Below are 72,089 nucleotides of genomic sequence, written 5' to 3'. Positions count from 1 at the left end.
CATTGTTTCTGGTGTTTGGACAAAGGGATCGTGCCTTTCAAGACGTTCAAACAACATTCGCACACGGTATCGATGACCTCCTTGGAAGCTGATTCAATGAGATTTTTTTCGTAGGGGTGGAGAAGCTTTGGACAGGACAGATAACATGTCCCCATGTTTGACTAAACGTGGAGGTAGTCCTTTCCTTTTCATTCCTTGGGGTTGTTTAGAAGAGGGATATTTTCTGGAGGGTGGCATCTTCAGGAGCACCAAAACACTGATACCCCTACTTGGTCACACACCTTTTTTTATACTGGAACGCGTCGCCACTGATTGTCTTTACGTCGTATCAACTTCAGGACAGGCATGACACGTCGTGCAGGGGTACGTAACGGACTAAACTGAGCCAGTTCTTGCTTGGACAAATCCAGTAAACTTTGTAACATGCCCGATCTTTCTTGAACTTTGATTTTGGGAGCAGGTACTTTGTGAGCAGCGGCCACTGCCACTAAATAGGATGGTCCTGCCACTGGAGAAGTTGTTGGGGTTATCAACGGAGAAGTTCTTCGTGTGATCAACGTCTCCAAGTACTCTTCAGTTCTTGGTGACACCAACGGAGAAGTGAATGAACCTGAGGCTACCGGAGACGCGGTCACCGCCTTTGCAGATCGTGCTTTGCGAGTGTAAGGTTGTGTCCTGGCCGAAGTACCTCTCTTGCGACTAGTTTTCTGTGGACTTTTCTTTTTCTGGGGACTTTTTCTCTGTTTCTTTTTCTGGGGGCTTCTTTTCTTTTTCCGGGGTGGTGTCTGGTAAGAGAAGGGTCCCGCCACTGGAGAAGTTCTTGGAGACACGGGTCTCCTTGGGGACCTGGTCTTGACACCGTGGCTCTTTTTCTTCTTCTTGGAGCTTCGTTTGACTTGTTTCTTGGGGAGAACTTTGGTGCATTAGGATCCCATCTTAAGAGAGAGCGAATGATGACCCCTCCTAGAGTACCGCTCCCTCCAGGTTTCAAAATGATTTGTTTTTTGGTTTGAGTGTCGATGCGGGGATCAGCCAGTTGGGTCAAAGCGACTTTGTTTCGATCAAAAAAGCGTTTGGTTTGATGAGGAATCTGAATGATCCCTTGCAGTAATTGACGTGCTGTCACCGTGAACCATCGTAAGACGTCTTTGAGACTAGCTTCTAAGACACGAGCTCGTGTTTGTGGATTTTTTTCTCGACTGATGCCATACAAGGCACGAATCAATTTGACGGGGAGATGTGATTGAAGGGACGTCATGTTGACGCTGTGTGACACAGACGAAAAGTGTCTGAGGTTTTTATAGAATTTTTTTTGTTGAGTGAAATTAAGTCGAGGACGGGGACGTGTACAGGACAGGCCCTCCGTCTTAGCCCCAGTGGTGAAACAATTGGGTACGAAATCGCAAATCATCGGGGGTCGTAGGTTTCAAATCGACAAGTAAATAGGCGTGTGGAGTTTGAGTGGCATCGTCGTACGCCTGAGTCAGCCAAGGCGTCCCTAACTGTTTGGCTAAGACTTGCACTTGCGATTTATCTCGAGGGCTTTTAAACAAGGCCACGTAATGGGCATTGAGACTGATGGTGCGATGGACTTTACTTTGTTGAAACAGATTTTGGGTGATGTAAACGACACTGGCATTACGGTGATGCCCTTTGCGCGTGAACCACAGTTTAATTTCTTCTTCGTCTTCTCCTAACATGTCGTCGAAAATGACCAAATGGGTTTGACGGGAGTCAGAGACGATGCCGTCGTCTTCTTTAGGAATGCCTTCCACAAACACGATGGAATCGCCTTGACTTTCTCGCAAGAGGCTGTACGCCGATTGCCACTCTTTGTAACACCACACGATGCGTTGAGGTGGACGATCGATCAAATGATGTTTATGTTCGATCAAGCATTTGACGAATTCGGTTTTGCCTGAACCGCTAGGTCCAGCAATGAGCATGTTAAAGGGATGGCGAAGATACAAAGCCTCCCAACTGGCACGATCTAAGTGTTCGTCGATGACTTTGACAGTGGAGGAAGAGGGAGCAGAGACAGCAGAGGTAGCCATAGTGTCAGGAATGTCACTTGTGACACGAAAACAAACAAGACGAGAGTTTATATACTTTTTTCAGGACACGTTTATTGAATGTTTTAAACATGAATACGAAAGACAAAAATACATAAAAGCCAAAGGCTTAAGTACAACGATAAAAGGCACATGAAAACCATTAACGTGGAATAAAAACAAGTGTCTGTACATGTTTTGGGTAAGGTTCTGACCAGTTCTATAGGCGGTAAGGTCACACAAGTGTCCTCCCGAAAGGGTCTTTCAGGCATGTCCACGACAGTCCTGTCCTGGGTGACGGGTTCTTCTTCTTCTTCTGGCACTGTCACTAACACAGGTTGAAAAGTGACTTTTTCCTTGAACAACTCTCGTGCATACTGGGCCACTTCTTGGGTCCAAGCCTCAAAACCCCCTTTTTCCAGGCACGGACATCTGTCCAGTGGGGGTGTAAGTCACAAGCTACACACACATCGTCATACACGTCTTCGGTAGCTAATAGTTCACGAATCTTTTTTTCCTGTGGAGGTCGAGAAGTATCCAGATGAAAACGCAAGGCTTTGAGCAAAAGGAGTCTTTCGTGACCATATAAGGCTATTGGGGTGGTAAGTACTGATCGTAAAGAGCTCACAAAGAATCGGCTGGTAAACGAAATCCAAGAAAACAAGTCACTAAGACACACATCACTTGTCGACCCAAACTGAATGGATACAGTTCTTGTAATAATTGATGGTAATGATCCACGGTTTGAATATGGTCATTGAGTTCCTTCCACGGAATCTGTTCAATCACTTGTGACATAAGCCGTGACATGGATTCCTGATTTTATAGTCTCTTTATTTCGGAAGCAATAAAGGTACTTTCTAACTAGACATCTTCGTTCTACAGTAGGGAATCTAAATCTTGCATACTGTAACCTACACTTCAGAGTTTGTTTAGATGTTTCCTCTTCCGCTAAGCAGATTCCACGTAAAATATGTTGGTAATCCTTTAACTCGTCTTCCTCAGTACGTTGCTCTAGGTGAATCTCGAAGTAACCAAAATTATGAACATTTAGTTCATTCACTAACTGAAAGTGTTGAACAAGGTCTGACCACTGAAACAATTTCTGACGAATCAGTCCTCTTATACCATTCAGGTACCAGTGGTTAAAGATCTGGTGACGTAACGGATGCAACTGTTCTTTACGTTTGACTTGTATTTTGACCAGCTCTCCGTAAATGCGTTTTCTCAACTCCACAGGCAAAGCACGAATGTTCTCTTGTAAAGCATCCATGAATAGGTCATACTAAATCCTCTTTCTGACACAAGAAATGTACCGTTTGCACAGACATGGTTTTACTTCAGTGTCGAATTTAAATCGTTTAGTCACTAATTTACACATTACAATTCGTTCAGAAGTTTCTTCTTTCACTAAGTTGACATTGTGTAAAAGATGTTGGTAATTCGTTAACTCTTCCTCTGGAATTCGATGCAGTAAGTTTACAATGTAGTAGATAGAATCATCAATAGCAAACCAATTCTTTTTAAAACCAGGGGGTCGTTGATCAATGTCTGTCCAATGGAACACTTTCAACTGAATCAGTCCTTGTATAGCATTCATGTACCAGTGGTTCAAACACAGGTGACGTAACGGACGCAATTGTTCTTTACGTTTGACTTGTATTTTGACAGTTCTTGGTAAATGCGTTCTCTCAACTCCACAGGCAAAGCACGAATGTTTTCTTCCAAAGCATCCATGAATAGGTCAGTCCGTACAATTCACAATCTTCTCCTAGAGCAAAATTAATCCATATACTGAGTAATTTCTGACCACTGCCACTCAGGGTAACGTCCAAGAATGTCACTGAACTCTTTTGATGTAAACGGTCTGGAGTAATATAATAGGACAAATGCACACTTGACCCAAAGAAATCTAACACATTGGTTGACTTTTTTCACTTTCCTCTTGTGAATTTCTCGGCACAAAAGTTCTACAGTTACCCATTGAGATTTCACTCTGGCAAGTCCCTGCCAAACTTCCTTGTAAATCTTCTCTTGCAGTTCTTTAGGTAATGATTCAATATCGTTTTTGAAATGAAGTTTAAATACTGGTCTCGGTGATGTCCAACATTTGACTCCTAGCCAGTCTGGTTTCTTCTTCGTCAACGACATGGTAAGTTACTTCATTGTCTCGGTCCCACTAAGGGTAAGCAATGACAATTCGGTGACCATCGAGCATGTTGTAGGTAGGCCGAATCTTGTGGTTCCCAGTGGTGAAGTGACACACCGCAACTGAAGCACTTGATTTTATCCCCTTCGCCCAAGTAGAAAACTCCGGCTCTGGCTAATTCTTCGGGGGACGGTCCTCCCAGATACTTAGGCCATTTTCCTTTGAACGATTGAAGACGATTTGCAAAGTCGCAGTATTCCGACAAACGCACAGGAAACGAATATTCGTCTTTCACAGGTTCGTTTCGATGAGGGTTGGGTGACATGGACAGGAGTTTAATCAGGGCTGGATGACATCCGTAGGGAGGTAGACGTGAAGGTGAACATCCACCTTTAAAATGAAACCCAGTAAAGTGTCCAAGAGGACGAGCGGCATCGCTTTCGCATCCCTCAGGTTTGACACGCACAGCATCACTTTCCATGATAGGGGTAGTGAGAACAAAGTTGCCATGATGCTTTACGGCATCGCTAAGGTCATAGCGTACAGCATCGTTCCCATCGCAAGGCTCACAATCGCATTCCACTTCAGAAGCCCGAAACTTGAATTGTGCTTTTCTGAACTTGTTGTGTGTTTCTCTGAAAGTATTCATCTTGTTCGCTTGGTCTTGGTAGTCACAATGAACTATCGATCTTCCCTATGGTTCCTTTTTATATGCAGACCAATACCGATATGTCCATACGGTAAGGTGAAATGATTGGGAAGTCGCACTCGCTTCTGGTACACGATTTGATAGACTTTTTCCAAGGGTCGACTAACGATGTGGTGAGTGGGTAAACGTACAATCTTGTTGGGTTGGTAGGTGGTCACTTTAAAGTGTTCATCTTCTCTAGACTGCAAAGCTTCTTTCAATACGCCAAAGTTCACCACTCGACTTGCACGATAATTCAGAGTCAATCCTTTCACATTACACGTCGTGTGCACTTCTCCTTGTTTGTCCCGTATTCGTAACCGTAATTTTTAGGACCGCCACTGGCGAAACTTAGAATCTTGTCGTCGGGGAGCTCGTCTGTCCAGGCTCCTAAACGGTCTCCTTCGATGTCAGGGTGATGTTGACTCGGGTGATGGATGTAAATGCAACTGTCCGTGTCAAAGTACAGGACACGTTCCCCTAACAGTTCTAAAGCTTCGTACAATTTTAAGCGAGCATGAGCTGTCACGTAAGCCGCAATGATGACATTTCCAAAGGGGTCGTCTTGTACAAAGTCCAGATCTTCTTCGTAATTCACTAAAATCAAATACTCGCGAACGACGTCCACATGTTTCTTGTATTTGGTTTTGTCGTTAATCATCTGGAAGTAGCGGGAAGGTTCTGTCAAATATTCCGTCTTGGGTAAACACGGTCGTTGTGCCATTTTACCCCACAAGCAATTTAACATCACTTTGGCAAACGATCGCCTGCCTTAATTTTTCTCAATGTGGTCTAAAGAGATGCCTTCTTGTGCCCAGTATTTCTCTTTGAATGTCTTTTCGTCTTCGGGAGCGTGACACCAGGAAGGATAGCCGCTGGCTTCTTGCTTCAGTTTCAAAAAGGCATCCAGGTAGTCTGCGAAAATGCCTTTCTGCGTGGGGTCACCCTTGTGGTATTGTTGTGTCTTGGGAAAGTGGCAAATTTCGTACACTTCTAACAGTTGGTATCCCATGTCCAAAGCTTTGAACAATTTTACGCTGACCCATGTCCCCGTCAAGGCCCGTTCTTCCTGGGTGTGCTGACAAGGTTGATCTTGGTTGCACGTTTCGGCACAAGTACGGCACAAAGGAAACATCAGTTTGCCTTGGCAATGGTGAGGTAACACGGGATGGTACAAGTCCGTGGAGGCAAAATTTTGCACTTGATCAAGCCTTCGTATTGTCGAATATCTTTCAGGTCGATGTGTTCCGTTAACAATTGCGGGTGCCCTACAGGAAAGCGGCAATATTTGCACACGTAAGGATACAGCGAACACACGTCCAAGTATTTGATTTCTTCTCCTTTCTCTTCGTCGGCTTGGTACAGCAAACAGGCGGCATTTGTCCTTCCTCCGTACAAACTATCCTTTGGGTTCAGGGGGTCCATGAACTGGTAACTTTCCACGAGGCGTTTAAACTCGGGATCGGTTTTCAAACGGTGATCGTATTCGTGTTCCCACATTTCCACCACTTGGTATCCTTCCTGTTCTAACTTTAGGCGTCGCTGACAAGTGGCCTGGTACAAGTCTTCCATGGTTCGTTGTAAAAACTGATTTTTAGTGCCACGGTCAGGGTAACAGACGGGACATCCGTGAAATAAGCAACCGTTAAACTCGTACACGATCTTGGGGTTTTCTAAGTCGCAGCCATCGACCGAATGCGTTCCGATGGTCTTTTCGCCCCCTCCATTGCGGGCATGCTGAATCCATTTGTCTTCCTTGTCGCACAAGTAACGTAACCAGCGTAGTGCTTTGACCGAGTATTGACGTTTGACATAGTTGGTCGTTTGAGGACTGATGACAGCCACGGTGTTTTCAGGCATGAATCGTTGCCTGTACACTAAGGAACACGCTTTTGCAATGGTGCAAGCTTCTTTCAAAGGATCGACCCCTCCGTGTTCCATGAACAGTTCTCGAAATTTTCCACAGCAACGCCGTAAAATGTCCACGTCGGAACGACAATACTTTAGCATTTCTTCCTGAAAGTCGAAAGGGCCTGAGGCGTGAGCCTGGTACCAAGCGTAGAAAGCTTCTCGTTGTTCGGTACGCATGTTGTCAGGGTCGTAATAGTGAGCCTCAGGTAAATGGGGTAGAACGGCGTGTTGATTGGCTTCCGTACTGAAAAAGTGTGGAAAGTACCCTTTAGCCATTTCTTTCATTCCAAACGTTTTAGGCATTCGGCTGAAAGGCATGGACAAGTAACTCATCGAATCTTTAAACTGTACTTGTCCCACTTGCATGAAAATGATTTTGGCTCCGTTCAAAGTGACTTTAGGACGTTCGGTGCCTTGTTCCGTATAGTATCTCAAAAGAAATTGTCCATCGTATCCGGAGAAATTGTGAGCCATTACCGTGGCATGACGATGACAATCTCCGTAACGTTCGATGTCCTCTTGGCTCCACGTCTTGTCGATGGGGTCTAAAACCCATTGTGCGAAATCGGCTAGCGTGTTCGGCCCTCGAAAGATTTTTTCACGTCCTCCAGGAATCTTACTACAGTGATGGCAATGACTGAAAATAGGTTCTTGAATGCACTTTTCGCAGGCTCGATGAGCCACGCAGAAATTAGGAATGTGAATACCGGTCTCTTGCATGCATTCAAAGTCAAAAAAGATGAAATTGCCTTTCTTCTTCGTGTGACCATCCTCTTTCTCTGGTTGGTATTTTTGCACGTAGCATTGGTGTTCCATGTCCACGATGTGGTGACAAATGTGACATTTTTTCTTTCCTGAATATACGTGTGCCTTGGCACTATTGGTACGTATGCCTTGTCCACACGTAGGGCACAATCTCAGGAGCTGACAAGCGCATTTCTGCTGTGAACCTTGCGTCTTCAAATGTTGTTGGTAACAGGTAGGGCTGACAAACGTGCGCAGACAAGCAGAACAATGCACTGGTTCTTGTCCTTCGTTCAGACAGGGTGGAGAGGCCAAACATCCTGAGCATTTCGATCCACAATGCTTGTGTTGCTCTCGATTGTTATAGCCATAGTCACATTTCTCACAGTAATATCTGTATCCCAGGAATCCAGTGATACTGGTAATGGTATCGAAATGTTCATCATGATGATAAAGGTGAATGTATTTTCCATCCTTAATGTCTTGGCCTCGAAACAACAGAGACCCACGCACTTCTTGAGGGTGCACTTTCAAGGTGTAGCGTGGAGCTAGGACATCTTGCAATTTTTGCATTTCAGGAATGCCACAGGGTGTGTCTTTGGGCAAGCCGGCTTGTTGTAACAGGAGTTCTGCTTCGTTTCGTTGTTTGGCTCGGTCGGATTGTCGCATAGTTTTCCAGGTTCATTTCCATTCTACCGTGTCGTTCTTGTTCGCATAGGTTCGTCCCACCACGATGGCACGGGCTAAACACATCTGGTCTTGAGGGTTGTTAATTCGGACGAGACTTGTTTTGGTGCTGCGAAGCTCGTCCACCAATAACATCTTTTTGCGTCCAGTCCCTTGAGGAGGAGAGACGTGGGTCATGTCCAGTGTGGCTTTTCCATCGGTGATGTCAAACTGGTCATTGGATTGTTGTACGTGTTGAATCTTGTCCATGACTTTGGAAGCGGTCAATTCTGCAGGGCTGCTAAACTCGATCCAAACAGGGGATTTCAAACCGTCGTGTTGTATGGAAAGTCTCAAGCGATCGTCTTCTTTGGGTTGACATTGTCGCTTGAGTGTGGTAAGTAAAGAATCCCACACCCCGGTGATGAACCCTTCTGCTTTCTCTAACGGTAATTCGGACTTGAAATCTTTAAACTTCACCGTGTATTTGTAAGCCGTGGTTCTAAATTTTCTAGAGGAGCGCTTTTCCGTCTCTCGAATGTCATAGTATTTTTCAGGGTTGACTAAGGGTAGTGAACTTTGTTTAGAGGGTTCGGATTCTGGTTCACTCATGTCCTCTTCAAAATCACTGGCATGAATTTGTGCCAAGACTTCAGCCCTGGTACGAGGCGATAGATCACGTTTCTGCCTCTTACTTTCTTCTCTCTTCTTGAATGAATTGGATCGTTTCATCTTGATAGCAAAAAGTCAAATGACTACAGTTTAACCACCATGGACTAATTTATAGTCATGGCAGACTAGCTTATATAAAAGGGTATGTGTCTTGTCCTTTCACTATCCATTTCACTCTCAAACCGAGCACAACGATGGAAGAGACTACCCAGATCGAACGTTTCATCAGAGCTATGCGAGGGGTCATTAAAAAATTTTCTTCAGACCAGCCTTCGGACTACTCTCCTTCCCTTCGAGATAAAAGTCAAGATACTTGCTATATCTGTCAGAAGAAAGGACATTGGTCTTCAGAGTGTCCAGACCATCAAAAAAGAAAAACAGGGGCTAAAAGAGACAAAAGTCAAGATACCTGTTATCATTGTCAAGATAAAGGACATTGGTCTCCAGATTGCCCAAAAAAGAAACAAGAGGAGTCAGAAGAAGGGAGGGATTCTTCAGAGGAAGAAGAGGAAGAGGAGGAAAAAAGAAGACTGGTGAAGAAAAAGAAACAGGACAAGAAAAGAAGAAGAGAAGAAAGTGAGGAGGAAGAGGAGGAAAAGAATGTGACGGTGAAGAAATTAAAAAAACTGAGACTAAACAATGAGACAGAAGAAGTCTATGAACTTTTTAAAGTGATTTGTTCTGAATTGTGAATTGGATTGTAAATATTTAAATAAGAGGTAAGTGTCTTTGGGTTTTGATTTTAAAATAAGAACGTACACTCACACACTCTTACACAGGCACGTACTATAGGGGTAAAATGGGGGTTTTTTTTGAGTTATTGGCAATTGAAAGTCTATCTCTTCTCGAGAAATGTGGGTGGCCCTGAAAAGGGCCTTTTTTGGTGTAGGGGTGAGTTTAAGCAATCAACTTTAACTGCCTTAAGCCTTTGTCACGGCCAAGGCCTACTTCTGGACTGCGTACTGTTGATGATGATGATTTGGTTGAAATCACTAAGGGTGGCACGGTAGGCTTAGTCACAGGGTTGGAGTGTTTAGCTCGGGAAGGTCGTATTCTCTTCGGTCGTGATAAAGAAGTCTGATACATTTGTTTCAGACTTCTTAACTCCGCTAAAATGTCTAACAGTACTTTGACCGTTTGATTTTCACACCCTTGTTTCTTTGCTCTACTTCTTCTTGTTGTTGTTTTTTTCTTACCTCTTCTTCTTGCTGTAGGAGAAAAGCTTGTTCCGCTTCCTTTTGCTGTTGTATAAATTTCTCCAATTCTTCTTTCTGTCTCTGTCTAAAATTCTCCACGTGCGGTAATGAAGAAGGTGACGAAGGTTCCGGAACAAATTCTTGCGAGGTAAGAAAATCCACAAAATCCCAATTCACCTCTTCTGAAAGTAAGTCCGGGTTCCCTTGGGTAGTCTCCACCGTCAGTGCACCCCAATTTATCGTTTTCTGAGTTTCCGTCATGTTGAAAAAACTGTCGCATAGATTGACTGCACACAGGCGCTAGCGACTCTATATAGACCACGTGACGTCACAGACTGCTCTCTTCCGATTGGACGTGGGCTGACTGAATTTTGTAACGCATGTTTGGATTGGTCAATGAACTCAATCCGTTTCAATCCTTCCTCTACCTATAAATAAGCGCAGTTCACTGCATTGATTCACCTGTTCTCGGCGCCTCAGCATGTGGACCGACGTTTAATCTTCCACCCTTGTGTCAGCAATGATGTTCAGGACGGACATACCGATGTATGTCCGATCCGAATGGACAGTTGTCCATAGGTCCGCCACAAGCCTATGGATACGTAGGATTTACGTGGAGAGGCAAGGATGCCTCAAAAGAGTGTTAGTGTATGGTCCTACCATTAGACGAAGCCTAAGGACAAGAAGAAGTCACAGATGCCCTTTATGTTAAGGGTATATATAAAACCAAAGGCCCTTTTCAGGGCCACTCCAATCTCTCGAAAAGAGATAGACTTTCAATTGCCTACCCTTTTTTATTTTATATGTGTGTGTGTGTGTGTGTGTGTGTGTTTGTGTGTTTTATCCCTCTCCCCTGTTCCCTTTCCATAGACCCATCAGATCAGGTCGGGACCTTATTAAAATAGGGTCCCGACCCTGTTCCATTTTCCCTTGTCGCTCAACAGACCCCCAATCTATTCCCATGTTCAATTTCCCTTGAGGCTAGAGTGACCCAAGTCTTTTCCCCCATGTTCAATTTCCCTTGAGGCTAGAGTGGCCCAAGACTATTTCCCCATGTTAAATTCCCCTTGAGGCTAGAGTGGCCCATGATTTTTCCCCATGTTAAATTTCCATTGAGGCTAGAGTGGCCCAAGGGGTTCTGTAATGCTGATTCCCATTGAGGCTAGGGTGGCCCCATTTACTACTGATGCCCTTTTCCCCGTAGTAATAGACATGGAGCAGTGGCAGCCACGTCGTGATAACATAGCACAAACACTACAGAAAAGGTCTTCGACTTTTATAAGACACATTAGTAACTATATTTGATTTTCAGACTTATTGTGGATGTGGCAAGCGGAGTATACGGTTGTCAAACATGCGCGTATCACGTGCTGTTAAGTTATTTTAAATATCATTTATAAACTTGGATATTAAGTTCGAGTTAAAATTTCGATAATTTTGCATATTCGACGTTTTCTCTTCCGTTATCTAATGATAAGCTAGAGTTATGAATTAAATCAACAGTAACTATTGTTATTAGTATACTTGTTGGTAATTCAATGCGTTATTCGCCTCATTCAAAATCAACCTTTCTTTTGTGGAAGGAGATGAAGTGGTTTAATTTTTAGCTTGCTAGACTTGCGACCGAAAGAGTACGGGTTCAAATCCTACCATCTTACCAGCCTGCGTCAGCTACAGTGGTGTGTCCTTGGGTAAGGCACTTTGCTCCAATTGCAATAAACCGACTTCTGTTGCTGCACCGTAAAGCACCAAACCAAATTTTCTGTTGGATTCAGCCATATGCATGCTTGTATGTTTGTACAGAATACTCAAATGCATTTTGTTGCGGACAGACTTATCACATCGGCATACTAAAATCATCATGTGCCTTTCGTGGGTAAAGATCTTAAGTAGAAGAAATAAAAACGTTGCCGCAGAGGTGAATGTACCATCCATTTACCGACATCCATAATCTGTTCGGCACGAAATGCGTAGATTAGCTGACAGGAACTTGTTTGGAACTACTTTAATGGCGATTTTATCATTATTGTAAGTAAGACGTATTTGCATTTGTTCTTAAATTCGAGCCTGTGTCAGGTCTTTTTTTTGGTGACCTGTCCCATTTCTGACAAATGAATCACCCTTCACTTGAACACTTACACTCGCGTGAAGATTTAAGTACCTTAAATTGTGTTGTCTGGTTAATATTGAAATAAAATCTATTGGCTAATTCTTTTAATTTCTTTTCAAACTCTTGGTATAATTTTTTTTGTTGCTTTCTACAATGGACATGTGTAATTTTTGCAGTTAAACCGGCAGTGACGTGTCCGAGTGGTAGGAGCGTCCGCCAAGGATGCGGGAGGTCGCGGGTTCGAACCCCGGCCGAGTCATACTAAAGACATAAAAATGTTACTAACAGCATTAAGAGGTTAGCGTTAGGACTGGTCGGCCTAGTGTCCCGATAATGTGACTGGGTGGGACAGACATCATGCTACATGTATGTGGCATGATGCCCCATTGCTAAGCATCGCTATAACTGCCACACTGCAGACATCATAGCGATACGACTGAAAAATTGTTCGAGCTGCGTTTGAAATCCTAAAACACACACACACACACACTGCAGTAATCAAAGTTAATAAATACATGCAGCATTTTGCACTAACAGATTCAACTGGATTCTTTGTTAAATAATATGATCTCACAGATCAAATGTTTGAATTTGCATTTTCTTTGCAACCAAAAGCACAAAACAAAATGTATTTAAGAATAGCAATCCTGCACAAAAAAACTAAATTGCGGAGTGAATCTCTAAGGATCCTTTCCGGTTCAGTTGGTTAGTAATTTGATTTTCTAGTTAATTTTGCAAGGTCTTAATTTTTCCAGTAATAAAATGTGTGCGATTTCACCTGTTTTGATCATAATTATTAGTATATTTTATGGTTTTCCCGAAAATGTGAAATCTCACGTGTTAATGAAGAACAAAAAGGAAAACTAATAAATATATCCATGCCTTACTGGAGTAATGTAAACGTTTGGACTGGATATGAGCTGACATACTTTCAGTGGAAGATCTCATGCCCATACAGCATGTATTAAAATATGCGAAAACCTTTGTATAACAATGTTAACATAATGCATTTAGTACTCAGTATCACGGTACATCTGGGACCCGATTTGGTTCTGCCGTATAAATATGTAAAGTCAGAATCTTGTTATTTATGTACTTTATTAATGTGTAAAATATTAGAGCGACCATCATGATATTAACGATTTTATAAGATTATTACAAAGTCTGTAATTATTAGTCGTTATGCTTGGTGCAAACAAAATATTTGGATGCATTCGGAATTTTGGGGGCGCTCTGCAGATGTTATGAACTTCCAAGAGAGTGACAGGTGTAACGTGAAATGTTTGCATTTTCCAATATGCATGCTGGATAAAATTTTGGCATACATCTATGTTACTTTCATGTGCTGTGGTTGGAATTTCATTGGATATTGTACTAATGGAAATTGTACATGATCTATACACACATTTAACCAACATTACTCATCTCATGTGTTACAAAAAAGCAGACTGAATTAGCCCACTGTGGAGTGTTTAAAATCCCCACACGTACTATCGGACGAAAAGGGAAAGATGCAAAAGAAGGGATGAAATCACATATCCTTACTATCGAGGACAAGGGGATTGAAAACTTCCCTGTGATTCGGCACGCGGACGTGAGAAGGAAAACGTGGCCAAGAGCGATAGAGAGAAATGTTAGATAATTTTCACAAAACCATCGTTCTAGTGTATATTCGTTTCTAGAGTATTCATGATCTGTTTATCAATAGCTCACTTCATGGCGGGATTTCTACGGCGAGTCACAGATAAGAGCGCACAAACAACCCAAACGTGGGCGGGTATGACGCCGCTGCCCCTAACAGTTACCATCACGTAAATAGGTAACAATCACCTTTACGATTGGGCAACGATATAACTGTTACCTATCGGTGGGTTTCAGTGGCCAAGATACATTGACATACAAAACATGTGTGCGATTAACAACATCAACAGTTACCATGGATACTTCTTTTAAGTTGTTCTAGAATACCCGAAGCATTTACATGATGTACACAAGATGATCCGTTAGCGCCAGAAGCGTTGTCGGTACCTTTTACGTGGTTGTCCCTGTATGAGTGCGCAGTGGTGGATGAATCCGGATGCAGATTTGCTGAATGCATAAAACTGGTACCAAATCTAAGGGCGAAGATACACTTGTCTTACACGTATGAAATCTACAGTCGTATCTGAGACTGAGTATGCGTGTAATCAATATCCAACAACTGCTTCAATTTCGAGAGAACTCTTGGATGGTAGTGTATATAGAAATGAGTACGGATCTGTGCACGGCAGCCATAAATGAGTTTCAGAAAGTTTTCTTTAAACTCACGAACAATTCTGAGTTCCGAAACAACTATGGAGAATCTGCGCAAAGGAATCCTCGCAGATCTTTTTCGTTATAGTGAACGTGACAAACTTCGAAGGCTCATCATTGATGCGGCCTTTAAATCCAGAAAAAAATCTTTGACGGTGGACTTATTGGCGTTCGCAGTAAAAAAAATAATTGAAACTAAGCTGACAAAACCAATTAATGTTGGACTTGGCGAAGCTGCTAATGTACAAGTTCTACTACGACAAGATCAAATCGTTTTGCCAGGATCGGGTCAATATGCTATGCGCCAATACTGACTCAATGCTGCTGCATATCACAAACAATAATATGGTCTCAGTGTTACCTTGAAGGGCTTAAACCGAAGTAACAATAAAAGGTGAAAACAAACAAGCATTCAATTTTCCCAAAATTTATTTTCCTAAAATATAAAATGAAACAAAGTGAAAGAATTAAAGATAACTTACAGTGTATGAATTCCTAAATTATCCGAAAATTGTACTATCAGTTTCACACTAATCCGGAAACTGCTCAAAGGTATTGCAAATGAAGGTTCTAATGTGTTTGTATGGTAACATACTAGCACCACTTAAGAATCACAAAATTGAAATCCTTGACTGTTTCACATAATCCAACACCGTTATTTAAATATCGAAGTCGAATACATTCACATGATTCGATAGGTACTGACTGTTTTAATGAAATGTTTTCCACTATTCTAGTGAACAATTATAATAAATTATAAATTCCTCTCTCTCTCTCTTACAAAGCTGACAGAAACTGTAGAATAACGTACGTAGTTCTTGAATTCGCTTATATAGTCTCTGTATATGCAACAAATCAACAAAATTCGAACCACTTAATGATTCTAGAACGATTTAAATCACTATATCGTCAAATAATTTAACAGTCATAATCTGACCTTCTGATTTTGATCAGCCAATCAACAATTAGAGCGTGCATGATACCTCTAATGGACAAATGCATTGCTAGTTTCACGTGATATTTTCGTTAACTCCATTAAAACTAAATTCGTGGCGTACTTGATCGAAATAGTTACTGACTTGACCTATGCAACCAGCCTTGGTTTATGAACGAGAACTCTACAAACATTGTACATGTACTTTACTATATTACCAGCCAAACACTGAATTAAAGAATTTGAGATCTAAATGTCATCAACCCAAATGACTTAAATAAAACAAAACTATATTATTAATTTAATGGATGATGCAGATATCTTTAACAGCGGGCATGTCTGAACCATGTTTAAGTAATGAATCTGATACCAGCGGTTATGCGAAAGAACATCCGTTGTTTAGCAGCACCAATAAAAAGATTGTCAGTAAGTTGAAAGGCAAATTCTCTGGTAAACCAGTCGAAGAGTTTATGTGACTGGGACCTAACGTGCATTCGATTGTGGTGAGAACATTCATTTTCATCAGCGAAACCAGCAAAAACATTAGAAAGGAAACGGGTGTTCCATGGGTTATTGTGCAGAAAGAACTCAACATTAGTGTCTCTGTGTGTGCTTTGATTTTTAACATAGCCTTAACAATTTTTCAGTCATATTTCTACAGTGTGGCAGTGTATAGTGATGTCTAGCACTGGGGCATCCCACTCAGCTACATTATCCTGACACCAGGCCGAACAGTCCTTACACTAACCTCTTAATACTGGGCCCCAAGCGAGGCAGCTGTTGTACCATTTTTATAAGTCTTTGGTATGGCTCGGCCGGGTTTCGAAACCGTGACCTCCCGCTTCCGAGGCGGACGCTCTAACCACTTAGGGCACCGCCCAATAGTTAACTATCCACCCCAGTTACGTTCACAAACGAATGTTTTGCATCAATATTGACTCAACTGAGACCAAAAAAAAAGATCCATAATGTTATTTAGTAAGGATTCACTTGTTCGGGTAACAGTTATTGCGCAAAGACGATCGTTAGATGCTAATGGTAACGGTGTAATTGATGTGTTTTTAAATGAAATAGTGCTAGACCCCAAGAACGCGTAATCGCCGGAAGTTTAAAAATATTGAGGAGGCTGATATTGTCTATAATTGTTTATCTTTTATGCTAGTAAAAAATGGTAATTGATTAAAAGTGCGTGTGCGTTTTGTACCTGGACGTGATGAGTCCGGACAGGGTCTGCGAATTGCGCAAATGTACTACGCGATTGTGATAGAAGAACAATGATGGGCCCTCATTGTTACTGACTTAAAAAAATAACGGAAGCGGAGCAACAGCTACGAGATGAAATCGCCAATAGAACCGGGTTGATCGTGAAATATAAACGCGTGTGTTTGGTTGTAGATGCAATATGTGGTCTTGCTGTGTCAACAACTGTTGTTCTTAGTGTCATCAGAATTGAAACCACTACAACCATGATAGGTACACCAATCAGAATTGTTTCCTGGGCTATATCGATAGTAACCGGTGTCTCTGTTGGTGCTAGGAAATTAATTTTTATACGATTAGACTCACGAATACGCGTTGATTCAGAACTTCTTGCAGCGGATAAAAGCAGTCTCATCAAGACTAGTAAACTGTATTCGGTGATTATCGAGGATAAAATTAGCGCGGCTGAGTTCGGGACTGCGTTGAAAGAAATAGAAAAGCACCGACAACTCCGAGCACAGACAAGGAACCACGTAGAGGATTTATAGACAATAAAAAGTCGAGTAAAACAATCTTCACTTTCGTGCATTAATAATCCACTGGTTGCACATTGCATGTGGCTTGCTTACCAAAATGGGTACAAGTCACGTGGGATAGATTCTGTAATGTATATCATGACCCAAAAAGGTATAATAACAAAAATTGAGAGAAAGGCATAAACGTCATAATGACACTGCTCATAGGCTTGAACTTTGGTCAGAAGTATTGTAAACTAAAGTTCCAACCATTCTGGCTCAGTTTTATAAAGTGAAAATGCCCTTCGTGGCTCCCTTCGTTTGGAGTGAAATAAAATACCCACAAAGGATATTCCTCCGCATAATCGTTGTAAGAAATGCTGTGGCTAGTGTTGGTACCTAACTGTCCTGTGGCTTGAGACAAAGTCAAGTAAGAATTCAAGTAATTTTTTTCTGGGCAAAGGTAGGTTCAAAGGGTCTGGTACACATAGTTTGGCCATCTCCAGTGACTTGTACCTTGAACATTGCAGACGATGCCAATTGGGTACCTGTCCTTGGAAACTACGATCTCTGACCTTGGATTTTAGTCCAGACGTAATAGTGGAGGTCTTTACTTAGACTCGTCGTATATGATACTTGGCTGTCATTCTACTAAAAATGTTACTGATGTCGTTTCAAACTTAGGTAAGACTTACTGCGCACGTAAAGTTTGGGTTCTTCGATGATGGTTTTGTACTAGTTAACATTGGCCACTGTACTGTTTCGATTCAGACTCAAACGTACATCCACTCCGTTCAAAATATACTTGTCTTGTGGCCATCAAAAGGTAAACAGTACTACTTCGATTCAGACTCAAACGTACATCCACTCCGTTCAACAGATCCTTGCCTTGTGTCCACATGTCCAACCAGACAGGAATATAAACAAAGTTTGTAAAGGATTGAACAAATTCAAATTGCACCTAAGTTGTCTTTTCGTACATAAAGAAAATTACTATCAGATGACTTTACTCAGGTCATATAATAACGAGATGTATAGTGTGAAAATTAACCAAGACGTATTGCGTTGTTATAACGTTATTTCGGGATAACATGTATACATTATCGCACGATTCCTTGACGTATGCCTGTCATAGAAATACTTCATGTTGAAAAGACACCAAGTATAGCTAAAGTTTGCTTCTGATTCATGGTATATGCAATCCCCATCCCCACCACACCCCTTCCTCCCTCTCTCTCTCTCTCTCTCTATTTGTCTCTCTGATAATTTCAGTTGCCTACATATTTCTGCTATAGAATACAATAAAAGGTGTTTTTTTTTTCTCTCTCAAAAGTCCTTGATCAGCGAGTTATAATTTTGTCGCGATCACCCGCACAGATATTTAAAAAAAAAATGTCTACCACTAAAATTTGTGTTAGTTGGTTTCTTTCGTTTATATCATCAATATTGCCACAGACTTCAGTCATAATAAAGTATTAATACCTAGATAGACATCAATTAGTAACTCAAACCACTTATGTTACGATCCTGTGGTCATAAACTAAGTAACAGAGAGAAGCAAAACCATCAAGTTTTATCAAACTTAACCCAAAAATTTAATTATCAAAGCTATATATTAAAATATGACAGGAGCCTATAGTATTATGAAGTAAATCAAAAATAATCCTGATAAAGTTCTATGAATGTGGAAAAGAATGAAAAGTTCCATATAAATTTCAAAACCGGAAATGTACTGGTCCGCCAAGAATCTTGACGTTGTCAAGAAGGCGATGTCAAGAACTCCTTTTGAATAATTCACAATAGTAATAACATTATGCTCAACATAATGAGCACATTCTATTTCCACTGAACATCTCAAACAAATGTTTTTCATCTCGAATAATATCTAAATACATCATAAAACACGTCTACAGACTTACAATAGGAACAAACAAATTGAGGATGGTACCAAAATAGGAATGAATCTGATTGCTCAGTTCTCTCCAGCAGCAGAGGGGCTGTACAGACCGAAACTTTTTGCACAATAAACCCCTCCAGGAAACTATTCCTCGATAGAGGGCTTATTTCGACGAAATAAACCCTTCTATTCAGAATACAGGACAAAAAAAAATGTCCCCCGAAAACTCGAAGAGTTTCCAGGGACAAACTCGTTGAGTTTGCACTGACAACTTGGGTTACTTCAATAAATCTGAAACAGTTTCCGTGGCGGGGTCGTTATTGAAAAATCCATGGGTCGGGTCCATCCCCTCTGCTGCTCTGGGAAATGAGTTTCCAAGGAAAAACATTTTTATGTTGCAAATAGTGTATCAAGTCCAATACGGTATCTTGTTCTGGGATCGTGTAAATTTATTGTCACAAATCCGTGAGGTTTTCTTTGAGCATGACTGAAGAAATTTTTAAATTTATTTAAATCCATATCGCCACCACACCAGGTTTGATGAATATTTCTCAGTGTATGTGTATCAACTCCATTGAATATCGCAAGAAGATTACAATTATCCCTGATTACTTTAGGAATTTGTGTATAACGCTGAGTAACATAAATCACATCAGTGTTTTTGTGACGTCCCCGGGAAAATATTCTTGCGGGATTTTTTTGCTTGTCCAACATAACATCATCATACACTACTAGGTTGTTAATTGATTCATCAAGATCCTCGACGCTGGGGGCTTCTTCGATATCAGTGATAAATTCAACAACATCCTCACCGTCTTTACTCAGCGCGCTTGCACTCTCATTAAAATCTTTTATAACGTTATAGCATCGTTGATCATCTACAGATGGAGCTATCAAATACAGTTTATCCCATTTCATCCACTTCATTATCAAGTTCAGCAACAGCTGTGTTTTACCTGAACCGGATGGCCCAATTATAATCGCGCGGATAGAGTTTGGTAGCACTGAATTATGCTTAACTGGCTCTTTCTTTTTTGTCGCAGAAAAATCTGTAATTTCCATTTGTATATAAAGAATAATAATTATGGATCTATATTGTGTGAAGTGTAAGGCACGAACCCCTACGAATGATCTAACAACCATTACAACAAAAAATAACAGACAAGCACTTTCTGGTAAGTGTACGCGATGTGGCACAAAAAAATTTAGATTTCAAAAAAAAAGCGAGAATTTAGCGGAGGTGACATTGCAGCCAAACTTGGAAAGCTCCCCGGAACTCCCTGGGCAAAGTATCCCGGAGAAAAACATCTCCCAGGATACAATTACTGCGGTCCAGGGACCCGACTAGATATCAGACTTGATGAACAATCTAAACCAAAACCGGGAGAGTATCCGATAAACGCTATCGACGCAGCGTGTCACATACATGATGTTGCTTATCGAAGTAAAGATCTACAAGACAGGCATATCGCGGATGTGAAATTAATTCATGCACTAAGCGCCATAAAAAATAAATCATTTAAGGAGTCACTCGCTAATTGGTTAGTAAGATCAGCGATGAAATCTAAATTAGTATTAGGCGCTGGATAATTAAATAAAAATGCAAGCGATTTATTATTCCCCAATCGGATACTGGAGAGGTAACTCAGCAATTAATAAACTCGCCAACGCGGCATCAGTAACACGCGAGGTTGCCAAAAATTGGCTATCAAAACAAGCAATATGGCAAATCTACTTACCACCACCTCGACAAATCAACTTTGCACATTTTGATGTTAGTGTGCCCAATGAAGTTCATCAGGCTGACATACTATTCCTGCCTCATGATACTGTCCGTAGAAAAATATACAAATACGCGCTAACAGTAGTTGATGTTGCCAGTAGATACAAAGAAGCAGAACCGTTAGCGACTAAAACAGCGTCCGAAGTCGCCTCTGCGTTTAAACGAATTTATCAACGAGGACCTCTAAACTGGCCACGATTATTACAAGTTGATCCTGGCAAGGAATTTCAGGGCGCGGTGTCATCACTGACAAAGCAGCATAACGTTACCATACGACGAGGACATACTGAAATTCATCGGGATCAGGCAATTGTTGAGCGATTTAATAGAACACTCGCTGACAGATTATTCGGATACCAGTACGCGAGGGAATTCATTTACGATACGAGATCTCGTGAATGGGTTGCAAGACTGCCAAACGTGATAGCCGCACTGAATAATGAAATTACCAGAACAACAAACATGAGACCTGTAAATGCAATCACAAAAAAATATATACCCCGCGTCAGTGAACGCGGACAACAGCAACAAAATGTTTCAACGCAGCCAGGGACGCTAGCGTCCCCACTGCTGGGTAATGTCACCGTTAGGTATTTATACGAACCAGGCGAACTAGAAGGAGGAAAAAAAAGAGCAACCGATCCCACATGGAGTGTTACTACACATAAGATATCCAGCATAACCAGATCAACTGGGAGAAACGCAATCTACAGATTAGATTCGACTGCTCCTCAACGCGGATTTAAACGCGAGCAACTTCAGGTGATTCCCGAGGATACACAATTACCACCCCGATCACTAAAGTGATCCGCACTGAAGTGATTCAATCATTTAAATAACTGCAGCAACACCTCTGCGTCGGTTACACTCAAGACAGGTCAACATCACATTTTCACGTGTATGACCGCGACTGCTATCTATTCTATCTACGGTGAATTGCCTTGGGTCGTTTTTCGAATACTGCCACAGCAATAAACAATTACAACTCGCACAGTGATTATTCTGCTGTTGTTGTAATTGTATTACAAATTCAACATCCAAACTTTGTTTGGGATCAAACTCTCTACCATTTTTTTTGTCGCTCTGTTTGTAACCGGCTAATTTCTTTCTTATTGTGTCATCAGCGATTGAGCTGTCGTTGACAACATCATCTAATACAATTCTTCGTAACTGACCTATCCTTCTTACTCTTGACACGGCTAAATAAACTAAATTTGACCACTCGATGCGATCATCAACAATCCAAACTGTTGTATCTGAAATAGTTAGTCCCTGCGAACTGTGGATGGTCATAGCGTATCCTAGCGTCCACGGGGATTTGCTCATTTTCAGTGCCTGTTCAACAGCATCAACATCAACTGTGACAATATCATTTAATACTAAATTCTGTTTCTCCGGACCCGACGCAGTCAGGCGCCCTGGAATATCAACATCAATATTCTGCAATCGCGTATCAGCTGGTCTATAACACAACGGCACTGGCAACATGGGAAATTTCTTCTGATGTAACTGAAATAACCGCTGCTGAAGTGTGTCCCTGACTATCTTTCTACTTGCCACAATTAAATCACCTGGTTTCCACGTTTCCCAAAAGTCGCTCAGCGAAGTCTCTGGAATTATTTCACGCATTATCTCACACTGGACTTTATTGGTTTGTAGCCTGATCAGTGCCTTAAACTCTTTCAGCGTTTCATCGAGTGCTCTAACATCGTTAGTTATTTCCTCATAATAATCTACAAAAGTTTTCAGCCACTCGTGTGGAGATTCACCTGTAAATGGGGGTGGTTGACCATGATCGCCGCACATCACCACTGCGGTATTTTTCTTTAGCAGCCAATCCAGAAACTGTTTTAATGTATCCAACGGCACAGTGTCTATCTCATCCCAGATGATTTTCTCGGGAATATATTTCGTTCCCATTCGTTCAGGTGTCCACGTGCCGCCGCTGTATTTGAAAAAACTGTGATACGTGCACGCGTTAACATCCCGTTGTCTCATCTCCCTGGCAAGTCTGTGTGTGGGTGTTAGCACAATCATGTCAGAGTTTCTAAATAATTCAATCGCTCGAGTTGTTTTACCAGAACTACCAGGACCGTTCAGATAAACTGTTTTGTGTCTTGTAACAGGATCGTGCACCGGCGGCAACAACGAAGTTGCCCCCGACGAAACCATCGAAGATATTTCTGCGCTGCGATACTCATCCTCGATTTCAACATCAGCCGATTTACAATATCCGTGTAACATTTCATTCTTTATTCTCCACGAGCCCCACGATGGATCATCCGATATAACATTATCCAACAGCGCTGAGTGTTTTTTATCAATATAAAATGAATCCGTTGCAACTCTCACTGCGGCAACAGGGAATCTATTGATCATCGACAACAAATTTATGGATACATAAGCCAGCATCGAAGATCTCAAATGTATGTACTGAGATGATTCTCCGTCAATATAACTAAAAACAGTCCCTAGTTTTTCCCCGTTTGACAGAAACACATCTTTGCGGTTACAGAACATGTTGTTCGTGGCTGCATCAGCGACAATAAGATCCAATTCAGTCTTGTCCATGATTAATCGACTGTGATGTTGTTTATGATCATACGCTCCACCTTGAGTGAATTTCCCTATTATTCTTCGTCCTAGATCTTTTGCTGTGCTTTCATCATTTCTGAGTTTGCTTTTAAGTACTTCAGGAGCTTTCTTGATGATAGCGTCGATAGAAGTTTCTGGATATTCTCGTGACCAATCTTCGATGACTTCTTCTAACGTAACCGGCGTTGGAGTTGGCAACCAAACTTCGGTTTGACGACAATAACATATAATCGCTTCGCTGACCGTCAGCGACAACAGTATTCGACTGTCAAGCATGTATCGCAATAACACTATCGGTGCCCATCGCTTCTCAACGAAATGTCTGCCAAACCAAACATAACACACAGGATGTAAATCCTTAGCGAATTTAAACGACGACACACAAGCAAATCCGGTCAAGTCAAAATCGGGTAAAACACCGTTGACAGCTACTCTTGTCATGGTATTGCCAGCGTGGCCAAACCGTTTAAAATATTCGCTGCATTCTCCACGCCCAAGGAAACTTCCTGGATAACACGCCGTCATGTCCACGGATATCATACCGCGGTGATCATACTGAGTATTCCACAAACCGCCGTGTCCGTATTCGACACAGCTCTGCTGGATATCAGCAAGAAAACTTTTCGGAGTTGGTCTCCATGAATTTCGTTCCCGGGCTACATGCGCGACAACACCCGGGACAGTAAAACAGTGTGTCAGTAACGTATCAGTGTTGCCAGCATGATATTTTTCTGCGAGTTTTTTCATTTCCTGCTGTAACGCCATTGTTCTGTATATTTCCCCGTTGGGTCTCACAAACTGATCATATTCTCCATCTTCGCTACTTCTGAATAACCACACAGACACTGGATCGGTTTTACTTATCTGATAAATAAAATCAAACATGCTCCCAGAATTGCTTTGCAATTCCGGATAATACTTCACAACACGGTCTTGCGGAAATATCCTAACCGAGTCAGTCCAGGCGTGACTGTTATGATCGATAATAGTTATTGGTGTTCCACGGGAATTGTATTTACACTCATACAATACCTCACCGGTTAACGATGAAACCGTTATAGGAAATTTTAGTAATCGCTCTAGCTCAGCAACATCATTTATTGACGCTCCTTTATCCGCTACTCGTGTCGCCCACGCTGTTATTTTAGTTTGTCTTAGCGGTGTTAGGCCGTTTCCTCGCATTGCATTTTTAAAATGTTCCATTACTCGCTCAGCTACACAATTCAACACCGACACCTTCATCGGTTTGAGTTTATCAACGCGTGGTTTCTTCATCGGATAAATTCCATAAACAACTGCGGTCACAGGATACGCTCTGGCATAATATGGTATATCAATCCCAACAAGTACTCCCGGTTTTGAGTCTTTACTTAACAGAACGGTTTTTCCACGAACGCCTCTGGCATCAAGAACAGGGTCTAGTTTGTCTCTGATAATCCACGTTCCCTCGCCGACTCCAACAATAAATTTTATCTGTACGAAATATCTTCTATCGTCGAGATACCCAATTATGTTACGCGCGATTGTATCGTTCATGGTAGCATCAATGATACGGTCACGAGAAATGCTCGCGTTTCCGAGGATAATTTTATACGAAGACCACGTGTGTGCGGCACCATCACGACGAAACTCTTCTTTGGCATTCTTGATAACACCAATTACCTCTGCTAACTCTCTTCGTCGTGGATCAGCGGTTAACCGGTCAAGATCGAATCTAGAACCTGATATGGGTTTTATTCTGGATAGTCTTTCAAAACCCATTATTATAATTAAGACAAATATTTAAATAGACAAATATATTATATGATGAACCAATGCAAGTGGATCAAACTAAATTCATCAGCGCCGTGTAGCAAACCCTGCAGAGGCGAATACTGTGGACAACATGCTCAACAGGTCCGCGGTGGGAGTCTAGGACCGATACCGTGTATCAGATGCGGCATTGGAGTACGAGGAAAAACGCAATTATGTTCAGCGTGTGGTGGAAAACGCTATCGAGAACTAAAACGGTATTATGATAAAAAAAATCCAGACTGTGATAACGCTCTCAAATGCGAGCGTGATTACATAAATAAGTTTTCAGACAAATTATGAATTAGACAATGATTTACTTATAGTATAATGAATCAAGAATTCGTCCGACATCCAACTATTCCAAATTATGAGGCAAACCGAGATGGCATAGTGAGAAACTACAGGCTGAGGAAACAAGTTGGTACAGTTGATAATGCTGGTTATTTAAGATTTACTGTTAGGAAAGGGAGGTATTTATGTCATCGTTTCGTCTATGAGGTTTTTAACGGAGAGATCCCTAAAGGCCTTGTCATTGATCATATTAACGGGAACAGACTTGATAACAGTATTGAAAACCTTCAAGCGATCACTCAGAGCAAGAATACCATACGAGGAAGAGTTAAATGTAAAACAGCTATAAGAAGAGCAGTGAAATCTGTGAATGTTGAGACTCGTGAAGAAATAATATTTCAATCAATGAGCGCAGCCGGTAGGTATTTCGGTATTTGTCCACCTTCTGTACAGCATGTCGCAGATGGGATCTACAAAACAGCATTTTCAAAGAAGCTCAAACAGAAGATTTCATTCTGTTATATAACTCTTATCGTTGACACAAACGACGATAACTCCTCCGAGAGTGTGTAACGCTTTGCAGAGTTGTCGTTGCTGGTCAGAGGATTTGCTCCCCCTAAGAAAGCCACCTTGATAAAATATTTTATCGAGTTCATAACATGTAATCATTTATTTACCGTAGAATATATATTTTTTTACAAACAATATCCTCGTTTTACTGAATATATCCGACTGTTTTGCTCTTCTGTGCTTGTTATATGACCGCGCTTAAGAAAACATACAATTAAAATATTTTAAACAAGTCCCGCCCACTGCTAGAGCGAATTTCCAACTCGCAAGTAACAGTTGGGTTATATACGAAATCGCTCCCTAAGACCTTTGGGTCGATCGAAAGTCAGCACGCGCAAGCAAAACCATAAATTTAATCCGCCAATGGCGGGTGTCTTTTGTGCACCATCCAATGGTCGATTCAATGGATGGTTTTGCTCTGCTGCTGACCGTAGAAAATGACCCACCTGTGTATGTTTGTGTCGTCATAGGATAAGGTCTTAGGATAAGTTAGGATAAGATTACATGTTCATTGTGCCTTTACTTGCTGTCATACTCGAATCAGAGGTTAAAGGTTGTCTGTTCTGTACCGTCTCTTAGGATAAGATTACATGTTCATTGTACCTTTGCTTGCTGTGATACTCGAATCAGAGGTAAAGGTTGTCTGTTCTGTACCGTCTCTTAGGATAAGATTACATGTTCATTGTACCTTTGCTTGCTGTGATACTCGAATCAGAGGTAAAGGTTGTTTGTGTTGTCAAATAAATGTTTGCCGGGCCTGCTAGAGAACTCGATCCTAGAAGCCAGGGCTGTCTCGTCTTGTAAATAAATGTGCCTCTGAGTCACTTGGCAGTCAGAGGGGTCCGTCCTTAGGATAAGTTACGTGTTATATGTTTGTCCTTGTCAATTCACTAAACACGTCTTCTTGAGCCTATAGAACGTTATTTGACGATCTAGAGGCTCTTGCAGGGGATAAAGTGTTTCGTGTTACATGTTGTATTGTCATGTCGGAAGCAGTCCTCGTGGGGTTCTAGAACGTTATTTGACGATCTAGGCCCTTGCAGGGGATAAATGTTTCCGACTGTCTCGTTTTGTTTTGGAAAGCTAGCGTTTCTCATGCAAAGTGTTTCTATTAAAAATATAAAAATATATAATAATATGAATCACGAAAATATAAATACCATACTTGTTGAAATTAAAGAATTACAACAGCGAGGTTTTAATATTTTACTAGACACTGAAACAATTATGTCAGATTTTGAATCCTTGAATGAGCTATCACGCTTGGGGAAGAACAATCTCCCTGCTCGTTATAGGTTCATTAAGGGTTTGCAAGATCGTGTTTACAGATCACTTGCCGGGATAACTGAAAATCAGGTATCTGAATTTATTCCACTGTGCCGTGCAGTTGAGAAGATTCGTCTTGGATTGTCACAAGAGTATGAGACTCGAAAATTAATTAGCACCAGGGTGAGACGGTTAAAAGGTTATATAAAGAATCTAGACACGGAAATGCCTTGCATTTCTGACAAAAATACTAGTGTTTCTGACTACGAGGCCGACAAGGAAGTATAAACCGCATAGCGTGTGACTCACAGCACAAAGTGAAAGTAGAACCTGAGAACGCTAGCGCCCCCCCCCCCCCCGCTTGGAGTGTAAAGCACATTTCCACGGGTAAAAAAAAAGTGTATTATTTTTTTTGCCCTTGGAAACTCAAAGAGTTTCTCAAGTGAAGGGCGCTTTCAGATTTTCAGGATTTGCTTAAGCGTTTCAACATCAATACAGGAATGAGAATAGTTCATAATCTGTTCTCGTTGACACCAAACTATGATCATATGATTTTGCTGTAGCTCTGTTAATTGTGACGGAGTTAACAAGAAGTCTTCGTCACCATACACGTCAATAACTATTTTAACGGGGAAATACTGTTCTGGGAATGTCTGTATTTGAAATGCGGTTTTTATTGCCTCGTAAAGAATTTGCTTATCATGAATATGAACTCGTGCATGAATGTACTCGGGTTGATACATTATACACAACCGTTTTTTTTTAAATGCGTGCTAGCACTTTCAACGATAACTTATGCTGGTTTTGATAGGGTATTTGCACGATAAAATGACGAAAATGGATCAGTGCAGAAAAAAAAACTATTATAAATATTATGGATCATTTGACTTAGGACTTCACCAGTAAGTTTATACTAACAGTCTCGTCACGCAGGTCCAACAAATTCCCCCTCTGGTCGGTGAGTTTGAAATTTATCGTTGACAACCACGGGTTATGACACCGTAGATAGACCGGATTGATTGGTTCTTGCACAATCAGAAAACCAGGGGGGTCTCTTGGTGTGAACGTATACAGGATAAACCCCTGTTGTGCCGTCGTAGTATCTGATGCGCTGTAACTGCCATCGATGACGTCACATACAAGATTGACCGCAATAACATCTGTGATATTTACGATCCCGGGTGAGATGTGTCTGCCATCGGATGCTGTACTGTTGTCGTGCTTGAGAATAACAGGTTGTGGTTTTATTCGTTCGTACGCGGCAAGAATATCTTCGAAAGATTGATCGATGAGATCAGAGACTGATTTTCTCAGCTCGGGCACGTTATATCCAGGAAATTTAAAATCTGAAATATCATTCACTTGAATACCATATTTAATTGCAAAATCTGCTCTGGCTATCTGTCTATAATTATCATCGATATAGTCTTTAAGATCCAGTAAAGCCTGAATTATTCTTAGATTTATAGTTTCCATGGCCGATGCGAGTTTGTTTAGTTTTTCTATGGTTGTGATAATATTATCACGCGGACTTGTTAAATCAGAAATATAATCTTGGAAATATACTCGCAGGAGTTGTAGCTGTTGTTTATGTACTAGATTGATCGGAATAAATAATTCAGATTCTATATCATCTAGACGGTAAACACGGAGCTCCTGCCCCCCCTTAACACGTGGAGCTTCTATACTCCAAGTATCGGGCATTAAAGTACTTTTTCTTGCTAGTAATTGATCTGCAAGGAGTAAATAATAATTGTACTCGAGGTCGTGTAGTGCTTCTTTATAGGTCATAAAATCCGATTTTTCAGGTTTTGGTGGACGAGGTTTAACCTCGGGGGCCTTTGGCCATCCTAATAATGTTCGGATTGAGCTGTTATAAATATCCACGGCGTATCCTGGCGTTGAGATTTCAATGACCGCAGACAGCGTTGGTTCATGAGCTGTTATAGATATTTTGGCTTCCTTGCCGGTGATTCGTTTTATTTGGCGTTGTATCTCATTATTGATTTCTTCGATCTGATAACTCCCAGTGGGAAGTGTAATTGTATTCCAGTCAAGTTCACCCTGTTCGCCGGAGTCGGCTTTGCTTTTCCCGAACACGAATGAATTATTTGGCTGCAGACCACCAAATGATGCCGACCTAACATTGGGCCAGCTGTGATACACACTGAGCTTTGCTAACGCGATTTCACTCACTGGAATTGGAGTTCGAAAATTAATACCGAATTCTGGTGTCGTCGAGGACACTGAGATCATTGTGGTCCTTACCGGTGTTGTGTTTGTGACTATTTGTTGAAGCAGTTCTATTGACATTATTTATTTGTTTAGTTTTCAAATAGTCATTGTACGCATCTGACATTAGTTTGAATTCAGAATCTGATATCGTAGCGTCGCTACTTTGCACGTCTAACGATGATGATATCAGCGATGATAATTTCTGATATGCGGTCGTGGCTGTATTTAATTTTGTCGTGTAATCGTGTAATTTTGTGTTAGCACATGATGATATTTTTTTTGCTATGATGCCGAAAACTCCAGCTGTTGTTGTGGCCGCGGAAACACAGATCGTGGCGGCGACTGCTGCAGTTACCGGAGTGACCGCTGATAGTATTGCTCCGGCAGATGCAACAACGGCAGATACTGAATAAACCATAATATCCAGCACTGTTATGCGGCGCTTGTATTTTTTTACTTTTTGACTAGTTACTTCGATGACAGTTTTTAACTCAGATTGCCACTCACGGACTTGATTGTATCGATATTGTTGAGCATCTGGCGTCGTTGACATTATTCAATTACGCGGTAACCAATTGAGGCGTTGCAGCGACGAATTCCAAACAAAACCAGTAAGATGTTGCTGTTAAACTATCGTCCTCGGCTTCAAGCATAAATGTTTCCTCGGTTCCGCTGTTTAGTATTACAGTGCAAACCCCGGAATACTTATCGGTGGAATGTCTCCAAGGATATGTTGTGAAGATTTCAAATTTAGCGGCTGAAAACACAGACAACCTGTAAACACCGGTGGCTGTTGCTGTATATTTGATAGTGTTATTTTGTCGTGACCATGTTGCGAATCCCGATGATACCGTGAATACGATGTTGGTGATATGCCCCGGAGTAACTCCAGTGGGAACTTTAATCAAACTGGTTTTGTTAACGATATCAGGAATACCCGATACGATATCCTGCTGTGTTTGTTTGATCGTGTTAATGTCGGTCTTTACATCAGCGAGTTTTACATCGACGACTGGAGGAGTCCCAAAGAACTTATCCACGACCTCATCAGTTTTTACGAAGTTTCTTCGAAATCTTGTAAACGCGCCCACGTGAACATCATGCTCTGCACGCAGCGTATTTAGTTTACCGTTGACGATGTCCACGTATTGTTTGTTTGACGCATCCTGGTCGGATTCGGGATTCGCTAACGCGGTTATTTTGTTGCCGCTCATGCTGAGTTCGCCTGTCATCGTGTCACCGGCTTTTTTCACACATTTATCAACACCTTTATCAATACTGTCTTTGATGCTTGCGATTGATATATTCGAGTCCTTGATCCGGCCGCCATCACTAAATGCAACGAAGTTATCCTTGGTAGCTCCAAGAACTCTGCGAATTATATCATTCCACTTAATGTTGCTCGTTCTTAGTTTTCCTTGCCTGTCTTGGAAAATAGCAACTTCATCTGGGTCAACTCCAGCTATATTCAAAAGATTATCGACTTCATCTTTGGTCGCATATTTTGAGAGATCAGCATCTGTGCTTGGTTTACCTCCTCGTGTGAAAGGTCTTCCGTAAATATCCACCATTATTCTTATTGCTGTTTTTCAAATGCTAGCATTTCTCGATGCGGTATATTCATACACTACTTTATGAGGAGGAGTTGCTGGATTTCTTGAGATTGCATCAAGAACATTTAAAACCTCCCTCCCACAAATGGGCGGATCAATTAATGTTTGTGTTGGTAACGTCGACTGCCACACTGGAACATTAGAAAATCTGCTGACATACTTGAGAAACTCAACTGGCGGTGCTAAACCGTACGAATCAAAATAGATAATTCCACGTGGATCGATCGCGTAAGCAACCCAGTGAGTTCCCGGACCATCTTTGTTGTCGAGATTGATAATGCCAGTTTCTGGATTATTCGGTCGTTGCGGTAATTGATCTCGCATAAATACGCCTCTGAAATGTTTTACACGCAATTTTTTAACAGCATCGAGTAAATCAAAATTGCTCAACGGCGTTAGAATTTTTTTGGATACCATGATGGTGGAGTTCCTGGTAGTCTTAGACCGCGTCCCTTTTTTTTCTTGTATCCTTTTCCCGTTGCCTTTTTTAGTGCCATTCCAGCTGCAGTTCCAACTGCACCGAGTGCTGCGGCTTTTGCTACGGCTGGTGCTGCCGCGGCAATCAACGCCGGTATTGCTGCGAGAAGAGGAAATATTCCACCGGTTTTAGTCATGTCCTTGATAGCTGCAGCAGAGAAATCAAGTCGGACACCGGTTTTTGCTGTTAGTGCCTTATTAAAATGTTTAAGCTGAGTATTAGTCAACGACAATTTGTTTGGACCACCAGTAATCTGATCTCGTTTTAGTGTTATTGATGTCCCGCACGTGCTTGCGTTCTTTGATTGCAATTTCTTCGTTTGACCGGAAGTCAAGGTGACATTAACATGACTGTATGACATTATATCCTAAGTTTGATTTTAATTGCGTTACATATTCTCGATTGGAGCGTCGATGACCCTCATTCGTCCGCCAACACCTTCAAGCAGCATTGCTTTATCGGAGAGTATGACAGCAATCGCTCTGTAACCACCAGCAGGAACACCTACACGAGCTCGGAAATGTAGGTCGACAACAGATTGTTTAACCAGATCAAGATGTTCCAGCGAAAAGTAATAAATCGGATATAAACTCATAAAGTCTCGCTGTGATATTTGCAGGCCAGTGTCTACATTAAGGTCGCGCCCCATAAATGACATCAGACGATGATACGCGCGTGCGACACGATGATGTTCGAAATCTATTAATATATCCTCAGATGGCTCCTGATGCCCATTTATTCTCAACGAAACTTCAGAAACTCCAAGTGTATCAAATACCATTGGATTTCTTTCCTGGCTATCTGTTCTAGCACGGTATTGAAATGCAATGAAAATATGTCGTGGTGCTGATACTCCTTGTTGCGATGATATATGCCATGTAAACAACCCACCATTATCACCCTGAATAACGTCTGTGGTTGTTGTTTTCCAGGATAGCAGTGATTTACCGCCCGTGTCCATGAAAGACAACAGTCGTTGTTCTTCGGTGATTGACGGAGACAACACTGGCATCCACAACCACAGTTTAGTTAGTATTACCTGACCAGGGGCAACAGCAGCATCTCGCCAGATAGCGTCATTATCATCAGGTTTTCGCACAAGTACAACTGTGTGTTTGGCACCGAATATGACCTTGTGGACATCTCTGCAGAATCCAAAGATGTGAGACAATGGAATCACACCTGAGAACTCTTCATCTCCACTTAACATCGATCTACGTGTTGCAAAACCCAAATTAAAATTTTCGTTCATCGATGCAACTGCGTCACCGGCATTATTCATTGTTACATTCCTGTTCTCGGGGCTGTCGGTTATATCCTTTGCAAACATCATTGATGGTCCGGCTGATCTGGTGTAATCATCCGAGTATCTCGCCAACCCGAGAATTGTTGTGGCAACGTCGACGTTATCATGAATTGTTTCAATTTCTTTTCCATCTATCATGTAAATAGCGGATTTAAATAACGCCATGATGCCGTTGTTAACAAATCCAACTCGGTCGCCGATTCCGTAGTTAGTGTTATCATTCTTTAAAAGCCTACCTTCAACTTCGATGAAGGCCTCAGCGGGCAAGAAGTATCTACTTGTATCCTGGACCTGTAGTTCAATTCTTCCGCGTTGGTTAGGATCACGTGCTTCATAAGAATAATATTGAAAATCACGTACAGAATCATCTTTAAGTACTGGTTTGGACATATCAAACGCGTCATTGGATTTTCGTGCAAACATTATTATTATTTGTGATGATCTAATTAAAATGTTATCGTCACCGGAAACCACTACCAGCTATCAAATTAGCAGTTACACTATCTTGCAACGCTTTGGAGGTAATTCCTGCTGTTGCGATCTCAGCTAATTTCTGATTTACGGCCTTATTTACTACGCTACTAACATTTGCCGGCATAGCTTCAGTGGATGGTAGTTTTACTGGCACCAACCTCTCGACTGGGTTTTTTTTTCGTATCAGCTGTGCTAGTCGATCCTTGATTGATTGAAATGCTTTCCCGGCAAGACTACCAACAGTGCCAATGGCTTTATCCTTGACAACATCAGCGGCTTTCATCGCGAATTGTTTTGCTAACGGTCCAGCTTTCGGAGCGATTCTTGTGACTAAATCCCTAACAACATCACCGACTCCATCTCCGTAAACAACCTCGTATACTGGTAATCGTGAGTTTACTACTCTGACACTTCTTGGTCTGCGAAAAGAATCGTGTAGTATCATTTTATTTAATTATTGTTTATCTAACTGAATTTGCTAGCAAATTTAATTATTAGTCGCTGTGGTAACCGTCTGCGAGTTCATCAATGAGCCCCCGGTAGATGCTGATATCCATGATGCCACGCTGAAATAGTCTCTGACAGATATCTGCGGCTTCATTTATAATTTCCGGAGAATTGTTTCCGGCACGTCTTCCTCCGATGAGAACTTCCAACCGTGATACATCATCGATGATATTATTAGGGCAGGCAATAAAACCGGATCCTAAACCCTCCCCTGTTGATGGTACAATTCTTGGGGATAAAATGTCTTGAGGCAAACTTTCAGAAGATGTTGTTAAGCTAATTATCGGCGACCTAGTTTGTTTGAATTTTTGGCCCCGCGGACTTCCTTCAGATGCAGCCTCGTATTCACTTAACGGAGTTAGGTCAGGATCTATTGCTCTTCGCCGTGAAGGATATTGTTGTCGTTCTGTGTGTTGCAACGGTGATTTTTCTTCTTGAGGTTGCGATGGTGGAATTTCAAGTTTACGTATAGCATCTACAAGTCTATCGTATTTTGTATCGTCCCTGCTGATTTGTTTTTTATTTTCACGTATACGATACGAATATTTGATAAAATTATCATCTGTCATAGAACCGTGTTCTGGGTTTAAAGACACATCTCTTCTAATCAATCCTAACAGTATTGTCTCAGGTAATTTCTCTTCTGGTACATTTTTAAGAAGTTCAATATAATCCGGCGTAAATCTTTTGGCGGGGTCAGTAATTCTCCCTGTTACTCGCTTACCAGCAGGTACTGACACAACAACTTCATCGGGTGGAGGCGGGGGTTTAAGTCCAGATGAAATATCCTGTAAAATTTTCCTTTGCTCTATTAAAGCCTCTTTGGTAACAGCTGCGGATTTTTCAGTAGCTTTGGTCACGGGTTTAAATAATTCCTCCGTAGTCTCTGCAAAGCCTTCCCGTGCTTGCTGTCTTAGTTGTAATTTTTGTCTGACACTATCACGGACAGGAAGAAATTTCTGAATTGCTTCGAGACGTTCTCGAGCTAATCTAGTCGTATGTGCTTCTCCAATATTTGCCATTATTTATTTGTCAATGATTTAATTCCGCTAACATAAAAATGTTTTTCCTTGGAAACTCATTTCCCAGAGCAGCAGAGGGGATGGACCCGACCCATGGATTTTTCAATAACGACCCCGCCACGGAAACTGTTTCAGATTTATTGAAGTAACCCAAGTTGTCAGTGCAAACTCAACGAGTTTGTCCCTGGAAACTCTTCGAGTTTTCGGGGGACATTTTTTTTTGTCCTGTATTCTGAATAGAAGGGTTTATTTCGTCGAAATAAGCCCTCTATCGAGGAATAGTTTCCTGGAGGGGTTTATTGTGCAAAAAGTTTCGGTCTGTACAGCCCCTCTGCTGCTTCTCCTTATATACGCCTTCTATTACAAATATATTTCACAACATACCCCACATTACTGATTATGCTACTAAATTCATTTATATTTACAAAAATGCCTATTCATGTGACTTTGAACCATCTAAACCCCATCAGCCAATGAGAAATTAACCTAAAGTCGCTATTAAGTCGCAGTATTGAGATTATTATTAGAAATTTTCAACACACGCTTAAGTATCTATATTCCTATGTAATTTTAGGCGCTTAACAGACCCTAGTCACGAAGAGAAAATCTAATTACCGATACTCTGCATTTACAGCCATGAATAAAACTTTAACAAATTAGATGAAGTCACCAGGAGTAAAAAAAAAAATATATATACATGTACATACCACTTAGCTAATTTATCTTTTGGATCTATCATCTATCGCAAGTCTTGTCCCAAATTACACCAATCAAAATAAAGGGAATTAAAAGTTCTTTTAATAGTATCTCAGATATGCAATGTCTTTTTTAAATAGCATGTGCAACCAGTGAGGAAATCCTAGGAAATTCTTTTTCTGTAAAAATCTAACCAATGCAAAATACGAAACTGTAGAGCGCCCCTAAAGACACGATCGGGCCGATCCATCTCAGCCTTTTTTGCCAGAGGCAACTCACCAAAGAGATAAAATTTATGTGTATTCTGCAAATACTTCCGAGGTTATTTTATGATCTGACGGAAATGACCGAGCGACGTTTCGATTCCATCAGAAAGACGAGAACGATATGAGAAGTCGAAGTTATTCGACTTGCATATTAAAGAGACGAGTGTAACCGAATGTTGGGGGTGGGGGTAAATAGCAATAAACCAATCAAATTACATATTATTTGTAATGACCAATAGACGCCGCTTTTTCATTTACGTACTTGTCTTATCCCGTGAACCATAAAAAAATATTTACTGGTCTATTTTTAGAAGTTATTTTATCACATATAAGCCCAGTTGGAATAGTTTGTGACTCAATTCGCCTGTATAATTAGCTAGAATATTGGAGACGCAGATTCATTTAATGTGAGATTGGCGTATAGCTAATTAATCGTACATTTTTTCAGGAGGGGTACATCTTTCTACAAGATATGGCCATTGACAAGCTTCAGATTGCAAGGTTAAAGAGTTTGTAAATATTTGTAAAATTTTGGCCCAAGATGACTTCATCGCAATCCATAGCAGCAAGTTCCAGAGGAGTCCGACTTTACAAGCTCGTTATACTCGGAGATGGCGGAGTTGGCAAAAGTGGTTTGTATATTGATTTTGGAGACTGGAATTATCAGAAAACTATCGTTGTTTGTAACCTTAATTTCAGCGCTCCGTTGCCCAAAGAAATTGACATGTCTGCTCATTCCACTTCGTCTTAGTAATCGTATGGAAATTAGAGCAGACAAATTATATCATTCTACAACCGGTCTCGAGAAAAAAATTAAATTATTCCTAGAAATCGGTGGTCGGTGGGGCTTTGCCATTCATTTCATAAAACCTTTTTGACAAAAAGTTGACATTTTAGTGAAACAATGTTCTGTTTTCTTAAAGATCATGAAGATTTGTTTAGCTATAGTCAGCCTCCAATCCATTATGAATTATATCCCACCTTCTATTTATCAAAGTAGTTACCTTGCGCAATTACAGTCTTAGTCAAACTGAAAGTTAACCATTTATATCATACAAATTTCAAACCATATCTTGCTCTTTCCAAGCAGATGTATGTAGTTTGGAAAAATATAGTCCATGTTGAGTGCAATTTTGGATCTATGCTATTTTTAGGAGACATATCACCTCCATCAGTGTTGATATAAATGTGGTGAGGGTCATTTTGTGGTGTGTTATTAGAATCATAGCAATATATGTCAGGATTACAAAATTTCCTGGGGCCCAGGGTGACAGAGTGGTCAAAGGTGCCCGACTTCTTAGATGACTGAAATTCACCTCTGTCTGCATGGGTTTGAGTCTGCAGCTCTATAAGACGGCTTGCCAGTAATTTTCCATGAGTCAGTGGTTCTTCTTACGTTTTTCCCCAGATATATTGGATGCTGTGTATAGCCTTTACATTTCCCCCCAGGTTCTTTCTCCACCAGATATATTGGATGCTGTTTATAGCCTTTATGTTTTCCCCCCGGGTTCTTTCTCCACCAGATATATTGGATGCTGTGTATAGCCTTTACGTTTTCCACCGGGTTCTTTCTCCTCCAGATATATTGGATGCTGTGTATAGCCTTTACATTTTCCCCCGGGTTCTGAAATCATTTGGTTATTGTTCAAGTTTAAAAGCTAATTGTTAATATATAATTTCATATTTCTAAAAGCATTTCAGGAATACTTCATTTTGACATTCAACATAAAGTCATGGTCAGTTAGGTACGTGTTTCATTTGAACATACTAAAGATGAAACTTCTTTGAATGGTTATCGCTTTGATTCAGTATCATCCTATGTCCATCATTTCCACCACAAATACAATATCTGACTATACTAATTAAATTGGTTTGTCAACTATATCTGGCACAAACACCTGTTGACACGAAAATTATTTGTACGTAAAAGTTCTGGCATAAAACACATACTGTGAAATTTTAATTCGTAACTGATAACGTATCCCAGAAATCATTGTCCGGAAATACTCTTTCAAGATGACAAGCTTAGGGATATGATATGAATTTAAAAATGTCAATATTGTCTGTTTGTAAACAAAAATAACTGCATTTCTATTTCATAGCAATATGCACAATCTCGGTTCAACTGCACTATTCTGTCTTTCGATATAAGCAAGGGAACATACAGCTATATTTTTATTTTCGTGCTATATGGCACTTAATTTTAAGTATAATCTATTTATCGTTTCGATGAAGTAAATGGTGACGTCTGTGAAAACAACCCATACTGCTGAATTAGCACTGGCATTTGATATGATGGAGATGAATTTAGTTGGAAATGTCTCCTGAACATTTTTTAGTAGAATTTACTATTGATGATTTATTTTTCTTGTAAATATATGTAGTGTGTACCCAGTCTAAAGAAATAAAGAATTTTTCATTATTTTGACAGAAAAAAGTCATTAAAAGTTATTTTTTATTAAAACAAATCATATCTTTCATGTTGCTTAATTTTTTTCATGAAGAACCTGGATTTCTTTCATAAAGAAATTTGCATCAATGTATATTTATGGTTAAAGATTTCTTTAAGTTACATTCTTCATTAAGTATTCACCTTTTCATGAAAACAAAAACTATGTAGTGTAAGGATTAACTTTCTCTAAAAGGTTTGCATCAACATGTAAAGTCAGTTTTTTGTGAAGAAAGTGATATTTTTGTTATTAATACTCATTTAATAAAATTTATCATGAAGATTTTGCACTACCCCAGCTGATACAGTGGCTTTGTAACCAAACAGTAAGTACATATTTAGTGAATGCAACTTTACCTACGGTGTACAGGTTCGGAGCTGTGGTTTAATGTGACCTCCTGCATTTTGTAATCAAGTCAGGAGGTATGGTGGATCAATGATTATGGTTAAAATACCAGACTTGCAGCTGAAATGCTGTGAGTTTGGATACATAATTATAGTCTATTATATTGTATTAAACTGGTTACCATGGCATGTCCTTGGGCAAGGCACTTTACTCTGATTGCCTCAGTACTAAATAGCCTACTTGTGTTGCTTTACTGCAAAATACGGAGCCCAAGCCTGTCTTTACCAGCCTATCCAGCAGTACAGTGTGCCAGGGTACCTTGTTAGATCAGTGTGGATTATGACTATTTTTACAATCATTACCTTATATTTATTTGGGTGGAAGAACACAACTGTTTCCACCAATTGCATTCATTGTACCTCATAAAGTACATTGTCTTGGCAGTTACTCAGTTAACACAATAAATGGATCATTTAACCATGAAAAGGGATGACATTTTGTTTTATTAGACCTGTCTGACATAAGACTACATGTGAACTCATCATAGTGAAAAATTTAAAGATTCAGCGGATTTATGATGGCTGGTGTTAGGTCATCCATCAGCAATTAACTGGTCTTGGGTTATCATATTGGTTTTAGCTTTTAGCAAGCTAATTGAAGACAGCCAAAAAATAAACATTAATATAAAAAATGTACATTAGCTATCCATGGATCTTTGGAGTGGCATAAATGCTGCTGGGTATTAGACTTAGTTAGATTCTTTTTACTTTCACTAATTACAGGTTAGTTAGATATCTAATCTATTCTCATCCCCTTTTCTTATTAGTCAGAGAAGGATACCCTTAATATTTTTGTGCATTTAATTTAATAAATCACCAAGGATACAATGTTCATAAAGACTGATTTTTTTCTTCTTTTGTTAAATTTTAAACCCTCAACAAAAAAGCTACTTTTACGTGAAAGAAAGTAAAATCTTCATTAAAGTTTTTCTCACAAAGACAAAGTTACTTTTGTGAAAGAGCACCATCTTCATGAAAATGTTTCTTCTTTTATTAAAAAGTGCCATCTTAATGAAATGGTTACTTTTGTGAAAAGGCTTCATAAGGAATGTTGCTTTCTTCTTGATGTAGTGCCTGTGAGTTATCCAGTGTACTAAAAGGAGGTAGCTGTAAATGTTGATGCAGATTTCATTAAATAATATATTTCCATAATTTAAAAAGTGCCACCTTACCATGAAGCTGGATATTAAAAAGAAAACCCTTCTTGAATAAGAGCTTTGTTACTTGATAGGAATTTTTTTTATGATTACTGTAATGTTTGACAGTATAGTTGTTTTTGAGTAAAGAATGCTTACTGTGTAATTTGAATACCTGTTACGATTAGGTGAACTTTGCCTAGCTTGCTGGCGATAACAATATTGCCTCCCCCCATTGCATATCTTATATAAATATAGTTGACACTTTGTTTTGTTGGTCTGTGTCTGCTGCGTTGGAGGATGCCATTTCAGGTGCAGTACACAAGTAGAACTAGAGCTACAGGACATGAAATTAAGATTTTTTTTCACTTACAGAAATAACATATTCTGACTTACAATTGATGTTTGTGTGATTTTTTTTTAGGACTTATAACTCAATATATTACTTTTATAACGAAGTAAGTGAAATATTAGGCTCTATATGGATAGGTACAGCATAAGTGAAAACAAAATTGATACATGCTTCACTTCCATTTCACGTATAAATTATATAAGCCATAATCTGTTAAGTATAAATGATATGGAAGTTCATGGTCTAAACAATTTCCAACTTTGATGGATCATACACATGAAGCTAATAAATTATTTGTTGTACTAACATTGAAAATGGTATTTTGTGACAAACATTCAGCTGTGTATATTCTAATAAAATCATAAATAGATAAAAAAAATAACTATCATTGAACACTTAATAATACTCTTTGACACCAAGAAGATTTTTTTTCAGTGGCAAAGGATCGAGCCCAAAAGATTTCCTGTGTGAACTTTATTGTTATTTAGACTTGGTCATGGTTTCATGTCTTGAATTTAACCCATGGCATTCTGCATCTACAAGCTGACATGTTCCGTTGGGTGGTTTTGTTTTGTTTGCATTTTGTGATTTTCAGCATCATATCCTATTAAAGTTTATTAGTCTTCTGTTATCAGCTGCAATGGAATGACCATCAAATGTGATTGAATACTACAATATTAGTATTAGCCTGCAGTAGAATGGCCATCAAATCTGATTGAAAACTACAATACTAATATTAGCCTGCAATAGAATGACCATCAAATCTGATTGAAAACTACAATACTAATATTAGCCTGCAGTAGAATGGCCATCAAATCTGATTGAAAACTACAATACTAATATTAGCCTGCAGTAGAATGGCCATCAATTCTCATTGAAAACTAAAATACTAATATTAGCCAGCAGTAGAATGGCCATCAAATCTGATTGAAAACTACAATACTAATATTAGCCAGCAGTAGAATGGCCATCAAATCTGATTGAAAACTACAATACTGATATTAGCCTGCAGTAGAAAGACCATCAAATCTGATTGAAAACTACAATATTAATATTAGCCTGAAGTAGAATGGCCCTCAAATCTGATTTAAAACTACAATATTAATATTAGCCTGCAGTAGAATGGCCATCAAATCTGATTGAAAACTACAGTACTAATATTAGTCTGCAGTAGAATGGCCATCAAATCTGATTGAAAACTAACATGCTAATATTAGCCTGCAGTAGAATGGCCATCAAATCTGATTGAAAACTAACATGCTAATATTAGCCTGCAGTAGAATGGCCATCAAATCTGATTGAAAACTACAATATTAATATTAGCCTGCAGTAGAAAGACCATCAAATCTGATTGAAAACTACAATACTAATATTAGCCTGCAGTTGAATGACCATTAAATCTGATTGAAAACTAACATGCTAATATTAGCCTGCAGTAGAATGGCCATCAAATCTGATTGAAAACTACAATATTAATATTAGCCTGCAGTAGAATGGCCATCAAATCTGATTGAAAACTACAATACTAATATTAGCCTGCAGTTGAATGACCATTAAATCTGATTGAAAACTAACATACTAATATTAGCCTGCAGTTGAGTGACCATCAAATCTGATTGAAAGCTACAATGCTAATATTAGCCAGCAGTAGAATGGCCATCAAATCTGATTGAAAACTACAATATTAATATTAGCCAGCAGTAGAATGGCCATCAAATCTGATTGAAAACTACAATTCTAATATTAGCCAACAGTAGAATGGCCATCAAATCTGATTGAAAACTACAATACTGATATTAGCCTGCAGTAGAAAGACCATCAAATCTGATTGAAAACTACAATATTAATATTAGCCTGAAGTAGAATGGCCCTCAAATCTGATTGAAAACTACAATATTAATATTAGCCTGCAGTAGAATGGCCATCAAATCTGATTGAAAACTACAGTACTAATATTAGCCTGCAGTAGAATGGCCATCAAATCTGATTGAAAACTAACATGCTAATATTAGCCTGCAGTAGAATGGCCATCAAATCTGATTGAAAACTAAAATACTAATATTAGACTGCAGTAGAATGGCCATCAAATCTGATTGAAATACTAATTTTAGCCTGCAGTGCACGATTCAGAACCTTTCAAATTTGGTCAAAAGGATCTTACTTGATGATGATGGATTCTGCCTGATGCATATCTTTGAAAGAGAAATTGTATTTATTTCTTGGGGGAATAACTTAAGTTTATGGTTATCACTTATTTCTTTTATTCTGCTAAAAATTGGATTGAATATTTTTTCATAAGATCAGAACTTGTAGGTAGCCATTTCCATGTACAGCTATAAATTCTGTGAAACTGATTTGTATTTATATAAGGACACGAGGGGAGGGGGGCTAGGGAAGAGACTTTCATTAAAAGCTCAAAATCAGTTTATTTAGTAGAAATTCACTTGGATCTAATGTATAAGTAGTGAGTGAATCACTTAAATGTAACTGTTATGTGAACTGGACTTCACTTACACAAGTGAAATGACTAATTCTGCTATATAGCACCTATAAGTGACCTTTAAGTGTAGTAGGTGACTGCCTCATAATTCACTTATAAGTGAAGTCTACTTCATTTATACGTTAAATACCTAATTTGCACATGAATTCTTAATTTGAATATAAAATCCTAATCCAGGCATCAGCAATCTTTCAGAATGGCTATACCAGGTCCACTCAATTGTAGAGTGTTGTGAGTCAGGTAACATTCATCCATTTAATTGAGTGATCATTTTTAGTACATACAGTACAAAACTACAACTTGTATTACATGCCTTTCCAAAGAGTCTGGTTTGCCACCATTGGCACATGTGCCATGGGTGGCAGACATCTGTCCTAATCACTGACCTTTATGTTGCTTATCAATGACCTATAAATAAAGAGAATACTGTAATTACTTATGAGCCCTTTAGTATTAATGAATTTAAGCAACCTTTTTAGCCGCACATTGTTTTGTTTTTTTTCATGAGAGAATTAACCCACAGGATCAGCCCAAAAATTGTTTTCTGCTCCTGCCAAACTTTCACTGACATTGTTAAAATAAAACAGAGGCCAGTTCAGTTTTTAATACAACATTTATTACTCATTAACCTGAAGCAATAGCGTTAGCTGTAGTGGCTCATTGGTTAGTGTGCCATACACACAATCAAAAGGGTGCAGGTTTGAATCTTACCAAGGTCAGCTATGTCCTTAGGCAAAGCACTTTGCTCCAATTGCCTCAGCACAATATTACTACTTGTGTTGCTATGCAAAAGCATCAAACAAGCAACAGACAAAACAATAGGAAATGTATTTCACCAACATAACTCAAAAATGGAGTACCCAGTACACATCAGTATTTTCTCCAAATACTCTGTGCAGAAGGTGCACAACATCACAGTCATTTCCTGGATCATACTTGAGCCATTTGTGTTTATTTTTCCAACAAATTGGGTACTTTTTCAGTCTCTTGATCACACTGTCTGTTGTCATTATCTAAATAATGCTGTTTTGGTGATGGCTGTGCACCTTGCAAATACTTCCATATTGTTCCAACTCTATTCCTGAAACTATGTAACCAAAAGAAACAAAACTGAACAAGTTTAGTAAAATCAACAAAGAATTTATTTCTTCACGTTTCAAAGAGAAAATTTAAGGAACACTTACAGTAATGTGAATTAAATCCCTAATAATCCTCAGTGTTCGTTTACAGGTCCAATAGTATCAAATATTCCAGCTGAATTCTAATATTCTTGAATGTCCTGATGTACCACACTGATGCAATCCAGAATGTCTTGGAATGAGTTAGGTGTTAATCTGAAGTTAATAAGCACTTAGTAATTCCAATAAATAATTTAAATAAATCTCTTCTCTTGGCGTCTGTCCATCTATGGGAGATGATGGTGTAGCTCCAGAGTAAGTTGTTTCTCCTTCTTTCTAGCTCTCTTTTCAGCTTGCTTTATGTTCCTGTCTTCCTCGGCTTTTTGAACATCCTATCTGATGTTTAGGTGCCAGGTGCAACGGTGATTAGCACAGCTCTCCCAGTCGTCGACATTGATGTTGGCTGTCTTTATGTCCTTCTTGCAACCATCTTTGTAGTGTAGTCATGATTGTCCAGACAGTCATGCGCCTTCTGCTAACTCCCCATATAACATGTCCTTGGGAATGCAGCATGGGTACATTCTCTTGACATGGCTGAGCCAGCGAAGGCACCTCTCGCTGAGAATGGAGAACATGCTGTTCATGTTGGCGCATTCCAGAACCTCTGTGTTGGGTACTTTGTCCTGCCACTGAATGTGTAGAATGCGCCACAAACATCTCGGGTGGAAGCTGTTGAGTTTCCTCTCATGTCTCAGATAGGTGGTCCATGTTTCGCTGCTGTAGAAGAATGTGCTGAGCACGCAGGCCTGGTAGACGTGCAGCTTAGTCTTCTCAGTGATGTTGGGGTTGTTCCAGACCCTCTTGTTCAGTCTGGCCATCACTGCTGCAGCCTTGGCAATCCTGCCATTCACCTCAGAATCAATGGAGAGTGAGCTGGAGATGTTAGACCCGAGGTATGTGAAGTTTTCAACAACTTCCAAGTTGTACTCATCGATGGTGACAGAGGGAGTGGAGTCTGCATCCTGCCCCATGACATTCATTTTCTTCATACTGATGGTCAGCCCAAACTCCTTACAGGCATGGGAGAGGCGGCATACCAGCTGCGGCAGTCCATCTTCCATTTGTGATGTCAAGGCTGCATCATCTACAAAGAACAGTTCATGGATGAGGACCTCTGTGACTTTAGTCGTAGCACAAAGACGGGCGATGTTGAACAGCTTGCAGTCAGCCCTGGTATGGATGGACACTCCCTCGCTGCAGTCCTTGAAGGCGTACTGGAGGAGCATGGAAAAGAAGATGGCAAAGAGCGTCGGCGCAAGGACACAGCCTTGTTTGACTCCACTGATGACTGTGAAGGCCTCCATTGCTGTGCTATTAAAGCACTGTGCTGTGAAAGTTCTCATGGAACAACATAATGAAAGTGGGCAGTCATGGGGGGGGGGGCAGCCAATCTTCTGCATGAGTCTGAAGAGTCCACTCCGACTGACCAAATCAAACGCCTTTGTCAGGTCTATGAAGGCAATGTAGAGTGACATCTGCTGCTCGCGACACTTCTCCTGAAACGTGTGTAGTGAGAAGATCATGTCTATAACTGACCTGCCTGCTCGAAAGCCACACTGGGGCTCTGGGTAGATGTGGGAGGCTAGGGTCAGCAAGTGCGCCAAGGCAACATGGGCGAAAGCCTATCCGACAGTGCTGAGGAGGGAGATGCCCCGGTAGTTGTTGCAGTTGCTACGGTCTCCTTTGTTCTTGTACAAAGTGATGATGTTGGCAGCACACATGTCCTGGGGGATGTGTCCCTGTTCCCAGCAGAGGCAGAGGAGTATGTGTTGGGGCTAGAGCAGTGCTGATTTCCTGCTCTTGAGGACTTAAGGCGGAATGCAGTCGCTTCCAGGAGCCTTCCCACAGTTAAGGCGATTAATGGCTTTTCCAAGCTCTTCCAGGGTGGGCAGTGTGTCTTGTTCCTTGATGACTGGCAGATCTGGGAAAGCATCCAGGGCGTTATCGGTGATGATGTTTTGGGTTGAATACAGCTTGAGATAGTGCTTGACCCATCACTGCAGTTGTTTCCTCGGGTCTGTGTTGACTTTGCCTGTCTTGGACTTGAGGGGGGCAGTCTTGGAGGTGGGGGGCTGTCACCTTCTTGATACCCTCATACATTCCTCTTGCTTTTCTGGTGTCGGTAGCTCTCTGTGTACTGGTGCAGAGGTTCATCCAATACGTGTTGGCACAGTGGCTGTTGGTCTCCTGAGCATTGCTCCTGGCAGTCCTGATGGCTTGTAGTGTACTGGTACTAGGTACAGCCTTGTATGCCAGGAGGGCTTTCCTCTTTGCTTCTGTCACAGGCTCCATCTCGCAGTTGGTCTCATACCAGTCGGCATTTGTGCACTCCTTCTTCCCGTAAGCAGTGATGGCTGAATTGTACACAGAGTCACGGAGGTGGGAACAATTGGAGTCAATGATGTCATCAGTTGTCGCTTTGGTGAGAGCTTCCTGCAGTTTGCTGGTGAACTGCTGTTTTCTCTGGGTTGCTTGCACATCAGGTGTTGATGCATGGTCGACCCTTCATCTTGGCATGGTGCAGCTTCTTGGGTATTATTCCCACCTTGCTGGCCACAAGGGAATGGTCCATGTCGCAGTAGGCACTGTGGTAGCTGTGGATGAGGACACTGGCCAGTTCTGCATACCTGGTGATGACGAGGTGTAGCTGGTGCCAGTGGCATGAATGTGGGTGTCTCCATGACACCTAGTGGATCTCCTTGCATTTGAAGAAAGTGTTGTCACACATAGGCAGTGGGAGCAGCTGCAGACTCTGGTCATGGATTCCCACAGACGGATATAAAACAGGAAAGAATTATTTGTTTATCAAGTACTTATTTATGCACATACCCACTTGATCTAGATATAAGTCATTCTGATGGAAAATTCCATCAAACTGTAAACAAGTCTCATTCTAGAACATTGAGAATAGTGTGGACTCTAAAGCTGTGTCACCACCTTATTTATATCTTACAACATTGACAAAACGTTAGCTGTATAAAACTGTTGTTTAGAAATGACTGTTATCTTAAAATACATTCCACAATCATTTACAAAAATTGAGCACACAATATAGATATACACCACAAATATATATACAATTGTCCAAGCACAATGCATTGCATGTTTATGAACAACAAAATAAAAATTACCAAACATTGTTTGTATAGTGCAGGATTATTCACTGAGTAGGCAAGCCTGACCCTATTATATTTGATCAATAGTAGCCTGATACCCTATACCTCTTGTTGTCATCAATAACGAAATCATTGCTTGGGAGCAGTCCACCAGGCTAGTTATACATGTGCATTGACCATTTTGACAACAATCACAATATTGATGAGTGGCTTAACACCTGTCCATTTGCACAATAAGCATTTATTGTTCCTTGTCAGGTGCATAATGATAGTAAGTACTCAGTTCACACAATAAACAGAACAGTTGACCATTAAATGATATACTAACTCGGGACTACTTGTTAACTGTTAAGTATCCAGTGGTCATTTTCACAGTTCTAATGGATTAGTAATGGCTGGGTTTTAGTGATCTGTCTGCAAAATTACAAACTGAGGATAGTGGGTTAACATTAATTTTGTACCCTGGAGCTAACCTGCTTTGCTGCACATATCAGCGTACATGACGTTGCATGAAAAATCAAAAAAGGACAAAGCCTGAAGAAATCTACTAATAAATAATTATATTTCACAAGAATAATATAATGGTAAATACATGGAGTCTAGGTATGTTGCCTGATAATTTTCACCATAAATAAAATAACAGGTAGTTGAGCTTATTTAAGGGCTTGACACAGATCAGATCAGATAACATGATGTGTCCTTGGGCAAAGCATGTTGTTCTATTTTCCATGCCATGATATAAACTTTGCAGTGTTGCTCTGTCATACAACACCAGAAACCACACCAAACCAGTATATTTTCTGCTGCATTCCAGCAATTTTTGAAGACAAAAGTTTGTTAAATGATAAAATAATTGAAATAATCTTGTCCTGTTTGTATTTCAGCACTGGTGATACAGTTTGTCAGCCACAGATTTCTTGAATACCATGACCCAACCATAGGTTAGTACAGTATTGAAAGTAACTTTTATTTATTGGTTCAAGTACAGTGTGACCCTGCTGTAACACACTCCGTTATAATACTAATTCGGATATAACACAGTTGTGGTGTGGCTCCCAAAATTTCATATACAGTGTGAGCCCGCTCTAGCGCACTCCGTTATAACGCGAATTTGGATATAACATGGTTGTGGCATGGCTTCCAAAATTTTATATACATGCATTTTTCACACACACGGAAAAAAAATTATTTCTGAAAACTACACAAGAAAAAACGTAAAACATTTATTATCATTTTGGGGAAGAGATCACGCATGAATAATAACGATCGTGGAGTGGCTCCTGAAATTTTATATGTATTTTTCTCGTACACAAAAAAAAAGTTTTTTCTTCATAAAAGTACAAAAAATAAAGTGTAAAATGTTTCTTCTAGTGTCACGTATGGCTTTGCCAATATTGCAAACTGTGATTTTATTTTCCTAATTGGTGGCAAAATATATCATCTGGCAATTTTATTTTTATTGGTGACATTGTTGGCTGTTTAAATTTGTATATACAACATTTGGTTTGGAGTGGAGAAATTCAGAGTCCCCATGAAAGGAATTCGCAAACCTGATACAAAATGCACTTGAATTTATCTATTGTTACATAAACAATTTTTTTGTCCATATTGACAAGCCATCTTAACAGTGTATTGTTATATCATAATCCACTTATGTTGTCATCGAGCATGAGTACTGTATGTTGTGAGATATCCGCTTTCTGGGTACCTGATCCAAAGGAAATTGTATCATATGTGAACCTGAACTGCTTTGTTGTAAATTCATACATGTCAACCCCCTGAGAGAGATAAGGGTAATTATTACTAATATAAGTGGCAAAAAAATTTTAATCTGAGCATACAAAGAGCAGTTTATATATTACATGCCATAATAACAGAAAAATTATTGAAAACTGTACATTTATTTATGCTATTTACCTGGATCGGCAGTTAGTTAAAAGTCTCTTCACAAATCGACTAAATCCGTATGGATTAGTAGGAGAATACAGACACAGAATAAAATGATAAATTATTTAAACATTCATTTTAACTAGTCTACATCACGTTTACTTTCTCTGAAAGGTCATAAAGTCCACACATTCTGAATGCTGTATTACATCACTGTCGAATTCCTCTTTCAAAATTTGTAAAGCACTATTGATTTGTCCTTTTCCTGATGCAACATGTTCTTCAGTTTAACAAAATCCCTCTTTAACATTTTTTGGTCATATAATATCCATTAGTCGAATCAATAAAGCCCATTTCCACAATATTTGGCACACGTTTTTTTCAGTATAGACTGGTTTGCAATGCAGTTGTGTATCAGACTATAATGAATCTAACAAATGTTTTTAAAATTCAAGAAAGTTGTCTGTACATTTACAATAAATAGACAAAAAGGAAACTGACGTAAATATAAGATCAGTAGACGGAGGTCTATGAGGAATCATAACATGAGCTTTGAACTGTACCTGTTATTCTGTGTGTCGCTCGCTCCTGACGTCAGAAGATATAATAGCTAATTTTATTACCTGGGTAATTATGAACTGGTGGCAACCAGAGAACCCGGGTACCCATTGATACCTTTTTAACTAAATGTTTAAAATTAAATTAGTTTGTGTAATTTAAATGCAAACTATTTCATTTTGCATTTTTAGTCAATTTCTTTTTTGTAAATATGCAGCTTATCTTGAGTTCTGTGGGTTTTCAAAAATACTGTGTTCCCTTGAGTTTTTGCTGCATTTTTTCAAGCAGAAAAATGGCGGTAAATTGAGGTTGGTCAGTTCTGTTTCCAGAACATTTTAGATGAAAGACTTAATAGTGATAAGTAAGATTGGTGCTAAATCAAAGGGTATAATCCGTATAGAATAAAGTTTATATTTTTTTCTTCTCTGTAAGATCTTAACTTTTCATTACAGAAGATTCATACCAGCAGCAAGCCAGAATTGATGGGGAGCCAGCAAAATTGGACATTCTGGACACTGCTGGACAGGTTTGCCATTCATATTTGAATATTACAACATAACAAGATTATTCTGTTATTTGTATTGCAGGTAAATATGTCAGAAAGATTTAACATTGGAAATATGTTGATTTAACAAATAAATGGCATAAAGTGCAGTGATTTACTTAATTTTTTTGCATGATTTCACATGCTAATAAAATCTTCCCACATTGTTGGTCACCTACCAAAGAGAACATTGCACTGGAAATGGATGCAGTAGTGATGTTCTGATACTGTACATCACCAACAAAATGTCATGCTTAGTGGTTCACCGTATCGGCCACTGTATTGAAGGTAACACTGTATAGGTTTGGAATCCACGTACACACACACTGCAATACAGAGAACTATGTTATGTATATTTAATTTGCATTGTATGTTATTTTTTTTAATTTTGTTAACATGCTATTGTAATGTAACATTGTATGTTGGACTTGACCTTGTCCAAAATTGGCATTTGTGCTTGACCTGAATTGACTTTTATCTGTAAACAACTAATACATAGCTAAATTATTTTCTATGCGTATGGGTTTAAAATCAGAATTATTATCAATAGAAGTAAATATGTTTAGTTGGGTCTAGGCCTAGGTTTTGGAATTTCCTTAGTGTATTTGACATAGTCCAGGTTCTGGTTTCTAATAATAACTAATATTTTTATTTTGAAAACATCAGGATCATTCTAGAAGGTTATTTCCCATTTATAGGTAATATTTTTTTTTTATAGAAAATGCTAATTGTGACCTGAAGTCAATTAGAGAACTATATAATCTTGTAAATGAGAGAATTTTTCTTTTGTTCTTTAAGACTTAGCACAGTCAAGTTGTATTATAAATTGTGTTCAGTATTTCATTTCAGGCTGGAATTTTATTTCTTCAAATTATTGAATTCAAGTGATTATTTTCTCTGAAAATACAAAAGTGCTCTCATAAAATTCTTGGATAGAGACATTCACTGGAATTTTTAGTGAATTCAAACCTGAAAGTATATTACTGTGATTGGACAAAAGACTGTTGGCATATCAACACTCTAAGAGCTACCACAGACACATCATCACCTTCAGTTTCAAATTTAATTTGGACCGACTGAATTTTGTTCAGGACTATAAATTATTAAGACTTGAGTCTGTAATTCTAGGATTATTTTGGGATATAATTCATAATACCATAAGTTCTTATTTTTCATTTTCACTTTGTATTCTAGGGAAATTAATTATTTGTTGAATTTCACTAAGCTTGTTGCTTTTCATTCTTTTCTGTTACTTATTTTAAGAGCATAGACTCATAACAGCTAATATGGAGTATTATATTTACTTAATAGGTTCTGTCCTTGGCATTTGTACATTACAATCAATATGAGTTTGTTCAAAATAAAAAAGAACAGTCTGTATCACTGTCACTGGAAACAAAAAAGCTGTGGAAGTTATCATTCCCTGTAATGTCAGTGTTGGCACTTGGTCCTACATGCATTTTCAGTGTCCTTTGTAGAGTATAATTGCTAATGTTTTGTATATCTTCATTGTGTGTAGTATCATTAATGATAATAGTTGTAAAGGTTATTTAGTTAATAATACTTCACTGGTTTTCGAAATTATACAAAACTTGTTGGTTTTTGCTCTTTCTTGATACTTATTTTAAGACCTTGAATTATACAACTCATTTTATTGGTTTTATGAAAACATCTTGATATTATCACAGTGATAACATAAAGAAAGTGGAGATGTCGTAATGCAACTGATAATATAAAGTTTTTTAAGAAATCTAGGAGTCTTCCAAAGAAAGTAAATGATTTTATGAAGATCTTTTTCTATGCTACAAATTACTTTTTTCACTACCAATTTTAAGGGATGCAACTCTTATGGTAACTAAAAATTGTCATCTCACTAGAAAACTACAGTAATTATTAAATCCTTCCTCTCAGCATGTGTGTTTGCATATGTGCAGTCTCGGCATTTGATGCCATTGTCTTTTTCCAGCTGACGAGGCTCTACAAATTTCCAAGGTCAAGGTCATGAGCTTATGGTATGGTCTACCGTCTGTCATCCAGTTGCTTTTACTATTTCATCTTGCCTAAACTGCTTAGCAGAATTTGTCTAAAAATTGACATAGCATCCTGGCATTACACTTTTTTAAAATTTTGTTCAAACAATTGCTGATTTGCTGTTGGACATGGCCATCTATACTAAGAACAGAACAAATTTAACTAACTTCTTCCTAAGATCTGTACAACAGAATGTTACCAAATTTGAGAAAAAAACATCCTGACAAGATTCTATTTAAAAAATTTTGTAATGATGCAGTTTTAATCTTATATATGGCTGTTGTTACTAAATATATTTAAAAAACTAATGATGGTTTCTTACTTTAAAAAAATGCTGAACAAAATTTGACCAGATTTAACAGGAAGTATTGTGGTACAAAGGTCTTTATTTTTTTCTTCGAATATTGATGATCAGAAACATCTTAAAAAAAGAACAACATAGTTTGTCCAAATTTTGACAGAAAGCATCCTGGCTTTGATGGAAGTTATTAAAGTGATGTGAGGTCCACTAGGGTCTCTTGTTTGTTTTCAAAAACCTGTCTTAGAGAGACACCTCTTTTTTAAGATATGATTGTACTCATGTCTTCTGATAAACACTGCTGTCCTAAAAATGCAGTCAACCTTTGAAAGTTGTTGGGACTTTGGAGTGAGGGTCAGAAAATGAAATTTACAAAAATAAGATTAACATAGAGATGTGATGCTTTGTTGAAGAACATTAGGTTTTAGGGAGAGACCTTAGTTGCAGCCACCTTCATAATAATTATTTGGTGATGATTGTGAGATGATGCACATTTGCAAAATGGATGAGTTACTAAAGTTCAGTTTCCCTGAATACATATTGGACACTAGTTGGTTAGCATGCTACTAGTTCTGTCACATTATAAGTGTGTGTGAGATTTGGATTTTTAATGTTACTTTTGAAAATTTTTAGTTATGTTGCTATGTCTGCTGTGTGGCAGTTGATAGTGATGTCTAGCATTGGGACATCATGTAGCATCATGTCCAACCCAGGTACATTATCCTGACACCAGTATGACCAGTCCTAACACTACATCTTAATGCTTTGCACCAAACAAGGCAGCTGCTAGTACTATCGTTATGTATTTAGTATGATTCAGAGGAGGGGGTTGAACCTGCAATCTTGTCACATTATAGGCACTGGTTTAATGATATGGTATATATTGGTACACCACCATATCAGTTTTGTCATTTTCATAGTGAAGGTAGGCATAAATTTAAAATCACAGTGAAATGTGAACTAAGCTGATATTCAAACCTAACCTGTGTCCTAGATGAGAAGAGCTTATGGGATGGTCTTTTGTCCATAGTCCATCTATCCATTAGCACATTTATTATTGCTATTCCTCTGAAACCATTTGAAGGATTGCCTTGAAACTTTACATACGCACATTTGTCCCATGGTCTGCTTGATCCTAAATGAAAATAGTGCTGCTCATACATCCAGTATAACAACCACAGTGGCCAAATTAAAAATTTAGTTTTTACTGCTCCTATTGAATGGACGGACATATAAACTCGACCAACGTTTATTTAATCCCGTAATAATGACCACTTATACATTCTATAAACAAAACGCACAAAAAAAAAAGACTGGCTACCAGTATCTAAAATTTTGTAGGTATGTTTTTGGTGTTTTATATTTTCTGTTGTAAACTAGACTAAAGTTTATGTAGATTATTCCAGCACGTAGCCTGGTTCCTGGCCTTATCGTAGCAAGTGCCCATATGTACGGGTAGGAACCCAGTATCCAGTTAGATGAATGACCATATCACAAGAACTGAGACCGACACCACTGACCATTATATTATCATTTGTAACAATAATCACTTGAATAGTTAAGATTGTTCTGATTAAAAACGTGCATAAAAAGAACAAAACCACCCCTGAAAAGTTTGACAGTTGGTACGGTCCATAAACCAGGCAAATGTACTTGGCTCATATTGCCAAAATTAAGGTAGTGGTTGCATATATTATTTGTCTTTAGAGTTAATCTCTGTTGCCTGGGGGTGTCTATTAAACCAACAAGTGAGAATCATTTGCTGGATTTGCTTTATAGCATTAAAGGCTTGTGATGTTTGTTGCTTTTGTTCTCCCCACCCCCAATGTTAAGTGATTTCATCACAGTCACCAAGCTGTCATCTATTCAAGCTGGAGTGACTGGGTCACACACTTTGTTTATAGAGTTAATCCCTGTATGTGTTCTTTGAATTAAGTCGTTGACTTTTGTCTCTGAGGAAATGATTGTGTTTTTGGATGAGATAGCTGTTTCTTTTTATTTCATTAATTAGAATGCAATGCACATGTATATATTTTTCCTATTTTCCCAAAGCCTTGTGAAAACTGTCTTTACAGTCAATATTAAAACTGAGTGCCAATAATTATTTTTTTACTTTGTACCTTAATTACAATGGAAGAACCTCCAACTAAAAAGAGGCAAATTTTAATGCTGGAGAAAATAGTTATTATAACTGAAAGAAGTGAAAAAAGAGCAGACCACTTGCAAAATAGTGGTTTAAACATCAATAAAACAAATTTAGGGTGTTATAAAGGAAAAGGAATAAGTCAGAAATGATTTCATATGCTAACACATGTACATGTGGTCTTCAAATGTAAAGTTTATCTTTATTGTTATATAATTTTGTTTTCAGATGAATGCATACATTATTTTAGCAAGAACTGTTAATAAAGAATAGAATATATGTACCATGATTGTGGTTATTTTTCTCTAAATTGTTCTGAAACTAGACCTTGGAAACTAGACTTTTTGTACAACCCTGTTATGAGAGGGCACCTGTATTGACATGTTGTTTTCACCAGTTGACTTCTTATGATGTTTAGTTGGTCCTAAGTGAAAAATGGTGCTGATCTGATGTCTAATATGGCCACCAGTGGGCAGCTTGAAAATCTTGTTATAGAGTCTTCTTCTGAATGAATGCTCTTATTCAGTTTTGTTGGTCCAAGGTTAAAAATGGTGCTGAGGTGATGTCTGGTATGTGACCATCTTGAAAATCTTGTTTTCACCACTAGTCTTAAATGTGTGGAAAGTTATGATTTTGTTCAGCCAAAACAAAATGAAAATAGATCGATGATGATCTTAGTCGATCTGTATTCAGAATTTTAGCCTTTATTATTACACTGGACAACAAATTTTTACAAAAGTCATGTTACTGAAATAAAATTAGTCAATTCTTATCAATTTTTATGTGCTGAACACGAATATGACAGTCAAATTGCAAAATTGGCTCTAGTTTTTTTGTAATCTGCAAGAAATTAATGTTTACATAACGAAATGCATTCCAATAGTAAAAGGTCAACTGTAATAGCCTACCTATAAAAAATCAAGTCATTGACTACATCTTAGATTTCTTCGCCTGTCTCTTGTACAGCTGTTCGGGAGCATCTCTGAGGAGTGTCCAGCAGTAGTCAGCCAGCATTGTAGTGGACCATTTTCCCTGGTATCTTTGTTCCATTGTTGCGATATCTTGATGAAAACGTTCGCCGTGTTCATCACTAACAATACCACAGTTGCTAGGAAAGAAATCCAAATGGGAATGAAGGAAGTGAATCTTTAGAGACATATTGCAGCCACGTTTCTTATACTTCATCAACATGTCTTCTACTAGTTCCTTATAGTTTTCTGCCCTAACATTTCCGAGGAAGTTTGTAGAAACTAGGCGAAAAGCATTCCATGCTTGTTTCACGTCACCTTCCAGCAAGTTGTTGAACCGGTCATCTTTGAAAAGCTCTCGAATCTGAGGACCCACAAAAACTCCCTCTTTAATCTTTGCTTCGCTGAGTCGAGGGAATTTTTCATGCAGGTATCGGAATGCTGGCAAAGTCCGGTCAATGGCTTTCACGAAGTTCTTCATCAAACCTAGTTTGATGTGAAGGGGTGGTAGCAAGATTTTCTGAGCCTCAACCAGAGCTGGGTGTTGGATATTCTTCTCTCCAATGGCTACATTCTGCCTGTGAGTCCATTCCTTCCTCATGTAGTGCATTTCCCTTGCTCGGCTATCCCACTCGCATAAGAAACACATGTATTTTGTATATCCTTGCTGCAGTCCCATTAAAAGGGCAACTACCTTCAAATCACCACAGAGGTGCCAGCTGTACTTGTTATACTCAATGGAATTCAGTAGCTGCCTTAAGTTATCGTATGTCTCTTTCATGTGGACAGCATACGCTACTGGAATAGATGGAAGAATGTTTCCATTGTGCAAAAGCACAGCCTTGAGACTCAGTTTCGAAGAGTCCACAAATAGTCTCCATTCTTGTGGGTCATGAGTGATTTTTAAAGCATTCATGAGGCCCTCAATATCGGAACAGAATATCAGATTACTTTCCTTTCTGAAGAAAGGCTCCAATTGCTGGTGGCGCTTTCGATATGCAGTAATTGTGACATCTTCTTCTAGAAGATTCCATTGTTGGAGTCTTGATCCTAGCAATTCTGCCTTGTTCTTTGATAAGTCCAAATCACGAATCAGGTCATTTAGTTCTTCCTGTGTTATTCTGTGTGGGGTTGATGATGCACCACAGTGAAAATCTGGATCACTGCATGCTGATGGACCAGGAGAAGAACAGGTCGACTCACCTTTGTCTTCGTCAGATGAATCAAGAGAATATTCTGCTGGAGGTTCTGGAATAGGAAGTCCCTCACCATGTGGAACTGGTCTCAATGCAGACGGAATGTTTGGGTAGACTATTCTCGACTTCTTTCGCTTCGTTATTCCGCCGGAAAGAGGAGGAACCAAGCAGAAGTAACAGTCATTTAGGTGGTTGCTTGGCTCTCTCCACACCATTGGGACTGCAAACGGCATTGATGACCTTTTGCAATTCAACCACTGTGAAAGCTGTGTTGTACATGTAGCACAGCATATATGCGGAGCCCAAGGCTTGTCTTGGTCACCAACCTTGCATCCGAAGTAAAGATGATATGCCTTCTTCACTTGAGAATTGATACTTTTCTTCTGGTTGGCAAATGTCACTTCCCCACAAATATAGCAAAAATTGTCCGCGGTATTAACACACTTTCGAGGCATTACTGTTCTTTATTGTACGTAAATGGATAAAATAATAAGTTTTATGTAACAGTAGCTTGAACTGTCTCGCACAACGTCTAAAATATTTTAAATGCTGAACCTATCTGATTGGGCTTTATATAGTACACTGCTGACGTCAACTTACTTCAGCAGCCGCATGGCATTAGTATTGCATTGCATCAGAAAATGATGCAATCAACTGTGGATGATGTGAGCATGATGGTATTATGCAATGTTACATCATTATTCCAGATGTTGCTGCAGTCCTACTGGAGAAATTTACACAGTGAAACATAGAAAATGAGGTATATGAATATCTTCAAAACGAGAGCCAATACAAATTTTTCACGGTTATATTCGTGTTCGGCACACCAAAATACTACAGATTAGGGCCTTTTCAAGTCAGTAATGATTTCACTGTTGACCAGTGTTATCAGTCTTTCATAAACAGTTATATGCCTTGTAAAATTAAAAGTGTGCCACTTTTCATAAAGATTACCTCAATTTGTAGGATCACTTACATAATTGAAAAAGAGTAACTCATGAGTGCATGACTCAAGGTAAATGAAATGTATGCCTAGCTGAAATATAATCAGGAAGAATGTGATTTGGTAGAAACAATGAAAACTGCTTGTAATTAAGTACAAATATAAATATATTTGTGTTTTTTTAATACACATACCACTTTTATAATAACAAAGGGTGGCACTGGCATTAATAAAGTTGTTGCCAAAAAAAAATCACCAACCTCTGTATTTTTCCATTTTCATAATACAGTACTACCCATTTATCTCGATATCCCTGTGACCAAGGTAATATTGACTACTTAAGGAGATGTTGAGATAGTGGGAGGGGGGCAAACAAAAATTTACAGTAGGATTTACACTGAGGGAAATAAACAATGGAAATTTTGATTAATTGAAGACAAATCTAGTCTGAAATACACATGTATTACCAACTTATTATTGTGTAGAAGAATCCATAATGCATAGAGTACTGTATATGTATATGAAATTTAATTGAAATCGAGTATGGATCACGTTAGAAAATTTATATATCATTCACATCCCATTAGAAAAAAATAACTCATATGTAATAAAAATTTAGTCCTCATTTGAGCTATATCCTGTTGTTAACAAACGTGTCGGTAAACAATTCACAGAGATATTCATTGTTGCCAGTAGCACATGACTATATAGTTGTTTACAATAGTTGTTTACATGATGATTGCACATGGCCTAGATTTTGTTCAGCTGGAGACAGCTATCATCTTGCTGAGGCTACTAAGGGGATGAGGCTGTTAATAAGGAAATGAAGATACATGAAAAAATTAAAAAGTTTTACAAACATCCCATCCTTGCAACCAAAAATCTGTTTCAAAAGATTTGAAATTTAATTTGCGTTGTAGACCACATTTGGTAGTGATCATAAGCATAAACATTTATCCTGCAAAGGTGAAACTTTCACGGTACAATAAAGGTGTTCCAGTCACTTTGGAAAATGCAACAATTGATCAGTTTCCATAGCTTTTATTGAAGTTTGGTTCTGACTTTCTTTGATGAAAGGTACTTTGCTTTTATTGAAAATTGTAGTTGGCTTGCTTTGATGAAGTGTGCATGTGTTATTGAAGTCACCGCTGAATGCAAACTTTCAAGGACCAAATAAATTCAGGTATGTAATTGCAGCAGTATCATCAAATAATTGTAGAACATTGAGATTGATTTCTTGTGTGTCATTTGCTTAGTATTTATACAGAACAATTGGTGCTTCAGAGGTAATCAGTTTTCTTTGACGTTTCAGAAAAACTTTCTTTGGATATATTTTTTTATTAAAAACAAACTACAAAAAATGGTCATTTGGTTGATTGTAGCAATTCCTGTACATGCCTGCAAATTTTGATCAATTGTAGCTGTTCTGGTAGAATGACTATATGAGTCTATCACAGCATACAGGACCCAGACCAGGTGTCTGCATAAGTGGATTATGATATGTATGTGTGTGTGATTTGGATTTTTAATGTAGCTTTAACAATTTTTTATGGCCCCAAGTGGCCAAGTGGTCTAAATCGCTCTCCGTTACGGATTACTGCCATCTCACCTCTGTCTGTGTAGGTTTGAGTCTAGAATTTGGTCAATGTGGTATGTAAGAAGGCTTGCCAGTAGCTTCTCGTGGGTCGGTGGTTCATCCTGGGGTTTTCCTGGGTTCTTCCTCCACCATTAATACTGGCCGCCATGCATAGCCTATCGTGTGCTGAAAAATGGCATTGAAGTCCACAAAAACAACAACAATTTTTCAGTCATATCACTACAGTGTCTGCATTATGACAGTTTACAGTGATGTCTAGCACTAGGACATCATGCCACAAACGTATGGCATGATGCCCCACCCAGGCAGATTATCCTGACACCAGGCCTACCAGTCCTAATACTAACTTCTTAATGCTGAGCGCCTAGTGAGGCAGCTGTTAGTACCTTTTGTACAATTCTTTGGTATGACTGGGTCAGGGTTTGAACCCATGACCTCTCACATCTGAGGAGGATGCTTTAACCACTAGGCCTTTGGAGCTGTCAGATTATGATGTAAAATTGGGTTGTTGAGATGCTGTTATATATGTAACAGTTGATTCCAGTGCATTTTATATCAATGTTTGTGGCTTCCTTTCATGGTGCCTTTGAATTTTTTCCTCCTCCCTAAACTCAAGTTTGTATATGAAAGTTTAAAAAGCCAAGAAATGTTGCCAACAAAATCACCAGGTGGTATATTTTATCGCTAATAAGTATTTAAAAAACCTGCAATTTGTGACCCTGGTGAAGTCCAGCGCCAAAACTGAGTAACTAAAACTTTACACTGTGAAATGGCTGTTTCGTCAGAAATCTTTCAATAAGATAAGGCTTATTCAACAATGCTTCCTTTCTTCCCCACTTCTTTGGTTGAACTTGTTTAGTTTTTGTTTACATATCATTTGTGTGAGAGTCTCAGTATAATTTGTTTTTGAAACCGGAACTGGTTTGGTTTGGTTTTGTTGTTTTACAGTACAGAAAAACAAGTAGCTATTGGAGTAAAGTACCATAAGTAAGGGCACACAGTGGTAGTAAGTCTGGACTAATCTAGTCATAGGATTCAAACCCACACACCTTTGGTCTGGCATGCTGACTACTGCTTTATTAGTTGCTTCTTGTGAGTTTTAGGAGAGTATATTAAGACTAATTTACATCCTTGAACCCACATGATGAATTTTGCATTTGACCTTAAATAACTATCTGCAATTTAAGAAATTTATGAAGTCAGTTCATTATATATGAAATCCATGTATGTTGACATTTAATACATTCATATAATTTAACTGTTTCAGCCTGAGTTCACAGCTATGAGGGAGCAGTATATGAGGAAAGGAGAGGGGTTCATTCTTTGTTACTCAATAACAGACCGTCGCAGCTTTGATGAAGTCATGCAATATAAGAAACTGATAGAGAGGGTCAGGTGCCAGGAAGACATCCCTCTTGTCATTGTGGGAAACAAATGTGACCTTGAGGACCGAAGACAGGTATCTTAATGATCCTCCTTAATGAGTTACCTCCCCTATAAGTGCTTTTCTCATGGTGACGTCAGTGGCATAGTTTTATGTTAAGCTTGCGAGGCAGACACAGGTGTCGAAGGGAGGGGAAGATACATCAAAGCACAGATACAGGGGTGGAAATGAGGGGTAGATGCATCTAAGTACAGATACAGGTGTGGAGGGGATGATAAATCAAAGTACAGTTGCAGGGTGGAAGGGAGGGGAAGATGCGTCAAAGCACATATACAGGTGTGGAAGGGAGGGGAAGATGCATAAAAGCACATATACAGGTGTGGAAGGGAGGGGAAGATGCATCAATGCACATATACAGGTGTGGAAGGGAGGGGAAGATGCATAAAAGCATATATATAGGGGTGGAAAGAAAGGGAAGATGCATTAAAGTACAGTTACAGGTGTGGAAGGGATGGGACAATGCATCAAAGAACAGTTACAGGTGTGGAAGGGAGAGGAAGATACATCAAAGCACAGATACAGGTGAGACACCAGATTCTGTTGAATACTTGTTGTTGGTATAGTCTGAATATACCTACCTGTTTATTTATATCTTCCTACCAATTTAAAAATGAAAAGCACAATTGAGATGAGAGATGCACTGAACTTAGTTCATTTATTGATTTATAATTTCAAATCTGATTATGCCCAGGGGGACCCTAACACTGTTATTGTCTGTGCGTTTCACTCCAAACGGAACTTTTCAGTGTACAAGACAACAATGCTCGCCAGTCATTTCGATTTCATGGACAAGTTCATTTTCAATGAAGGGATGTATGCACAACTACACGTGTATGTACATATTTACAACCAAAGGAAAAGAATCACAAATTTACAGAATTATCTGGCAGTTACCAAATAGGATGAACTACATCACAATGTTGTCTGAGGAAAAGAGACTCGTCTGTAGTGTATGCAATATGGTACCATGTTAGTTTGGAATGTCTGTTAAGCCTGAAAGGCACAGAGGATGCTAGTGTTAGGGATACTGGTCACAGCCAGGTTAGAAATTATAAATTAGTGAATGAATTGACTAAGTTCTGTGCACTTTTTATCACATTAAAGATTTCTGTCATTGAAATCAGTAGAGGGTACAAACAAAACAAGGAGGTATTTTCAGACTTCAGAATATTACTTCCATTCTTCTTGACAGCAGCATCATGAAGACATTAATAATATTAAATAATATTCTGACCAAGAGCTTTGCTGCTGAAAATGATAATTTATCAGGTTGAAATGCTTCTTAGGGATAGAATTTACTTAATATTTTGGTATGGTAGCATGTATGAGCTGCTGTCTTTGTTATAATAAGGTAGTTTGGTTTCATTTGGTGTTTTGTGGTACAGCAAGACAGGTAGGTTACTAAATTTCATGGCAATCAGAGTAAAGTGGATTGCCCATGGACACACCACAATAGCCAACCTCGGCTGATCCCATGGTATGATTTGAACTTAGGATGCCTCTCATGACATATCATCATGAACTAATCTTTGGTGAGCTTTGGCAGTTTTTCCAAGGAATGTTTCAACATGAAGCATTGTATAGTATCAGCTCATCCAAAAATGTACTTATATTTCATCGAAAGCTATCTATAATCTGATTAGAAACTAGGGGGTTGAGGTGAGAACAAAGGGAGTCTATTAGTGAGCATAAAATTGTTATGATTGAATGTTATATTCAAGGAAAATCAGTAGAACTTTCGTTAATGTATTCATTAATGTCAATCGATTATTTTCATAGGTATCAGTTTTTGTGATTTAAAGTCAGTAATACACAGCCAATTGCAGTTTAAAGGTAATTTCTATTCTGGAAAGGAAAATACCTTTTTCTGTATGAGAAAATTTCATCCTCCTATTAGATGGAAAGTTCTTGGAGTCCAAACCTAAAAAGAACACAAAATCACATTCTGTACCCCATATCATAGGCCTATGTACAGTACCTGTCTTCTTTCCTGTGGATGCCATTGTATTTGGTTAAATTAGGTTACACTCTTAGAAACAAATTACCTTATGTCTCAAACCTGTTCTGTCAGTTTGTCAGTCTGATATTCTGTATCATTACATTTTTTACATCCTTGGTCCTTGATATATTTATTCAACAGATAAGCTTTTTTGTGAGATTTCAGGTTTTTGGTACCATTTTTTAAATTTCAGAATGCCCTTTTATGCATACATGCCCCTCTTGGTGATTGGATAGGTCATTTTTTTAAATCATTAATCCAGGTATTTTTGCATGTTTCCAGATTTAGGGAAAGTATCATTTGTCAATTTGTGATCTGTATTTTTGGGACCTCCCCTTTTTTAAAAAGTTTTTAAATAGAACTGTTTTTATGAAAAATTAATTAATGTTGTATGATTAATCTTGGATGCTCTTAAGGGCTCCCACACTATCAGTATCATGAAGCCATGTGTTCAAGTGGTCTCACACCAGTCAATATCATCAGTAGCGAGTTTTCTTTGTCTCACACAAATCATTATCATCAGTAGTGAGTTTTCGTTGTCTAACACCAGTCATTATCGTCGGTAGCGAGTTTTGGTGGTCTCACACCAGTTATTAGTATCAATTATCATACCACTCATTATCATCAACTCAGCACTATATTGACATATAACATATGGCTGGTGTTGTGTTAAATGAGGGTTTTGCACCATTCATTGTCGGTATTTCTTGTTCTATTGAGTCTTGTTTCAAAAGTTTTTCTTTTGCAGGAACATAATGTCACAGATTGCTAGCATAACCAAGACCCTTGGGAACACACACCACATTCACCTTTCTTTAACTGTTTGTGACTTCGGACAATTGTCCATTCATTTATTTGTGTTTTCTTGAAAGTTTGTATGTGTGATTTGGATTTTTAATGTAGCTTTTTAAAAAAATCAGTTATATCGCTATGAAGTCTGCAGTGTGGCAGTTTATAGTGATGTCTAGAACTGGGGCATTATGCCACAGACATGTAGCCTGATGTCCCACCCAGTCACATTATACTGACACCAGGCCGACCAGTCCTAACACTAACCTCTTAATGCTGAGCACCAAGCAAGGCAGCTGTTAGTACCAATTTTGTAAGTCTTTTGTATGACTCGGCCAGGGATCGAACCCACAATCTCCTGCATCCAAAGCAGGCGCTCTAACCACTAGGCCACCAAAGCGGTTGTTTTCTTGAAAGACTTTGTATGCTGTCTAGCTGTTACTAAATAAAAATGGTGCCATTCTGAAAACCAATATGGCTACCACAATGGCCATTTTTAAATTTTATTATGCTATTTCACCTTGATGGCAAGTCATTCAGACCTGCTAGCCTTACAGTTTGAACATAAGTCATATAGAAATGACCATTAATTACAGACTTGCAGAACAATAGAAAAAAATTATGAAATAATATTGTTGCAGTCTAATCTGGATACTGGTTTGCCTGTGTTTGATCTGGTTTCAGTTTTCAGATTAGATTCAGTGGAGTTGGTCAGGGAACCAGATTAACTTTACAGCAATAAACTGCAGATTTTTTTTGTCCCAAATGTATGCATGATCAAGCTGTTGCTTAAAGCATTTTTTAGAAATGGTATCCTACAGACAAAAACATGTTCAAGGTGAAAGGGACAATAAGCCTTATAAAAACTTTATATATGACAGAAGTATCAAAAGGTATATTCAGATTCTTGGGGGGAAAAAAAGCAGGAATGGCAACAGATGTTTATTGGACATCATGTCATGTTGATTAGAGTGGGGAAGAAGAATGCCATTGTCACATACAAATTAGTTAACAAAAACCCAAAGATTATGTCAGGTTGAAAGCCACTAAGCTTCATGGACTTTGGAACTGCAATTTTTGAAACTGTACTGTAGGTGATTAAGATCTAAGCATTTTTACTTATAATATTTGTTTTAGCTGCATCAGTCTCATATTACACTTTTGAACTTTCAAATGTATGTTTTCCAAGTCAGCAATAAGTACTGGTACATGATATTATGTTACACCTTTCTGAAAATTGGTGTAACTTATGGAAAAATATTGATTTCCATATTGTGGAGGTCTTCTTAGGGTTGGCAGGTATGGGTCATATGGACATTATACATTTAACAAAATACTCTATATATGATGTCTACTTTGTAATGACTGTAAATAGAGTCAGTTTGATATCCAGTATGGCCACCATGGCAGTCATCTTGAAAACCATGTTATCATTAATCTTCCAAAAATGTAAAGTCATGTCAGCATACAGTTTTCACCAAAAGACATCATGACTTTAAAGCCTACAGTACAGCATCAGTTTCTTTGACCGACGTTTTTATGTAAGGAATTCATTTTAAAAAACAGAGGTCCATGGCTACTTGTTGATGTGTCCAAATGTCCATATCAAGTTATTGAGGATCCAATGGCCCATGACTAGTTATTGAGGGTCTGTATGTCCATGGCTTGTTATTGAGGGGCCAAAGGTCCATGGCTAGTTGTTTAGGGTCCAAAGGCCCACGACTAGTTATTGAGGGGCCAAAGGTCCATGACTAGTTATTGAGGGGCCAATGGCCCATGACTAGTTATTGAGGGGCCAAATGTCCATGACTAGTTATTGAGGGGCCAAAGGTCCATGACTAGTTATTGAGGGGCCAATAACCCATGACTGGATATTGAGGGTCTGTAGATTCATGGCTTGTTTTATTGAAGGTCCATAGATTCATGGCTAGTTGTTTAGGGTCCAAAGGTCCATGACTAGTTATTGAGGGACCAAAGGTCCATGGCTAGTTATTGAGGGTCCAAAGGCCCATGACTACCCTAGTTATTGAGGGTCTGTTAATCCATGGCTGGTTATTGAGGGGCCAAAGGTCCATGGCTAGTTACTGGGAGGCCAAATACCCATGTCTAGTTATTGAGGGTTCAAGATTGGTACGTGTATGTCCAGAATATACTGCATGTTCTTACAGAGAGCTCCTTCCTTCCATGATGGTACAAGAAAGTATTATTCAATTTCATATTCAACAAATAGGTTGATAGTGGTACATAGGGCTCACTTTTCTGATTATTGATCTTAATTCATATATAGCAGAAAATATTAATTGCCTGGTGGCCTGGGACTAGTACTGAAAAAGGGGTCTGGTCAAAATAAATTTATTCATGATAAGTTTACCTTACATTTCCACCAAAAATTGTTGCTTTTTAGGTTCGAACAGAGGAGGGAATGGCTCTGGCACAGCGACTTGGCTGCAAGTTTTACGAGACTTCGGCAGTTCTCAGGCAGTGTGTGGATGATGTATTCCATGGAATCATTAGAGATATTAGGCACAGGGAGAGAGATGAGTTAATGGTTCTGGAAAAACAATCCAAGAAAAAGCGCAGGAAGAAGCAAATCCAGAACTTTTTTGAAAGACTCAACGTCTTCAAAAAACCATCCCCTAGTTCAGCTGATACCTGATTCACTAATCATGTTAAGATCTTGCAGAGGTGCTATTTATTATGATTTGGATACAACTTTATTTTTCCCCCCAAATTATTTAACTTCATAAAAAATTGTGTTTTCAGAGTAGATGAAACTATTAAATTATTATAGGTCTTTCTTCAAGTTCATTTGATATTGGACACTGCATCTGTTAAGTCATTGGAACAGTAGAGGCCATTTTAGCTCTTGTCTACTTTGTATTAACATATTAACAAGATTTTAAGCTGTTTTTCAATATGTTATTCACATTTTCTGATACTTCTTAGCGATACCTAATTTTGCAATATCAGTTGTTTATTTTATGGAGTTGACTCGATTTCATTATGGAATGACTTGAAATTGCATCCTTTCATCATGAAAAAAATTCAACTCCAATCAAAACTGAGAAAGTTAAAAGAATCCATTCTTATTGCATTTGATTATCTTGGAAATTTAGCATGTATATAAAGATAGCCATAAGTTAATGACAAAATTTTCAAGATTCTAATAATATGTGTTGCTTTTTAAGGGTGTACAATTTTTTAATTTGAGTGAGTTTGGTTTTTTGTGTGCAGCTTCTTCATTCTATAACTTCTTGTGTGAGTTTTAAAAAAAAGTGAGCAAAATCAGAGGAATATTCACATTCATATGTTCACATTATTGCATGAATTAAAAGGAATATGAATGTGAGTGAATATTGATCAACATGGTTAGTTAAATGTTGCAAAAATATTTTTCATGGACAGAATATGATGCAAGAATATTTACAGAAAAGACTTGCAAATAAGACCACTAAAGGGTCATGAAAAAAGTGATGTTACTACTGAAATGAATTGAGTTACAAGGTCAAATAAATAATGATTGAAAACTTTGTTTATTCAGTTTTCCATACTTTTAGTTGGATCTGAATCCGAGGGTGGTCATTTTGCAGGTTTTCACTGTACTGGTAGTTGATCTAACAAATTTTTAAAGAGATTTTGTGTTAAAAATCACTAAAGTCATAAAGAGTTTTGACAGTGAAATGGATTCCATTATTTTGGTAACACTGTAAGTGCGATCGTTCATCAAGTTTCATCAGAGGTTTGCTTTTATTCTTTTTGATGCATTTTTACTGTCACTCGGTTATAAGAATGATTCTTATTAGCACCCTTCTTCAGTATGCAGGAGTCCTTACACCTATCACCTTTTTCATATGCCTGTCTGTTCATCTGTCCACTTGTTCATTTGACCCTCATTTCACATCCCTTGTACACAATTTTATGCCATATGATAGCTGAATTGCCAATAAAGTGTAGGTGTACGGTTTAAAGGTTTTGTCATCATTTCAGGTTAAATTTTGACTGAGATATTATCTGCTATCAATTTTGAATCCTGGCGAAGTAGGTGATTGTAACCAGCATTACTCAGGAACCATTTAACATATTTTGATAGTTTGATGTGTATCTTGTCTTGTAGATGCTTCTTGTCCGGGTTTTTCTTGTCAACTCCGTTTTGAACGGAGTTATAGCCCATGAAAATTAACTTTACATGGAATATTGCTTGTAACCAGCAAGAAACAAGTATATTCTGATACTTTTACATGTGCCATTTATGGGTTTAGTCTCCTTTATTTTGGATATAGTTATGACAGCTCTTTTTAATGTTTTGTTTCAGTGTGGAGTTATGTGTGTTTCATCACTCATTTTGGTAATGTTCAGTTCATGATAACTCAAGTTTGTCAACATCTGTGATCTGCATTCTAAGCTACATGAAATATGAAGAACATTTTTCATTACAAGATGAGAGAAAATTAAAAATTGGTAATTGTTGTTGAAACAGATAGGCTGTGATGCATTATGGGTCACAGTTTTTCATGGGTATTTTGGTATGATGTACTATCCATCAATACAGTACTTAATTTCTCACAAGCTTTACTTCATTTATAATATTTGCCTTTTATTTTACAAATGAAGGCAAATTGTATCATTATATTTTAAAATAGATGATTTATCAGAGTGAAGAAAATTTTATTCATTTCAATCTTTTATTTTGTTAAGATACACTAAACTAATTTTGAGAGACTTTTATTATGTCCTTTTAGAGAAGTTAGATGATTAATAATTTTAATAATTAGGCATAAAAATGAACTATAATGTAATACTTTGAAGGGATTAATCACTGCTGTATTTGTAATTGAATAAAATTCATTATAAAGTATAATTTACATAGAGTATTGGGTTAAAATATTCAGTATACGGGGAAAGACGTTTTATATATGGTATTTGTGACCTTGTTAATTTAATTCAGTAGAAAGACTGCAAACAGTATTAATTTTTATTGAGTTCATATAATTTAGTTTCATTTTACTGTCATACTGTATTGATCATTTCAATCTGTGTCATGATGCACCCAATAAATAGAGATCTGGTCAATAAAGTGGAATTGAGTCATTTTCTTTTTCTATATTGTCTTGCCAAAGTTTTTAGTATCAGTAGTATGTTAATTTAATCATTAATTTGTTTATTTAAATATTTATTTTTTGGTTGTGACAGTGCAATATATTAAGTTTTACTCATATGATTTAATTGCCAATTATTTATCTTTTTCATTTGTTAATTTTAACCATAGATGACGCAGAACCATCTTTTTTTTGTGCACAGCTACTGCAGTAGTACGTTTTGTGGATGTTTGCAAGTGGTTTATTATTAAAATCATTTTCATTGTTGTTTGCATGTTTGAAAATTGTAAATTTATTTAATCTTTTATTTACACACTATTTATATACTCACATGGTTTGAAAATCTTGTTATGTGAAAAATGATAATAATTTTTTTCTCCATACACATTACAGTCTGAAGGAATATCTGTTTGAAGTATTACATTCTACATTAGCAAAACTTGAATCTGTGTCCTTCTTAAAAACTTTCGTATGCATAAACTCTGCAAACTTTGGAAATGGAACACATTTCTTTGTCATGTTCACTTTTAGCAGGTTGAGAAATTCCATAATGTATATTTATTATTTTCAAGAATGTTTTTAATTGCTGAAGACATGTGTTGAATCTTTTTCCTCTCTCCTCATTCTTGTTAGGTTTTTTTCCCATTAAAATACATGAATATTTTAGTAATTATTAGCACAATATTTATTGCAATCTAACCAAGAAAATTTAAAGCAGCACATTTCTTGAAAAAGTTGATAAGGTGGACTATTTGCTGCACATTATATACTCAGCAGTTTCCAACACTAAATTCTAAGTTGAATATATAGTTTAAACATGTTATTTTTGCTTTGTCTTAGAGTAATTTTTCTCCACCTTTTTAAGAATTATTAATTAAAACTTGCTACTGATGATAATTAGAAATCTCAACACAGCTTTCATATTTGGATATTTCATATTGTTTGGTAGCAGTGATTCATTGCAGAGTTTTCATGCAAATTCATTAATGATCTTTATGTCCTGTTGAGATGGTGAAAATCAATTTATTTCACAATCAGGCAACATATTTAGAGTAAATATTTGTATTATTCTATTTGAAATGGGGAGATATATTCATCACTTTATCTATAAAATAATGTGCTGAAGACCTGTATCATAATAGTTTTCGTCATACAGTTTATTTTCATCTTATAATTGATAAAGAACTTAATTTGCATTCAGAATTTTGTTAAATGTTTTTATTTGCTGATATTTTCAAACCTTTAAGATAGATACTTATCATGATTCATTCTAAAGACAACAATGGAAGTCCACCAGTTTGGATGGTACTTGAAGCTTCAGATTTATACAGACTTTGATAATTAACAAGGTAACATTGAAATGCCAGCTTAATATTTATGGTAGTAACAAAGGTGCAGTAGTATGGAAGGACTATACAAAATCAACAGAATGTGTTTATTATAAAGTCACGGTCAGGCTCTCAGATACATTATGGCATCTGATTCACATATGTACGCAACTAGCTGTAATTAATGATGTGTACTTAAAATTAAAGGTAAAAGGTTATTTTTCTCCATTTCATTTTATCTTGGAATAATTCACTTTATTTTTGTTTTTAAAACCCACTGTACATACAGTGCAAATCTTTTAAAATCTATTATTAAAATAATACCATTACATTTAGGAGCATAAATACAGATGAATTTTAGAAATCCATTTGTCCATTTAGTCTGATTAGAAAGCCGATAGCTTAGAATGACTAGTTTTAATAGGAAATCAGGAGAGGCTTTCTTCACCCTGTTAAATGTCTAAAGTCATTTTCAGACATAGGGGCTTGCACCTCTCAACCCCTTACCAGGACTCCACAGTTTTTAAAATCTATTTTCAGAGATATATGTTATTATCCCAGTAACTGATTTTGTGGACAAGTTCTGTGTTGACAGCATAATATTTTTTTTGAGGGTAGATGATAAAATCTGTTCATAAAGGCAATGCCACTAGTAATCTATAATTATTCACAGTTTACTTTTTTTTATTCATTACACATTCTGTATTTAGATTTTATAACAGAAGTATTTTTATTCCATTTTACATAAAAAAATGTTTGCATAATTTTTCTTCTGTCAATAAAAATTGGACTTGGTCTAATCAAAATCATTTTTTTGACCATTTGTCATCATGTCTGAAACTTTTAATATTATAATTTAAAAAAAGGTTTGTTTTAGATTTTAAAGCTTTTGTTCCATTTTTTTCTTCTTAAAATCAAGTTAGTTTTCTGCTTGGACAGAATTTTATTTTTTTCTGAAGTGTGATTTCTTATTACGTCTTTAAAATTTCAGAGACCAGCACAGAATGACACTGTCAGTAAATGAGATTTACATTGTCACAAGATCAACAATATTGTCCAGATTTGTATTCACCATTTAGCTGATATTAACCAGTAATGGGTAAAGTTATGCAATAGTCTAGTCATTAAGAAACAAGTTAGTGATTTAAAAAAAAATATGTTGAGATGTTTGAATGTATTTAAATAAAAGCAAATATTTACACTGCATTTTCTTTTGTATGTCATTTTGTATCCCACCATAGAATAGGTCTGAGATGTTCTCTGCATGTAGTAAGGTGACTAATGGAGGTGTCCTTTTTGCCCTGGCTTGCATCTCAAGATGACTTCATTAAAGAGTGCACTTTGAAGCAATAATTTGACTTTGATTGCATGGAGACTTCTTCTGTCTTTATGTTTGTTTGGTTCCATATATAATTGCTTGTAAGACAAGTCCAACTGCAAACTGCACTAACCCAGATTTGCCATTGCATGATACACCAGGCAGACACTGGGTCAGACACATTAAAGTCATCCTCTGGGACTTGTTTATGATGGTATAGGACTAAAACCCATTTCAGTTGTCCTCTGGGACTTGTTTATGATGGTATAGGACTAAAACACATTTCAGTCATCATCTGGGACTTCTTTATGATGGTATAGGCCTAAAACACATTTCACTCATCCTCTGGGACTTCTTTATGATGGTACAGGACTACTCAAACTTCATTTCAGTCATCCTCTGGGACTTCTTTATGATGAGTATAGAAAATTTCTCTGCATATAAAGGATGTCATCCTGTCCATAGAAAACATTTTTGGGGCCACTGTGTCCATAATAGGAAGGTTTTATTACCCCCCCCCCCCACTGTGATAGGCGGAGGAGGCAATTTGTTTTCCTACAAATTGTTTAATATTTCTATAGCTCACACACCATCTGAAATCCAATTTTGCATAATGGTTCAAAAACTATTACATTTTGCCCCTTTATACACTTTATCATGACCATAAGTAAATGACCTGAATGAAATGTGATGCCTTTCTAACATATTTCTAAATTATGAAGAGAGTTGGCAAATTTTTTAAGTTAAAGACCTTTGCATGATTTAGCTAAAACCACTTGAGGTAGGCAAATTAAATTTAGCAGCTGTGTTTGTTATCATATGCCAATGACCCGGTCATATTTTCACATTATTATATACTTTTTATTCTCCGTTAACTTTGCATTGTCAGAATC

The 72,089-nt window shown here is 38.4% G+C and overlaps 1 protein-coding gene across 1 annotated transcript; it reads left to right on the top strand.

Moving 5' to 3' along the window:
• The first annotated feature begins 36,221 nt into the window (after positions 1–36,221).
• On the top strand, positions 36,222–71,082 carry LOC149800594 (GTP-binding protein Rit2-like). Its single transcript, XM_089954572.1, has 5 exons — positions 36,222–36,553; positions 47,942–47,998; positions 49,955–50,028; positions 60,490–60,681; positions 65,859–71,082. Exons 1-5 carry the CDS (start codon positions 36,463–36,465, stop codon positions 66,108–66,110), a joined length of 666 nt encoding a protein of 221 aa, XP_089810698.1. The 5' UTR covers positions 36,222–36,462; the 3' UTR covers positions 66,111–71,082.
• The last annotated feature ends 1,007 nt before the right edge of the window (positions 71,083–72,089 follow it).

The sequence above is a fragment of the Sinohyriopsis cumingii genome, chromosome 4, assembly GCF_028554795.1.
Source record: "Sinohyriopsis cumingii isolate HCF-2022 chromosome 4, ASM2855479v2, whole genome shotgun sequence".
Classification (NCBI taxonomy): Eukaryota; Metazoa; Mollusca; class Bivalvia; order Unionida; family Unionidae; genus Sinohyriopsis; species Sinohyriopsis cumingii.
The sequence above is the reverse complement of the archived record's forward strand: the minus strand, read 5'-3'. Positions and strand labels throughout refer to the sequence as shown.

Excerpts from the sequence above, each read along its gene's own strand:
- LOC149800594 (XM_089954572.1), top strand. The coding sequence starts at position 36,463 with ATGACTTCATCGCAATCCATAGCAGCAAGTTCCAGAGGAGTCCGACTT. Across the intron at positions 50,029-60,489 it reads TTCTGGACACTGCTGGACAG|CCTGAGTTCACAGCTATGAG; the intron begins GTTTGCCATTCA and ends TAACTGTTTCAG. Across the intron at positions 60,682-65,858 it reads ACCTTGAGGACCGAAGACAG|GTTCGAACAGAGGAGGGAAT; the intron begins GTATCTTAATGA and ends GTTGCTTTTTAG.